Here is a 72,089-nt window from a genome sequence, read left to right on the forward strand (position 1 = left end):
TTGACGCCCCCAAAGTTCTTCTGGCCATATACTAGGGGCCTGCTGCTCCATTCTGCCTGGATGATCTTCTGCGGATCATCATTCCTTCATGCTTGGTCATTCGGCTCAAGGCTGACTTCACCTATGCCACCAGGAGGTTGGGTTGGACACATGACCCAGCTTAGTCAATGAAAGTCGCGGCGGTTGGTTCTCATGCACACGTGACTCAAATGAAGCTGATGAAATCTGACCGAAGGGCCCTGTTCCCATGCTGGGTTTGGAGCTGTGGGTGGTCATTCTCACCTACAGTTAGGAAAAGCCCATCTAAGAATGAAAGAGAAATGAAAGAGAATGAATGAGAAAATGGTCATGGCTAAAATCAAAATTATCCCTAGACTTTTCAGTTAAATGAGCCAATAAATGTTCTTTTTCCCTTAAGTTTGTTCCAATTGAGTTTCTGGTATTATTTGTGCTTTAGAGAATAGAGATGAATCCAAGTCCTTGCACCACATTGGGTAGTGGCAGAGGGAACAATCTAGTGCATCGGGAACACCAGGGGCAAAGGATGTTTGAACTCAAGTGCACACAAATGATTTGGGGACTTGGGGACCTGTCTTGTGGTTGGGACATGCCAGCAGGGGGCTGGGATTCTTATAATTGGGGAGCCCAATCAATGTGGACCCCAGTCTCACCTTAACTGATGTGTCAGATTTCACGTGCTCAGTTAAAAACAAATTTGTGGCTCTAATAGTTACAACAGGCAGGTCCACATCACTTTCTGTCTTCCCAAGAATGCCTTTTCCTCCCAAGCACTCCAACACTCCCTCAATCAATAAGTTGAAGAATTCCTGGGACCTCACTGAAGTTCAAGGGCTCATCCAAGAGAAAAAAGAAACTAAAAAAATTGAATATCCAAGTGAAACCCATTCATGTGTTTGGGTACAATCACTATGTCCAGTCATCGTCCTAGTTATTTTACGTATTTTGTTACAAGATAAAATATCTTAAAACCTTTTCATGCATGGTCTCTGCTTTTTTATATTTTATTTTTGTAATTCTTTTAATATTTATGAAGATGTGTCTGTTTGCCTCTGGGATTGCCTTCACGTTACCATCTTTACATGATGGTCACCTTTTTCCTTTAGACAGTGTCTGATGGTTCTCCGCTCTGAGCAGTATGTGTTAGACGGCAGGCTCTGCCTCTTCCATCCCCCACTCCTTCACCAGCCACTTTCTGTCTGCAGAGTGATCTTACTTATGCTGACCTTTCCATTCTTAGGTAGACTTAACCTTCTACTGTTTGGTATGTCAGCTTGAAGTGATGTTCTTTGATTCTCTCATCCGTTACCTTCAAGGTAATAGATAGCTAACACCACTCCCTGGCCATTCCACAGTGAATGGATCCCATTCTCCCTCTTACTTCCGCCTTCTTCCATTTTAAAAGTTGTGTTATTTTTCTTATGTCGGGGTATTTAACACATGCATTTCTTCTTCTCCTTGTACTCTAGCCTGCTCTGTTCATGTTAGTTCTAGTGTTCCACACCTTTGGTGCTTCCCAGCATTCATTTGCCCAAGCTGCTTGGGTCAAGTTTGATGTTTCCAAGGGTATAGTTGTCCCCCAGCTCTTGCATATTCAAACTATTCAAACTATTCTTTCTCTCTCCATGAAACTTGAAGTTGAACTGTATTCAAAATCCTTAACTCATTTTTTCTCTTCCCATGTTTGTTTTCTTTCCTTTTTTTTTTTTTTTTTTTTTTTTTGTAAAAGATTTTTATTTATTCACTTGAGAGAGAGAGGGAGAGAGAGCACAGGCAGGGGCAGGAGCAAAGGGAGAGGGGGAAGCAGACTCCCTGCTGAGCAAGGAACCCAATGTGGGGCTCCATCCCAGGACCCTGAGATCATGACCTGCGCCAAAATCAGATGCTTAACCGATGGAACCACCCAGGTGTCCCACTCTTCATGTGTCTTGTGGATGTACTCTTCTATGTTTATGTTCTTGAGAAAATCAATGACAAGTTGATTTTTTAAAAAATTTTTGGAGAAAACCCTGTGGTTGTTTGTTTGTTTCTTTGTTTGTTTTTTGACTGGAGGTCCAGCGAATACTTTTTTCCCTACATTGAAAGGCTGACAATTGTATAAGGATGTTTTGTGTTTAGGGTCTCTTCGCCCATTTTCCCTAAGAATGTGTTCTGCCCTTGTGATATGGAGATGCAGGTCTTCACTTCAGTATAGTGTTCTTGAATCAAAGTTTTAAATATTATATTCAAGGGTTTTGTTTCCCTTTTTCTGGAAGTCCAGTTCTTTTTTTTTTTTTTTTAAAGATTTTATTTATTTATTTGACAGACAAAGATCACAAGAAGGCAGAGAGGCAGGCAGAGAGAGAGGAGGAAGCAGGCTCTCTGGCTGAGCAGAGAGCCTGATGCGGGGCTCGATCCCAGGACCCTGGGATCATGACCTGAGCCGAAGGCAGAGACTTTAACCCACTGAGTCACCCAGGCGCCCTGGAAGTCCAGTTCTATGTATGCTGAATCTTCTTTGAATATCTCCTGTATCTCAACCTCCTCTCTGATCTTTTTATCTGTATTTCTGATTCAGGTTCTCAACTCTGCTCACTTCTGTACTCCAGGACCCATGACATTGTTGAGGTATCTTTACCTTCCCTCCTTTCCCTTAAAATTTAGTCTGTGTTTCTGAAATGATTTTGTCTTGTCAGTTACCTTCTTACGTATTTCTAGGAGTTTTTACATTTCTGTTTTGTGGTGTCCTTTTATAGATATTTGCCACTGCTTATATAATTTTTTTTTAAGATTTTATTGATTTATTTGTGACAGAGAGAGAGTGAGTGCACAAGCTGGGGGAGGGGCACAGGGGAAGGGAGAAGCAGACATGAGATCCCATCCCAGGACCCTGGGATCATGCATGACCTGAGCCAAAGGCTGATGCTTCACTGACTGAGCCACCCAGGTGCCCCTGCTTAGATAATTATTTTAAAATTTAGGTTAGAGGTGCCTCGTTAGCGCAGTAGGTAGCGCGTCAGTCTCATAAAATTTAGGTTAGAATATTATGCTTCAGTGTTCCTCTGCTTCTTCATGAGATTTTTCTAGTGTTCTTGTGCCTCTGGAAATGTTTTTATTCCCATTTTTCTGTCATTTTTCTTACAAAATCTTTGACATCTTACTTGCTTGTTTTTCATATTTGAGTGTGTTGGATTTTTCTGAACTAGTTATTAATGGTGGTTCCCATGGCAAAAGGAGTAGAGGAAGAGGTGTTTGGGTGAGTTTTCTATTTTCTCCATTCAAAGATTCTCTATTCTACAGTGAGAAGGTAGGATTTTTTTTTTTTTTTGGTTTTTGTTTTTGTTTTTGATTTTTTGTTTTTTTTTTTTTAATATACAGCATCTCTGTGTTGAGATTTAATTTCTTCTGAACCTCTTCCTTCTCTTGTACAGAAAAGTGGAGTGATCAATCTTCCCATTTGGTCTAGGAAAGAGGGGCTTCCCAGGATAGGAGATTTTCAATATGAAAATTGAGATAGTCATAAGCAAAAAAAAAAAAAAAAATTGATGAAAGTAAAACCGGTGTATTCCCATGACCAACTATCTCTCTGGTCCTGTTTCCTTCCAACCGCTTCCCTTTTGCTCACCCACCACATTTAAAACCAGATCTCAGTGCTTCCCAAACTGAGGGAAGGTCTTTCTCCTGGTGAACCTTGTTGATGTGGTGTGGCTTCTGTCACTTTTGGGCTCCTGCTTCATCCTTTGTTCTTCCACAAAATCCCCATAGTTGTCCCTGCACTGGTCAGGATTTGGCTCTAGCTCTTGTCAACTCAAATCCATGCTCCTGGAGTCACGTGTAAGTTGAAGTTTGTGGTCTTCTCTTCCTCCTTCTTCAACTACAACCCTTGTAGACTAGGGGTGGTGGTGGTGGTGATGGTTATTATTGTTGTTATTATTGTTTTCTCTTCCAGTTGGCCTGTGGGTTTTTATGAAAAGGTGGAAAAATTAAAATTTAAGATGGTCATCATTATCCTCCAGGAACCCATATGTCTAGAAAGCTGGAAAAATTGATGAACCTACCAAGGGGCCCCAAACTGCTCTCATTATGGGTGCTTCTGTTATACCTTCGCAGTTGAGCCTTGAGCTGCTCAAGCATCCTGCTTCACCAGTCCATCCGGTGATGACTCTTCAGTGGGCAGGCTCAGGAAGAACCATTTATCAGTCATCTTGTCATGCCAGAAACTGTGTTAAATACATTCATGCCTCCATGCCTTTGCTTATGCTGTTACTTCTGCCTCGAATACCCTTTGCCTACTTCTCCATCTGGAAAATATCTATGCATCCTTCAAATTCAGCTCAAATGTCAGCCTTCTTTATGAAGCTTCTCCACCTCCTTTCCCCCCATCACTACCAACTCATTCTGTTATGTTAACACGTCTCTCCTTCTGCTGCACTATAGCATCACTTGGCTGAAATCCCCATATTGCAGTGGACCTAGCTTACATTCTGTCTCTTACCAGACATGGAGGTCCTCAAGGTCAGAGGATGTGTGTGATTCTTCATGTGCCCTAAACACCCAGCACAGTCCTTGGCATAGAGCATTTGTGCTCAAACCTTTATTGAATGAGTAAGTAAGTAAATAAAATAGCTTATGCCAGCCAGCCTTGCAGCTAAGACAGTCCCATGATGTAGAGAGCGATCACACAAAGTGTTTCTCGCCATTCACAAAGGCACAGCTGACATTGCAGACTTGGCCTCCAGTAAGGAAGCACTGGGTTCTTTTATTGTGCTTCACTATTATCTAAAAAAAAAAAGAAGAAGAAGAAGAAAGAAAGAAACAATATGATGTTTCCTTAGTACTCCCCAAAGTGCACCAATCAGCATGCTAATCACCCTGAAGTGTCATCTGAATCTGCCAATTTCATAAATTTGCATATTTTCCAATCAGTTTCTCCTTCCCCTCCCCCCTTTCATTAGCTATTCTGGGTAGAGCTGAATTCCTTCCATATTGCTCAAACTGACTTGATTTTTATTTCTCTTTGTAAAGACAGATTTGTGAAATGATGAATTAGTCATTGCCAATTTCATGCGTTTACGCTCTGCGCCTTTACACCTTATATTTATTCAGCCCCATTCTCCCCTTCTGGCTCCAGATGGTGTGGCAATACAGCCTCGAGTGTGGAGGGGAGAAATCTCGTTCCCTCTCCCTCCCTCCTCCCACAGTTTCAGCTCCAGCTCCACTGTGCCAGGTTTGAATGGCGGCGCATCACCCTCTGGCGAATGTGGCTCCGTCTGTAGATTTCACAGCCTCTCAGGAGCCGGGAGATGTAAGCGAGACAATGGGAACTGTCAGATACGGGCTCTTTTCACTCCAGCCACTGTTCCCCACATAAAGCCACAGTGGGACGATATTTTGATATCTTCGCAGATACGGTTTTTTTTGTTTTTGTTTTTGTTTTTTTTCTTTTTTCTGAAGGCTGTGGGCCACAAGTGTCTCAAGAGGAGACTGGCACAATGGAACTCTGGAACAAAAGAGTCAAGTCCTTAGATTTTGAAAAGACAGAAGTCCTGGTGAGATCAAAAGATTTGGAACAATATGCCATTGGGCAAGCCAGCACTGCTTGCCACTTTTTGCCAGGAATGGGAGTCTAGATATATACGTGCAACAAGGACTAGGGTGGGTGAGGAGGGTCAGAGACAAAGATGTTTGTGAGCCCTGGGGGAGGAAAGAGACTATAAGTCATGGAAAACCCAGGTAAATCTAAGGGCTCTCTGAGAGTAGACAAGACCTAGTCCCTACTTGCCAGATAGGGTCCAGGGAGGTGGCAAGATTGTTCAGTAACGTGTCACCTTAGCACAGTTAGATGAGAAAAGACAGAGATAAGCATGTGGCATCTCCTGTGATCAGAAGTTTTCCCATTCCCATGACAGAAGGACAGCTGATGGGCTAGGACCTGGAGAAAATGAGGAGTCATGAGTGAGGACAGCATGGAGGACACCAGTGACATGTGCAAAGGAGGACAAGTGAGGTTGTTATGGAGTGGTGGACACTGGGGGACACTCGGACCACACCAGCATGGACACAGAACTGACAACCCACTGCCCATGAAGCCACGGCCCTCCAGAAACCTTGAAGAACTCAGACACGTTGAGAAGACAAAGGAGCGAGAAAGCCCCCGACTTGGTTAAAGAGACCCTAAATTGATGAGATCATCTGGAATCATCTGGGCTTGAGATTAACCACAAGGGACTGGGGAACAGAGGCTGGAGATAGACATTAAGGCCAGTTTTAGAGCAACCAGAAGAAGTTCATGTCTTGAATGTCTGTGTTCGGGCTTGGGTTTGGCAAACCCTCTGCTCCCTCTGGAGCAACAGGGCATGAGCTGATTGCAAAGTTTCTGTGAATCCTAGACTGCTGGCTCTCTCTGTAGAGATTCATTCTGGGCGACCACATGTTTTATGGTTCTGGACACTTTCTGCACTGACTTGGCCAGGGTCCCAAAGCCAGTGTGAAGGAGAGATGGATGGCCTTGGCCTGCAAGCTTTCCAACACCTCCAAATCAGATGGATCAAACAAGAAAAGCTAATCATATTTCTCAACACAGATGCCCACATGAAAACATTTTACAGGGATATTTTTAAACATCTGTGGCATGTGTACGTGTATGTGAGAGAGAGAGAGAGAGGGAGTTAATATAGAAAAATGAAAAGATGGAATGCCAAAAAGCTTCTAGAAACAAAGGGTCTTAAACTCCTTCAGATAGTAGAGTCCTTGCAAGTCATAAGCTCATGACAGAGACCCGTGAAGAAGGGACATCTGGTCCAGGAATGATATTATTGGCAGAAATCTGACCAGTAATTTTATGTTACTTGTAAAGCTTAAATATAGTTAATTTGCAGGCTATGAAATATAATGAATTATAAAAGGAATGGCCAAATTAAGCCCAAGTGGGTTTCCTAAGTTTTCTCATTAATTTTCATTTGCTCTGTTTGCATCCCATATGCCACTAGTGTCCAATCTCCATAAAAACTGGTTTGAAGGGTAAGCGGAAAAGCGGTGCAAGAAGTGTCAGCCTTTGTTTTCACTCATTAGGCAAAACGGGGGTGGGGAGAGGGTAGGAAAAACTAGATTGTTTAACTTTAGAAGCAATTTGATTTATTTTGGTAAGTCCTCACTGAGTGCAAGCAATAGGGCAAGAGCTCCAGTTGGCACTGGGGGAATCAAGGTGACCAATTAAGGTCTCCAACCTGAGTACCCTCGTCACCCTGCATCTGACTGAACCTGGCTCATCAGGGGAGCCCTGTGGGTGGAAAATGACATTGGAGCAAGCGTGGTAACCTCAATGAGGCCAGAGTGAGTCATGGATGGGGCATCATCTGAGATGCACTCTTCCACAGAAGGAAGGTTACGTCCCTGGATCTACATTCACAAAATCCTGGGGTGTGGCAGCTCCTGCAAGGACCAAATGACCACCCCAGTTTGTTCAGAAGCTGGAGGAGAGTGAGAACTATGCTATGTTAGCAAGCAAACCACAAAGAGAGTTTCAAAAGAACAAGTTCTATAAACATTAGTTGTCTGTGCTTGGTCACACATTTTTACCAATTTATCTTTACCGGGTTAGTGAAGAGCTACTAGTTGAACTCCTACCTGAGCTGGTGCCATGCAGGGCTCAACAGACACGGAGTAGACAGAGGCAAGACTGCTCTTACAATGTGAACAGTGCATCCCCATGGGTTTGACGGGCACATCTCTTTGCCCTCCAATTCAGGCTCCCCAGAGCTCCCCAGATTGGGTCTGAGAAGGTTTTTGGAGTCAACAAAATCCCAGGCACCTGCATTTTCAAAGAGTAGGCTTCACTTTCCCCAAAGGACCCACGCAGGGGCCAGTGACTGAAATCACACTCAATTTGAGGACAATATTTGGCTTATGTATTCAGACATGAGTCACTGTCCTCAAGAAACCCACTATCCAGTAGAGGGATGAAGAACTAAAGATTCTTCAATAATAAGCGAGAGTGGTATTTTCTGTAGTAGAGGGTTGTTAATTTTGTCTGGTAGGACATGTAAAAGTATCTTAAAGGAAGTTATGCCTAATCTAGGTTGTGAAGAGTGTATAGGAGTTGACTAAGTAAAGAAAATATGCTGGAAGGGTGTTTCCAGTGAAAAAAACAGCATTTGCAAAGGGTCAGGGTCAGGAGAAAACAAGGTGATCTAAGCTGGAAAGGGGAGGTCAGGGAAGCCTAAGAGTCTTGGATGACTTCCCACTTGGCAGACCTAGTACCGGACAAATAAGGATTGGCTGGGATAGCCCTTCATAGAATCTTCCAGAGCCAAGCCAATGAAAGCCTGGCTGGCTCAGTGCTTCCATATCCAAGCCCTGGGCTTCATTCAGTTAAATGCACAGGTTTTCATATAAGCATGCCTTCCGTGCCCAGTCCTGGTGGCACAAAGACTAAACGGAACATGGCAACATGGTCATGGTCCCAGTTGTCAGCTTGCTGCCAGTCAAGAATAGGACAGAGTAAAAAAATGGGTCCCTGAGAAGTGGAGCATGAGGTGCAGAGCTGGGGCGAAAGCCAGTAATCCTGACAAGGAGAGCAAGAAGTGCAAGTACGACCCACACCTGTACTTTCTCTGGGCCACTCTGTTTTCTCGTGTTAAAAATGTAGATCCTAATATTACCATAAAAAGTGAGCTGTCAAAGAAAAATGAAGATTTCATGTCTTTCTTGAAAAATCGGGAAGTTCTAGCCACAATGGCCTAGGTGCCAACGTGGCCCACATGTTTGACCTCAGCTGCATAGTCTGGATCCGTTCAGATGGGGCATGTCCACACCAGCCCGCATTACCCAGCTTTCTTCATTCATTCTCACCAGCACTGTGGTCCCTGAACCACTGGACTTAGCAATCCAAGACATACAAACCCCAGCTCAGGGCTTGCCATGTAATAGACCTTCCAGCAATGGAGACCAGTATAATAATAACAATAAGAATTACTATCATCTCCTGGTTTGCTTCATGGACCAACCCCTATGTTAGTCCCCAGCTGGTCTGAATATTTTCTTATGCTCTGAGACTCTGAGGACCCCTCCAGCTTTCATGCAAGCATTACAGATGCAAGTGAAAAATTCAAGAAGACCCTGGCCTGCTGTGACAGAGTCCATCAAGGACCGAGTTGGGGACACGGGGATATGGGGACAGGTTCATTATGGAAACAGCAAGCATTTGTTCCATGCCGGTCTCAGAAGAAAGGCAACAGCTGCAGGATAAACAGGGTGGCAGCAAAGACCCACACCCCACCTCGCAGCAGGCAGAGCTCGACTCCAGCCCGGTTGGCATCTAATCTGTAGCAAATGAGCACATTTCTAATAGAGCCAAATATGGCTCCTTGCTTGGATCCTAGCGATCCAGACACCTGTTTTGCTCCATCTTCTCTGCCTAATCAGTGTCCCTGGGGAGCAGCTCAGCAATTAGGACTTTGCTACTACACTGGGGACTCTTATTCCTTTTTACCCCAATTTCCTCCCTCCATCTGGGTGTATGTCTGTATCCACCAAGCACTTCCAACAGCTGCTTGATCACTGTTTTATGAACATCCACACTGGGGAGCGCCGTGTTCCCCTGAGTATACTGTTGGTGGTGTGGAGAATGATTTTGGAGGGTATGTGGCTGAACATTTTCAGACTTGAACATGAATGAGTGTTATAGACTGAATTGTATTCCCCCCAAATTTGTGTGTTGACGCTCCAAACTTCACAGGGATTGTGTTTGGAGACAGGGCCTTTAAGGAGGTAATTAGGTTAGATGACGTCATAACAGTGGGGCCATAATCCAATAGGACTTAGTGTCCTTATAAGAAAAGGAGTCACCAGGGTTGTAGATGCAGTGGATAGACCATGGGAGGACATAGTGAGAAGGTGACCTTCTGCAAGCCAAGAAAAGAGGCCCCACTAGAATTCAACCCTGCCAGCACCTTAAGCATGGGCTTCCAGCCTCCCAAACTGGGAAAATACATTCTGTGGTTTAAGCCATCCCGTCTGATGGTATTTCATTCTGGCGGCCCTTGAAAATGAATGCAATGTGTACCAGGAAAGAATAGATACTGTGCACATCAAAATGCAATATCAGGGGTGCCTGGGTGGCTCAGTCAGTTAGTTGAGTGTCTGAGTCTTGGTTTCGGCTCAGGTCATGATCTCAAGGTCATGAGATCAAGCTCTGCATCAGGCTCCACACATGGCATGGAGTCTGCTTGAGATTCTCTCTCTTCTCCCTCTGCCTCTCCACCCCCCACTCCCACGCATAAACAAACAAACAAACAAAAATCTTTTTAAAAACCTCAATATCATAGATGATATTGGTCAGGGTGATGTGTAAGTATTTGAGTTGAAGAAAAAATGTTAAAGAACTTGTAGGTACAGGAATAGCAAAATATTGTAAAAATGTTATCTAACTAGTTGAAGATGAGTTGACACAGCTGCGTGGAAAGGTGGCTTGGATAAGGCAGCCCTGCATTTGTGACTTTAGGAAAGTCAACCTCTCTGAAGTCAGGTCCCCACTGGTCAAAAACAGCCAATAGAAGTTTGTCTTTAAATTTTCTTTTAACATGTCTGTCATTTCCATGGACTGTGAGCATCTTGAGGACCATGCCCTTTATTGTATCATTGTAAATTCTTGGGGTCCATCCTATGACCTGCCTCCAGCAGGATGGGAAGTAGAGAAAGACATGGGCTCTGCCACCTAATAGCTGTGTGCTCTTGGAGAAGTACTTAATCTCTCTGACACTCAGATTCCTCATCTCTAAAATAGAAGCGATAATAACACCTATCACGGAGTCTTGTTTTGAGAGAGAAGGAAAAAAATCCCTGCAAAGTACTTAGCACTGAGCCTGGCATATCTTAAAATGTTTATCATTAATATTAGGAAATTAGTTTATTAGTTCTACTAATATTAGTAAATTAGTAAATTAGTTCTTAGTAAATGCTAGTTGAATAAAAGAACAAGTGACTGTTTAGTTAAATGAATGGACTAGTAGTTGGTGGGTGAGTAGGAGAGTGGCTGGGTGGGTATGTGGGTGGAGAGCTGATTGGACAGATGGACAGATTTCTTTTTAATCAATTAATGTAGGTATATATTTATAAATTAGTTGATTGACAGGTCATAGATGGATGGAAGGATGGACAGATGGATTTTTCAATCAATGAATGTATATATGTATTTATGAGTTAATAAATGAATTGATAGATGAGAAGCTACATGGATAGGTAAACTTTATGAATAAGGTGTAGTTATATAGGGTGGGTGGGAAGATGGACAGATGGACGGACTGTAACTGATCCATTTGAAACATCCTCTGCTTCTTTGCAGAGCTGAAGGCTCCAGCCTCTAATGTAATGGCCAGAACATTAAGGATAGACAGTAAAGGTGGCCTCGGGAACAAGAGTTCTCCCTAACTGTTGAGTGGCAGTTTGAGACTTCCGCTTTTCAAGTACAAAGCCTGATTATGGGATTGTTGACAGTCCTCTTGTTAAAGACACAGAGTGAGAGGGTTGTTTTGTGTCAGGAGCTTTGGCATTTCCAGTGTTCCCAGACATTTCACTTCCCTCTTTCAGAAGCACATTTACTTCTAATCTGATAAGCAAAAACTCCTTGAGCAGCCATCAGACCCAGCCCCCAGGTACATCGCTGTTGGCAGATAGGCCTTGGGTAATCTATCATACCTTTTTAATTACCAAGTGCTACCCCAGAGATAACGAACCTTTCTGTGGAGTCTGGGCAGGTTTTGAGGCAACTGGCAAAGTCTCAAGAGAGTATTTGCCACAGGGATTTCATCAGAGCTCTAGTTTCTCTCAAATATACCAGCTAGCAATGGTCTGGGAGTCTCCAGAAGGCCCATGTTCTCAGGGAGCCGGACGTGTGTGGCTTCTTCCAAACAGTATAGCCGGAGAGCCGGGGCATCCAATGGAGACAGTGTTACAGATCAATTCTCATGGACTCTTAAAGTTAAAAAAAAAAAATGTGGTCCATTATACATACCTGTTCTCTCTCTCTTGTTCCTTTGCTTTTTAATTTTCCCACCATTTCAGGGCTAATCTGTAGTCACAACTCGAGAATTCCACAGAGGCATTATTGTACTGCTAAATATAGCTTCTACCCACACCCACAGAGCAGAGGCCTGAGGCTTTCTGTGGAGGCCCCCATTCCTCCGTCCTCTGGTTTCCCCCCATCAGAGGCCATAACACACTCTACCCAGGGACCAGCCTGGGAATCAGGATGACCAGGCTTCCAGTTCTTGGGGCCCAGGGCTGCTAGTTCATCCCTCTCAGTATCTGTTTCCTTGTCTCTAAAATGGGATTAATAAATCCTTTCTCATAAACTGTTTTATTTTATTTTTTTAAAGATTTTATTTACTTACCTGAGAGAGACGGACAGATAGACAGACAGAGATGGCAACAGAGAACACGAGCAAGGAGGAGAGGGAGAACCAGACCCCCCAACGGAGCAGAGAGCCCAACACTGGACTCAATCCCAGGACCCTGGAATCATGACCTGAGCCGAAGGCAGAGGCTTAATCAACTGAGCCACCCAGGCACCACTCTCATAAGCTGTTTTAAAAAGAAGATGAAATTATATATACCTTGTATACCTCTTTGCTCCTATTAAAAACTTACAAAAATACTTAAATGGTTACAGTCAATTGACATTTTTTTAAACATCAGCCAGCTGTAGAAAGCTGTGGCAAACATAGGAGCTGTGAATGGCAGACAGGCAAAACTGACCAGGGGGTTCTTGTTTATTGCCATGGCAATACTGGCAGAAGCTCGCACAGCAGAAACTGCTGTTATCGTGACCCTACTGATTCTTATGCAGAAGGATGGGTCTGAGGCTGGGGAGTGTGGATAGTGTGATATAAGCCCACCTTCCTGGGACCCGCAGGCATTGCCTGCCTGGTCTGACCTTGATTAATTTCAACCACAGAAGCTCAGTACTGATTTTCCCATCTGAGCTTGTTGTTGGGGGCTACATGGGACTGATCTCTGGCCAGCGAGACACAAGTATTAATCTACTGGTTAGTTTTAGAGAAAGCAGTGTTCCACATAAAAGCAGCACACATGGCAGGCACCATGCCTTTCCCATTCTCTTCCATCTTCGAGCCAGGGTGGGTTTCCTGGACAAGCAGCTAACATGTCACTATGGAACGACAAGCCAGCAAGCTACGAGGGATAATGGTATGACGGAGAAGATTGATCTTTCAATCACTGCCACCTTCAAGCTTCCTGTTTGAAAAAAAAAAATCAGTCCTACATGTACTTGGGCTCCTGCCAGGCAGGTACTCTGTTCCTCACATCTCATAGCTTTCTTAACTCCTGTATCTACTGATGTCAATATTGGTGACCTTTGAAGACACAGCGGGACAGTATCAGCTGAGACTGGGCCAATAAAAGCAGCCCCAGACAACATGGAAACCACACACTGGGCAGAATTAGTCATGAGTCTCTGGGCTTAGTCCCACATTCCACTCTTTCTTTGCTTAATACGTAAGATTGGGAGGAAACTTGGTTTCAGTATGGATGAGTCAGGGTCCCGGCAGGCTAGACACCGCAGACTCAAGGGTTTAGCTGGGGGATCGAATGGAAAGGCTATTTATGAAGGTGTGGGCAGGGTTACGAGAACCCCCTGTCCCCCAGAGGCTGATCCCACTCCTCTTACCCTCGTAGGCCCAAAGAGCAAGGGAAGGGAACAGGGTTTCACAGAGCCTGGAGACAGCTCCAGAAACAAAGAGAGGCCATCTAATAGGAGCCATGACAGTAGAAACAACCCAAAAAGTGAGAGAGGAGGTGAATGCCCGACCCCTCTTCCTTTGGTCGGAGCTTCCCATGGACTAAATGTTGGACAGACAAAAGGGAGCCAAATACAGTGTAGGCTTAGCAAGGAGGGGATAGGGTCTGAGAATGGGGACAAGCAGAGAATGACTAAGGTACTGGCCCTCATTATTTTCATCTTACTGTGTCTCCCAATCGTGCAACACTAGGAACGCCTCTACCACTAACAATATGTACATAATAATTAGTTTCCTAGGTTCCAGGCTAAAAACCGATATTGTGATATTTCTTATCTCACCGACTCTTCTCCACAGCTCTGTAAATAAGAAACTTAGAGAAGATACTGGCTATCAGATCTCCTTGGGGCCCCTCTCTGCCCAGCCACCACTCACGGTAGGCCCCCCCAAAAGAATGCCAAGTCAGGGGGACATTCCTAAGCATCCTTGCCTAACGTATCATCTGCTTAATGCAGACACACCCAATCAGAGGCCTGCAAACTCCTTGGGCAAAGAGAGTATCTTGGGTGTTCAAGTCACTACTGATTTAAAATCCTGCCAAGTGTCTGAATTTCGTGGAAGCACTGACATTTTGGCCCCCATGAATGGTGTTTCAACCCCGAATACCTTCCTTCTCCATGAGCCCTGCAGCCCCGAGGAGCTCCCACAAGCAGCCAGACCCAGGAAGCCAACTCCATTAGGATTTTCAGAGGGTTTGTTTGTAGTCTCATTTACTTACTTCTTAAACAAATGAGTAAAGGACTTCCTTTTACCTGACTTTAAAGAGCTATTTTCTGTTCCTTAAATAACCTGCGTTTGCTAATTAGTAACTCATAAAGAAAATAAAATCGGGTAAGATTAGGCATCGTGAATTATTCATAGCTATGTTTTCTGCTGTCACCTTCCAATGGCATCTCCATTTGAAGGGGGAGAAAAACACAATAATGAGAGAGTGAAAAATGCCCCCCTAGTCTCCTTCTCACAATATAAGCACATTGACTATAGTGGTTGAACTATGCTTTGGTAGAGGAGCAAAATAATGATTATGATAATTACAGTCATCATCATAGCCAGTGGGCTTTGTTTTGTTTTGTTTCCGTTAGCGAAAAGAAAAACGAGGTGTAATACTTCTCTCAACCTTCCTTTCTCTATTTATTTGAAATCTGCTTTTTGAGAACCCTACCATGGATCAACTCCTGATTCTTTTGGGACACTTACTGCTGGAAACGTCCCTTTGGATCATGCCCCTTCTGGGTCCCCAGACCAGATGGGTTGGGATTTGCTACTGGGGTTTATTCCACAGCCTTGTGAGTTCCCTCTTGTCCCCACCACAGAACTGTGAGCTTCCTGATGACCAGCATAATATCCCATCTACCCTCTATCCCCCGGGGCTCATAAGGGCTTGAAAAATAGATAAGGAATAAAAGTGATACGAGAAATTGAAAATAAGCTTAATAGTCTATTCATTTATTAAATAGCTCTCAAGGCTACTATATGTCAGGTACTCCTCTAAGCACTAGAAATACATCAAGGAACAAGACAGACAAAAATCCCTGCCTTCTTGAAATCCATATTCTGATCAGAGCAAACAGAAAATAAGCATAATTTAAAAAAAGAGAGTAAAGAGTGTGTGAGAAAGTCACAATTACTATGGAAAAACAAACAAACAAACCCATAGTTCAAGATGGAAGGACTAGGGAGTGATAGAGGGGAGATTACAATTTAAATATAGTGGTCTGGGGGCACCTGGGTGGCTCAGTGGGTTAAGACTCTGCCTTTGGCTCAGGTCATGATCTCAGGTTCCTGGAATAGAGCCCCACATCAGGCTCTCTGCTCAGCAAGGAGCCTGCTTCCCCCCAACTCTCTTGGCCTGCCTCTCTGCCTACTGTGATTTCTGTCAAATAAATAAATAAAATCTTTATTTAAAAAATAAATAAATATAGTTGTCTGTTGGGCCTCACCAAAATAGTCATGTTTGAGCAAAAATTTAAAGGAGGAGAGGGCTTTGGCAAGGGGAATGAATTCCATGTAAAGGCCCTGTGGGTTGGGTGTGTATCTGGTGGGTTGGGTGAATTATTCAACAATTAAACTGGGTGCTTCCCTAGATTGTGGGTTCCCTGTTCATGGGACTATTCAAACAGGGACAAAAAGACCATCCATTATGAGTGTGGCAGAGAGACTTCTTGAAATGAACAGGAGGCTGAATGAACCCACAGTTAATATTATACTCCACTTTGAAAAGAAAAAAAATTTTCTCTATGATCAGGAACATAGCAAAGATGCCCATTCTCACTGTTCTAGTCATCATAGTACTGGACGTCCTAGCCAGAGCAATCAGGCAAGAAAAAGAAGTGAAGGACCAAAATGGAAAGAAAGAAGGAAATGATCTCTGTTCATACAGATGTGATCTCACCGTGTACAAAATCCTAAAGATCCCCACCCAAAACAAACAAACAAAAATCTGTTTGAACTAACAAACAAATTCAGCAGAGTTACAGAATACAATCAACATGCAAAAAAAAATCAGTTGTATTTCCATACATCCACAATGGAAAAATGTGAAAGGAAATTACAAAAATTACCCCATATACAATAGCATGAAAAAGAATAAAATAGTTATGAATAAACTTAACCAAGGGAATGAAAGAATTACATACGTCAAACTGTAAAACATAGCTGTAAGAAATGTTTGCTCATTCCAGGCTAATCCTTGTTCATATAGTTTCTTGATTAAACATCATAACAATCCAGCAAGATGCTAACGTAGATGGAGCTTGCCTGATGGGCCCCTTTCATCCAATGAACTAACCCACATCTCTGCTGTGTGGCCTTGGTAACATTTTTCCCTCCATAATCTAGGTCACAGGAAAGGATGAACGACCCATGTGGTAGCAATTAGACTTTTGTCCTCCACTTGACATTCAGATGCTTCAGATTTCCATCTCCAGCCAAAATGGAGTGCCAGAGAGCAGACATAGCCTCCTACCAGAAACAACAAAAAAACTGTACAAAAGATACAAAACAATGCCTTTCAGCCTTGGAATCAGGCTGCACATGACATTTTAAGCCTGGTTCCCTTTGTTGTTGCAAGACGGCTGCCAATATCTCCTAGGGCTACCTGTTTTCTCATCCATGAGAGAAAGAGAGGAAACATCTGTTCTAGCCTTCCAAATAAGAGTAACAGTGAGATGAGTCTGACTAATTGGACCAACTGAGGCAGCAAGACAACCACAAAGGGCTTTTTGTCTGGGGGAATGTAGTGTGCTGATTGGCACCCACTTCTCAAACTGGGCGTGCAGTCAATTACACAGAGGAGATGTGATCTCTTGAATGAAATTTAGACAACTATTAGAAAAATACTTGGATGAATTCTGGATAAACAACCAAGAAGCATCCATTAAAATAGACAATGGGAGTAGGCCAGTTAAAGAGTGATTGATACACTCACAAAGGAAGGTCTTGCAGCCATGGCATATAGTTGCTATACAGATCTATTTCTGTGGGAAAATGTTAAAGTAAAAAATAAAAAGAAATAAAATGGCTAATGTGGAAGCATCCCCATATTCTTCCCCTCAAAGGAAGGATGGATAAACAGATAGACAACAAAATATATCTGAAAGAAATACACCGAAATATTAACAGGGGTGCCTGGGTGGCTCAGTTGGTTGAATGTTCTACTCTTGGTTTTGGCTCAGGTCGTGATCTCAGGGTCATGAGATCGAGCCCCTTGTCAGGCTCTGCACGCACCATAGAGTCTGCTTGAGATTCTCTCCCACTCTCTCTGCCCCTTCCCCTGCTTGTACGTTCTCTTTCTCTCTCTCAAATAAATAGATAAATCCCTTAAAAATGTTAAAAAAATGTTAGAGGTGTAGAGATAGTGGTAGAGATATGTGAGTCTTAATTTTTCTGTTTTTCTTCTTAATTTTTAATTTATCTTCCTGTAATAACATTTGGTACCTGTGTGATCATATCAAAAGAAAGAAAAAAATGTCCAAAGAAAAATATCCTTTTCCAGAATTTGAGCCTGTGTTCATTTTTGCTTCGGCCAGATACCTCATTTTAACAGAGTAAATACTACAGAAATCCCCTTTCTCCCTCCAAAAGCAGAGACATACTCAAAAGTGGCATACTGCTTGGAGAAGACAGATGGTGCCAGAATAATGTGAAGGTTTGAGAAGAATAAGGTACTTGTTGCCCTTTCCTCCAGGTCTTTAGTTTTTGGGCAACTAGAGATGAAACAGTTTTAGGAGACTCTTGGATCAATGCAACCACAAGGTTTATCAACCAGTTCTTGGAAGAGTGAAATAAGGACTCAGCAAGTTGGCCCGCAGGCAGTCCCCTTCTCAGAGATCATCTTGGAAGGAAGAACAGTTATTTTCAGTGGTCATCAGACAAGTTAAGTATATCACTTGCCACAGTCCATTCAGTCTTTCCACTCTGGGTCCCAATAATAATGGTGACATTAACAGCAGCCAATAATGAGAACAAATTATTTCCATGCCTTATTTTATTTAATTCTCCCAACGTTATAGTTGGAGTTATAATCTATTATTTTTTCCACTTACAACATAATAAAACTGATGTCTGAAAGGGAAAAAGGAGGTTGGTTGTACCACAGTGTAAACGTACTTAACCCTACTGAGTTACATGCTGGAAATGGTTAAGATGGTAAATTTTGTGTTATGCAGATTTTACCACAATTAAATATACATATAAGTGTTTCTATATTCCCTCAAGTAGACACAGATCTCAAGTTTGAACTTGGAGCTCTCTGGGTATAACACTGTTCTTTCTACTCTATCATACTCTTCCCTTGATCTTCAGCCAAACAACAAACAGAACAGGGAACATTTTCTCTCTGGATATAATTTGGTATGATCTACATTTGCTTTAAAGGGTTCGGATCAGTTGATGGTAATTGGCTCAAGTATGCAGAGGGGCCTGAATGGTGCCTGGCCCACCCCTTCATCGCCCATAGGGCTGAAGATTATTCTCATAATGACAATTAGCAAAGGAGAACCAAGTATATACCACTTTGTCATTGTTGGACTCTTGGTCAGTGAAGCCACTTGGGGTACGTGGCTTAGCCTCAAGGCCCGAGTTGGGACTTCTGTTTCTCTTAAAGCTCTGATTAAATTTTCCAGTCTTGTCAGTACCTCGGGAGCCACTTGGTACAGGAACATCCAGCGGTCATTGTACTTAAGTGTACAGACAGACACACAGAGAGAGTGAGCCGGATAGCTGGCCTCATAAAGTGAAAAAACAAAGATGGTGGATCAACAGGGCAGGGCAGAGAGTTTGCATGACCTCCCCTACCCTCTCCTTAAAGAACCTGGCTCGACGCAATCCTGTTAGCCTTCATTCTTGTATGGGAGCACGGAGGGAAGTAGGAAGAAAGAATCAGGGGCCTTTAACTTGTCCTGGAATATTTGCAGACAGCATCACACTGAGGACACAACATGTTTGGGAAAAAGCATGATTGGCCATCTCAGCCCACACTAGGAAGCCGTGCTTGTCTTCCGTTCCATTTCTTAAGTGATGCTGAAGAGAAGCAATTCCTAAGTGTAATCAGATGAGTTGTTTTATGGGAGCTCTCTCCCCATCTTCCTCCAAGCGTGAGAGAGAAATGGATGGTCAAGAAGGCATGACCACTGAGGGTCTTCTGAGCAAGGATTAAACAGAGACATTGAACCTGCCAAGCAACAGCAATAGACGAAAACATTGGCTCCATTTCCTTTCAAAGCATTTTGAATGAATTTTTAATTCACTCTCTGCTTTGTCAATTATGAATAGAGATACCAGCGTGAGCGTAATAGCTGGAGTATGGAAGCCTGAAGACTGATTTCGGAAGAGACACAAACATTTTAGCATCTCATATATAATTGCCTCTGTTCACATCATAGCTGCCAGTGGAGGACTTAGGTCATCTGTAAATGGCACTTCTAAAATAAAAATGACCATATGGTCTTCATGATAGAGTGAATTCTATCTTGTAACATGAAAAAAAAGTAAGCTTCTAAGGATGACAATAAGAATAGAATGGTAGACCATATGCATTCTTATTATGCACTAAGCACGGTGACAATATGCATTTATATGTGTATTTAATTGTGGTAAAATCCACATAACACACAATTTACCTTCTTAACCATTTCAAGTGTGTAACTCAGTAGGGTTAAATATGTTCACACTGTGCTACAACCAACCTCCAGAACTCTTTTCATCTCCCAAAAGTGAAACTCTGTACCCATTAAACAATTTCCTATTCTACCCTCTACTCTCCCTATTCCCTAGCCACCAGCCATCTGCTTTCTGTCTCAATGTATTTGACTACTCTAGGAACTTAAATAGGTGAAATCATACAGTATTTGTATTTTTTGTGACTGGCTTCTTTCACTTCACTTAAGATCTTCAAGACTCATCCATGTTGTGGCCCGTATCAGAATACCCTTCCCTTTTGCGGCTGAATAATGTTCCATTGGCTGTAAATACCACATTTTGTGTAACCATCTTTCTATCTGTGGACACTTGGGTTGCTCCCACCTATTGGTACTAGGACTCGTGCTGGCATGAACATGGGTGTACAAACATCTCTCCCAGATTCTGTTTTTTATTCTTTGGGGTAAATACCCAGAAGTGGAAAATGCTAGGTCATACTCTATTTTCATCGTATTTGACCTATGCACCTGTTCTCATTTATTCTTACAACAACCTGTGATGGGGAGATCATGATGAGAGAATGGACTCAGAGAGACAAGGTGCCATTTTACAGACAAAGAGACTGAGATTCAAAGGGTAATCAGTTTAGGGACCATGGAGCAGTAGTTAAGAGCTTGGGTTTGGGGAGTCAGGCACACAAGAGGCCATGGTGGGATAGGACCCTGCCTTTTTCTAGTTCAAACACATAGCTCTCCACAAAAGAATGTTGTTTTTCTTTTGTCCCTTCCAAGATTTTGTATTTTTTTTAAGATTTTATTTATTTGACACAGAGAGAGAGAGAGACAGCAAGAGAGGGATCACAAGCAGGGGGAGTAGGAGTGGGAGAGGGAGAAGCAGGCTTCCCACTGAGCAGGGAGCCTGATGCAGGACTCGATCCCAGGACCCTGGCATCATGACCCGAACAGAAGGCAGATGCTTAACGACTAAGCCATCTGGGCGGCCCTAAGACTTTGTATTTCTATTTCACCCTAAAAGTTAACACTTTCAGTTTATTTCTAATCACATTGCTAAGCAAGCAAGAAAAAAAAAAAAAAAGACTCCTAGAAATAACCCTGCTGGAAGAAGATGCAGTTTTGTTCCATTTACGGAGCAATGAGTGTTTGCACAGAAAATACATTTTGGAGTCTGGTCTAGACATGAATGAAAGAGGGAGAAATGGAAGGAGAGGACAGGAAAATCAAGGAGATTCCTCGGGACATAAAGTTAAAAAATAATCATTTATACCGAACCAAAATCTAAACAGGGGGTTGGTGCATTGTTTCAGACGAATTAGTGGACGGGAATTAGGAGGGAATTAGAAGGATGGGAAGTGACCAACTATGTTGCTCTGCACACCCACTCCCATTCATCCTGGAAATTATGAGGTACCTCATCTAGGGTGTATAACGACAAATAACGTGATAATAAATATAAATAATAATGTAGCATTTATATTTATAGAACATAAAGGGTAAAGTTTAACACACAGGCCCCACCTCCCACATTAAACAAAGGGGACATTACCACTATATTAGAGAGCAGTCTGCAACTAAACCCCAAATTCTTGTCAACCATTCACTTGGGTGTCTTCGTAGGTTTATTAAATTTCTATATATGAATCCCAAATCAGTATTTCACATATTTGGAGTTTTGACCAATATTTTACCCATTTGGGGTTTCTTACAGGGACGAAATCATGTTCTCTGAGTTAATGAAATCATACTTGGCTATTTTTTCAATATTTGATCAATATTTTGGTTTTACTATTCATAAATGTAGCTATATATAACTGCAGTTCATTTTCATTGTCACATAGTATTTCATAACGTGTTTATCCATTCTCCTACTAATGGACATGTGCGGAGTTTGCATTAATTTGCTATTGCAAACAACAAGGCGATGCCTGGCTAGTCTAGGGCACATACACAGAAATGCGGTTGCTGGCTCTTGCCAAGTGCCATAGTAAGACTTGTTAGGTAATGTCCAGAGTTTTCTAAAGATATTTATAGTAGTTTATACTCCTACAAGGAGTGTGAGTTTCCCTGTTGCTTCACATGTGAACCAATATTTAATAATGACTGATGTTTTTGTTTTAAAGTTTTTTATTTTAGTTGTAACTGATGTTTTTAAACAGTTTGCAAATGCTTTGGGTACTGAATGGTATCTCATTGTGGTTTTATTTTACATTTTCCCGATTTTTTATAAGATGGAACATTTTTCTATATGCTTTTTGACCATTTGTATTTCCTCATCTCTGATCATTTATCCAGGTTTTCTGTCTGGTAGGTTTTTGCCTGTGGGGCATGGTGATAGTGTTTTCTTCTTGATGCCTCTAAGTTCTGTATCTATTCTGCACACTCAACCTTTTTAGGTTTCAGATAAATTTTGTTTGTGAATTGCCTCCATTCATTGAGGTTTGTTAATTTCATATAGTTAAACTTAGAGAAATTCTCCTTACAGCGTGCTTTTTTAATTTAAGTTCAATTAGCCAACATATAGAACATCGTTAGTTTCAGAGGTGGAGGTCAAGGATTCATCAGTTGTATGTAATCCCCAGCACTCATCACATCACACAGCTTGCATTTTTTATTTTATATTTAAAAACAATTTTCCTACTCTAAGTTCCTAAATTTATTCTAAAAGCTTGGAACTTTCCTTTCCCGTTTAATTCTTTAATCCATCCCAAGTTGATTTTTTTTTTTTACAAGGAAGTCACCCAATTTCCTCTCTCCCATATGGGTAACAACCTGTGTCGGCCCTAATTATTGAGTTCTTCTACAGTGCCACCTCTGTCATCTATCAAGTTGTCGTACATGTATAGGGTAACTCTGGGCATTTGGGATCCTCTGCTCTTTCCCACTGAGCCATGTGTTTATTCTTCTGTCATATCAAACCATCTTGCTATTGGTCGGGCAAGTCCCCCATCTTATCATTCTTCAGAAATGCCTCAGCAGCTCTTGGCCCTTTGTGTGTGTGTGTGTGTGTGTGTGTGTGTGTGTGTTAGAATCAGCTTGCCAATGTCCACAAGAAATTATGCTGGCATTATGATGGGTAAGCCATCAAGTCTAGAGACCAATTTGGGGGAAAATTGATATATTTAGAACATTTGATTCTTCCTACCCATAAGCACAATATGTCATCCCACTTATTTGGATCTTTAAAAAATATATATATTTAGCAAAGTGTGATTGTCTGCATATTTTTTACATAAAGTCCTGGCATATCTTTATAAATTTTATACTTCTGTAGGTCTTATCTTGTAAATTAAAAATTTCTAATTGTTGCTGGTATATCCAGTTGATTATATATTTTGGTGGTATGTCCAACAATCTTGCTGAATATTTTTGTTAATACTTTTATATACTTTTTAAAAGATTTTATTTATTTATGTGACAGAGTCCACACAAGCAGGGGGAGCAGCAGAGGGAGATGGAGGAGAAGCAGGCTACCTGCTTGAGCCGATGTGGGACTTGATCCCAGGACCCTGGGATCGTGACCTGAGCTGAAGGCAGACGCTTAAGGACTGAGCCACCCATGGGACCCTATGTACATTTTTTTAAGTAGACACAAATCATCTACAGATAATTATAGTTTTTGTTTCTATTCCTTACAATCTCCCATTTATTTTCCTTAGTGTAAGAAGCCTAATGGAGATAGCAAACTTCCTTGTTTTATTACAGATAAAAAGGATATGCTTTTAATCTTGCACCTTCCAGGAGGACATTTTTGGTAGTTACTTAGTGCCATTGTTGTGTCGTTTTGTTTATTTTGTTTTATATAAACTTTATCAGGTCAAAGAAGTTACTTTTTAGTTCTACAGAAGCTTTGTTTTGTTTTTAATCATGAAGGGGGCTCAGTTTTGTCAAACCCTGCCCCGGCACCTATTATGATGATGAGGTGATTTTTTTCCACCTTTGATCTGTTAATCTGGTAATATACATAAATAGGTCTTCTTGCTATTGAATCAACCTTGTTTTCTCTAAATAAAACCAATCTAATTATGGTATTGTAACATTTTTATCCATTGTTGGATTCCATTTTCTAAATTTGATTGAGGGATTAGATTTGATTTAGGAATTTTTTTCAGTTACATGCTTGAATAAGATATTTGTCTCTCTTTTTTAAAGATTTTATTTATTTATTTATCAGAAACAGACAGCACAAACAGGGGAACCGGCAGGCAGGGGGAGAAGCAGGCTCCCTGCTGAGCAAGGAGCCCGAAGTGGGGCTCAATCCCAGAACCCTGGGATCATGACCTGAACCAAAGGCCAACGCTTAACTGACTGAGCCACCCAGGTGCCCACTCCCATGACAGTTAGTGGGCCATCCAAGTTTTCTCTTTTTCTTGAGTCACTTTTAATAATTTTGTATTTGCCCAGTGTTTTTACATTATGCCTACTTTGAAATTTATTAAGATAAAATTACTAGGGCCTCTTGTTTTTTTATTGTTTAAGTCTCTGCTGTATCTGCATTTGTCTATTTTCCCATTTTAAATGCTTTTTAAAATTTGAGTCTTCTGTCTTGTTTGGGATTTGCCAATACTGATAGAGGTTTATTAATTTTTTTAGAGTTTTCAGAAAACCAATTTGGGGTTTCATTAAATCTTTTTTCCTCTTATTTCTTATTTTTGCTTTTATTTTTATATCCATCCATTCTTTCTGATTGCTTTGAGTTTATTTGCTTGTGCTTTTTCTAATTTCTTAAGTGGGATGCTTAGCTCATTTTTTTCCCTCTCATTTTTGTCTTTTCTAGCATAATCATGCAAAGCCATAAAATTCCTTCTAAAAAGCGATATAATTGCATCCCACATTTTGTAACATTGTATTTTTATTATCACTCAGTTCCAAGTATTTTTAAATTTTTCTCTATGAATTTGTCTTTATGAAGTCATAAGTTATTCAGAAGTTTGGGTTTTAGTTCTAAATGTTCGCAGATTTTGTTCTATAGGCCAGGGAGGTCAAAGTCTGGTACATGTACCCTCACCATCCCCTGCCGCACCCATGCCTGAGATCATGAATCAGCACCTGCGTCTTGCCCACTAAGCCCAGAAGCCTTCCCTCATAGCACTTTGGGCAGCCGTAGCCAATCAATCAGAACTGGAACGTTAAGACAGAAATCGGTGAGCATCCCCGCTGTAGGCTGAGGAGACATCCCAGCCTGCGTGCAGGAAATGCCAGGCTCATATTTGTGCTTAAAGAAAAGGACTCTGATCTCGAGATAGCAAAAAAGACCCGCTTTCCCCAGCTCTAGTATATGTCCAATCTCAAAGAAACAGATGCATCAATTTAACTCAAAAGGCATTTATTAAGCAATTACTACGTCTAAGGCAGTGGGCTGTAAATAATGAACAAAACTCTTGCCACCCTCCAGGCGTTGACAGGGAGTCTGGTAATAGGAAGTCTTTCTCTCCGAAAGCCTTGTTGGGGCATTCCTCGCGCCTGGAGCTGCTCCTCTCGCGTGTGATCTCATTTCCAGCAACTCTGGGAGCGAGCCGGTGTTATCTCCACTTCACAGATAATGAAACAAGACTTAGAGAAATGAAGTGGCTCACCCAAGATGGCCCAGCCGGTGTCAGAGCTGAGACTTGGAGCCACACTGTTGTGCCGGCATGGCGCCGGGCTGCCGGCCGCCCTGCATAAGATTACAGGGTTTTATTTTATTTTATTTTTTCTCTCCCATTTTGTGCACATGCTTAGCAATTGGAGAGCGGGATGAGAACGGGTGGATGTGCAGTCAATTCCCTTCTCCACTACGAAAAGTACATCCAATCTTCAAGCTGCTCTGAATTACGTCATGGTTAGTTGACTCAAAGACTCTTGCTTTGGGGGCCTTGTGGTCTGTTTTCCTTATCTCCGGGATGCTTTGGCCAACCAGGCAGAATGCTTATCTTGCAGCTTTAGGGCTTTGAAAAAATGTATTCTGTGGGGCAGAGGCGTGCTTCCCTGGGGGCTTGTGTGACACATAAGAATTCAAAGCTCCCAAGTCAGGGAAGCAGCCAGAGTCCGTCTGCGCTCAGGGCGAGGCAGTTAGGGCTGGACACACGCCTGTTACCCCATAGTTCCCATGGCCCAGACACTGGCTATCGGTGTCCCTGCTACTGGAAAGGCAGTGTTCCTATGAAACTTTTCACAAGCCTCAACAGCATACATCAAAGAGGCAGTTACCATTCGTTTACATGGAAAAAATTTTTGAACGTTCCCAGACCCCCCAAAATCACCTCTCTCCAGCTTTTCTGATACCTTAGGACACATTTTGCTAACAGATGCACAAAATAAATGCAGACAAAGCGCAGATGCTCAGAGACACAGTTCAGAGCTCTGGAGGCTTGATGCTGAGATGCTAAGCAGGTCCCCAGGGAAGGGGCTAGGTGCGGCCTCTCTCCCACCCTGCCCGGGCTGCCTGTTGGTTCTACAATGGCCCACAGCAAAACGCTGAATGCTACTTTCACTCGTGTCCTTTTTCCCGTTAACAAACAAATCCTCTTTAGACTTCTTTCCATTAGGCAAGAACAGGTATTATTAACATACGTCTCTCCTAAAAGCAAAGGTGTGAAGGTTCACAACACGGGGAATAAGCATTCACGTGACTTACACCTGCTGTCCCATTTCACCTTTAATTACTAGAATGAGGATTAGTGGCCATATTTTACCAATGAGGATGGAAGACTCAGGAAGCATACATGCTTTGCCCAAGGTCACACAACCATTAAGTAGAGGGACTGAGGTTTAAACCTCCCTCCATCAGACTCTGTCTCCCGTTAGAGACCCATGCTCCAACAGCACATGCTACTCTATTCCTGAACCTATACAGGGAAATAGAGTGGGAGATGATGATACCCAACAGGTGTATCCTTACACGCTGATGGGTTTTTCCTAAATGGAGAAAACATAAGCTATATAATTATGGTAAATAACTGTGTTAGGATTTGGACTCGATCTTACTCATATGGCCTCCAGACCAAGAGTCTCCACTGGACCTGAGCATTCGTTAGGAATGCAAGTTCCTGGGCCCTACTTCATAGCTACACAGTTTAACAAGAGCCCCCAGAGGACTCGTATATATGCTGAATTTTATGATCTCTCTAAGACCGGTAAATGGCTTTTCTTCCATTTACAACCAGCTCTTGACTTGTCTCTAGATCCGGCCCCGGAGGCCTAGGCACAGGGCTTGCATACCTATCTCTGCATCTTAGAATTACCAGCCACAAAATCCCACTCAAGAGGAAGATACTCCCCACTAGCCACTTTGACTCATTTGCATTTTTTCCTCTCTCCCTCCTTTCTTTTCTTATCCACTGATTTATTGTTTGATTCATACACTCATCTGCCTCTTGTCATTTCCTTCAACCCACCCCCTACACAGTGTTTCTTAATTGCAAACATAAGTATGCAGATTCCTGCTTGAAATTCGGTCAGTGGCTCCATTTTGTTGGCACAGTAAAGGTTCCATTTCTTTGGGCTGTCCTTCATTCCCCTTTGAATCTGAAGCCATTTTCTCTTTTTCAACTCATCGGCCCCCCATTTCCCATCTTAATCCCACGGGCCCTTGGTTCCTCTGGCTGCTCACAGGCCCCGGCATCCCGCATGTCGTGTGAGAGCACAGAGACACGGCCTGTCCTGCAGCTTCCCTTGCCTTGGTGTGTGAAAGGACCCTGGCTGGAGTCTTTTCTCCCCAACCTACTGTCAGGAAAGTATTTCTTCATCCAAGAGAGAACAGCATCTCACAGGGCCATTGCAAAGCTCACGAAAGAAGAAACAGAGTTCCCAGCACACTCTGTGTGCTCCGGCAGTTCTAACAAATGGAAGAGAGGAAAGAGAGAGGAAGGAGGGGAGGGGGGAAGGAAGGAGGAACGGGGATCGGCTAATGTTCTGGCCTCCTGGGCCAGGAGCTCAGTGTGCAGGAAGCAGTCCGTGGGGGCCTTTAGTCCCCAGCAAAGCCCAAGTGGAATTTCATAGGCAGCTGCGTGATTTGGAAACGTTCAAGTGTGCTAAGCCTGTAGTCTCAGGAAGCATTTGCCCTGAGTAAGGCGTGGAGCATTTTCAACTCTGATAAATAACCGAGGAGACACTCAGACGTTCCTAAGTACAAATAGTTGGACGAAGAACACTTTCCAGGGGGGATTAGCACTCCCAGGTACAAGTCGGGTTTTGGAAATGGACCACCGAGCTACCGCTGACTGCTGACGGAGAGGCCAGTCCTCACAGCAGACTCCAGAGTCACTGGTAGGCAGCTTGGTGGCTCTAGCCGGCACAGATCTCTGGGGTTTGCAGCACTCAGCACGTGACCAGGGAGGAGAGGAATGAGCTGAGTGTGGGCAGAGTCCTAGCCTCTGCAGCTGGCTGCACAAACAGGAGATGCCCTGGCCGGTACTCTTTACCCATGCCCAGGCAGATTTTGCTAACCTACCCCTGTGCTCCTTCCTGCCCTGCCCAGACTCCAATTCAGAATCCTTCTCAACAGAGCCTACCGACAGCCACTGCAAAGGACCCGAGTCCATACTCTGTAAAACTGCACCAAACTGCCAAAACTGGGATGGGCCTTCCGTTGGTCCACATGGTCCAGCGAACAGTCTGGGAGACGGAAGTTTTCTATGACAGTCACTGCCCAGCACAGTAGCAACTTGACGTGTGTGGGGCTGCTGGGCCCATGAAATATGAGAAAATAAATGTCTACTTCTGTTTCATTTTAACTGATTGAAAGTTAAATTTAAATTGCTACTTCTTTTTTTAATAAGAAAAATAAATTTTTATTAAATAATTCAAAAAAAATTTTTTTAAATAAATAAAGCAGCATCTGTTTGGTGAAAAAAAACCCTCTGCTTTTCTCATCATTTATCCTGGCATCTTTGTGGTGTTTCTTATTCTTGACCCTGTTGTGAGAGGTTGCCATGACTTTCCAAGTCTTGAGCTGGCTCTTTACATTTAAACTGCCACAATTAAATAAAGTAAGGATTCAGTTTCTCAGTTTCACTAGCCATGCTCCAAGGGCTCATGGCTTTCATGCAGCAATAGGTGTGCGAGAAGTTTGGACATTTCCCTCATCACAGAGAGCTCTCCTGGACAGCATGTGTCTACACCAATGGTCTCAAATGTGACCAGAGGCCTCAAGCTGTGAGGGAACAGAAGGTATGTCATAGCAACCTGAGTGATGGAATCCTCCAGACCAGGCTTTTTAAGGCCCTGATGCTGTAGCACATGGCGGCTTGCTTACCAGGCAGCCCTCTGTGCTAGCAGTCCCAGAAATGCTGTCTTGGGTGACCCACCATTCTCCCCTGAGAGATTAGAATCCCTTCCCCATGGGACAGAGAAGGAACCTGAGGCTCAGACAAAAAAGTAACTTAACTCAGGCTGTGATGAGGGAGGAAGAGCCAGACCCAGATCTGATCCCTAAGTGTGTGCTCTTTCTAGTATGTGCGTGGCCCCTGGGAATGCTGGTCAGAGAGAAAACCACTTGGGGGGGTTCCTCAAGGCCCCCACTGGCACAGCAGTCCACCTCTGAACTACTCAACCTGCTGAAGGGTCATTTTTGAGTCCCACTCCCAGCCCATCTGTACTAAGCTAAAAGTACATTTTTATGATGATCCACAGTTCAAAGCATGAAGCCCAGAGTGTGGAAAGCTTAACAACAACAACAAAAAGGTGGTGGCCCTTGAAGACAAACAGCTGTGTAATTAACACTCCAAGGCAGAGATAACACTATAGAATTACTGTCCACAGAAAAGGGTCTGTAACTTATCTGATAATTAGTATAAATAATAATAATAATCATGATATATGAGCCTCTTATGGTGTTATACCAAATGACCACCAATTTAGTTGCTTCAAACAAGGCAAGGTCATTTGCTTCGAGTTCTGGAGGTCAGAAGTCTTGAAATCAAGGTGTCAGCAAAGCTGCATCTTTCTGTAGGCTCCGATTCCTTGTCTTTTGCAGCTTCTGAAAGCTGCCTGCATTCCTTGGCTTATAGTCCCATTCTATGTATTCAAACCTGGCTGTGTAGCATGTTCCAACTTTGCTCTGCTCTCACCACACTACCTTTTCTGGCCCTAAGCCTCGTGAATCCCTTCCATGAGGACCCTTGTGATTACATTTAGGGTTCACCTGGATCATCCAAGACAATCTCCCCATCTCAAGAACCTTAACATAATCACATCTGCAAAGTCTCTTTTGCCATGTCAGTTTCCAAGGGTGAGGGTGTGTACATATTGGCGGGGAGGGGCATTAGTGAGTCTCTCATAAATAACACCACCTACTATTTCCCTTAACTGAGTGCTTCCACTGTTAAGAACACTGGACCGGGATTATTCTCCATCCACTCAGCAACCCTAAAAGTAGTAGGATTGGAGAAGAAAGCCCTCCCTCGTCACACACCTAGCAAGTCACACTACAAAGATTTAAATGTCAGCACGGTTGTCCAAGTCCACCTGAGTTTTTCCTCTTACCAGGTTGACATCACGGAGAGCTCGCTCAGTGCTGAGCATTAGACGGGCGCCTGCATGATCTCATTCGCATTGCATCTTCTCTCCACCCTAACGCGGGGGCCTCCGATCCCCAGTTTATAGGTGAGGAAACAGGTTCACAAAGGGGAAATGATTTACAAAGATCAGAGAACACAGCTGTGACAGGCCTGATGACTCTGAAGTCCTGTGCTTCTTCCCTGGATGCTGAAGGCTCCACTACCACAGCTCCAATGGCCTGGGGCCTCCAAGACGCATGGCCCACCACGGAGTCAGCCACGCCACCTTCCTCTTAGCAGGTCTTCAGGTGCCAGAGCAGAGAGGCTCTCCGTGGCTTGCCACCAGCTTGTATTTATCGGCTAGAATGGCTTTATATTCTACTTGCTAAATTGGATTTCTTTCAGAAAAGGCTGGGGCGGCAGATAAAAGCAGATTTTATGACCATCCAATCAGAGAAAGCTGCATTTTATTCAAGCAGGTGAGACTGGAAGCCTTTCAGCTTTCTCTTCTAAAACCTGGGGGAAGCACTTAGATGTCGAGGCCAATTCATCAGGCTTTAGGAGGCTTTTTTATTAGTCACTTACAGCAAACATTTTCCCCTTTACAGATGGTTACCTAATGCAACAAAAGTCCCCATCTAGGCTCAATGCCAGGCTGAGCCCTGGAAAGCAAGGGCAGGATGTGAATGACAGCATCTCATTCTGAATCAAGAATGAGAGAATTCACAAAGGCACCAGGGTAAGTCAAAGGAGACAGAGACCTTCCAACAAATGGTCCTGGAACAATTAGATGCCCATATGGGAAAAATGAACATGAACACTTAGCCCATGGCACATACAAAAGTCAACTCAAAATTAATCATAGATTTCAATGCAAAGCCTAAAACCCTAAAACATCTAGAAGAAAACTAGAGAAAATTTTTGTGACCTTGGTTTAGATGATTTTTACAGAAGGACAGAAAAAGCAAAAGCCATAGGAGAAAAAAATATTGATAACATGGACTATATTAAAATTAAAAACCTCTGCTCTTCAGAAAGCACTGTTAAGAAAATGAAAAGACAAGCCACAGACTGGGAAGAAGGATTTGTAAAACGCTTCTCTGATAATTGTCTGTGTCCAGAACGCATCAAGAACTCCTACCACTCAGTGATGGAGAGATAATCACTATTCAAAAATGGGTAAAAGAATTTAACAGACACTTATTTAAAGTAAAGATCCAGATGGCAAATAAGCACATGAAGCAATGCTCACCATCATTAGCCATGACCTAAACTCAAATTAAAACCACAAGGATATACCTCTGCACACTTATTAGAATGGATGGTAAAAGCAAACAAACAAACAAACAAGAAAACCCCATCAATATTGCTATGGTCTAAATGTTTGTGTGCCCCCCCCCCTATTCATATGTTGAAACCCTAACCCTCAAAGGTGATGGTATTAGTGGGTGGGGTCTTTGGGGTGTGATTAGGTCATAAAGGTGAGGTCCTCAGGAATAGGATTCTTGAGAGCTCTCCTACAGAGCTTCTTTGGGAACCCTCCACCTTGTGAGATCTCTCCACCTTCTTCAGGAACCCTCTACCTTGTGAGGAGGAATCCACCCAGAAGAGAGGGCTCTCGCTCGACTAGGCTGGTCCCCGATCTCGAGCTTCTAGCAGTAAGTTTCTGTTGTTTATGAGCCTCCCAGTCAGGGGTCCTTGCTTCTAGCAGCCCAAACAGACAAAGACAAACACCTTGTAAGAATGCAGAGCGATTGCAGCTGGAATACATCTCTGGCAGGCATGAAAATGGTCCTTCCACCCACTCCGGGAAAACGACTGGCCATCTTTTATAGTCGCACATCAATTGTATGACCTAGCAATTTTACTCTAGACGTTTACCCAAGAAAAATGCTATGTCCACAGAAGACCTGTATACAGATGTGCAGAGCAGTTCTATTCATACACATGAAAAACTAGCAACAACAAATATCCTTCAGCTGATGAAGAAATATCTCTCCAGTGAGATTCTATTAAGCTATCAAAGGGAATCAGCTACTGATATACGCAATAGCATGAATAAGTCTCAAATCACATTATGCTAATTGGAGGAAGCCAAACACAAAAGGCTACACAAGGTATGATTTCACTTATACGTTATTCGGAGAAAAAAAACAACACTACGGGGACAGAAATAGGCTGAGTGGACAGGAGCAGGAGCAGGGGAGAGGAGAGAGTCCCTTTGACTACAAAGGGACACTAAGGAACTTTCTAGAGTGATGGAAATATTTTATCCCTGGGGCTGTGGCGGTGGTTATAGGATTCTAAACCTTTGTCGAGATGCACCGCATTGGCATCCCCAAGAAGGATAAATGTTACTCTTTGTTTTTTGTTTTTTAAGATTTTTTTTTAAATTTATTTGATAGAGATCACAAGTAGGCAGAGAGGCAGGCAGAGAGAGAAGGGGGCAAAGCAGGCTCCCCACCTAGCAGAGAGCCCGATGAGGGGCTCGATCCCAGGGCCCTGAGATCATGACCTGGGCTGAAGGCAGAGGCTTAACCCACTGAGCCACCCAGGCGCCCCAAATGTTACTCTTTGTAAATTAAATCTCGATAAATCTGACTTTGAATAAAAAGAAAGAAAGAATTCAAATCCTACTCTTCCCCGCCCCCGCCCTCAATAACAACATGTTAAAGTGCTAATGGAGATGAAAATAACAACATTGGCACAATTATTCCAATTGTGGAAATTTATGCTGTAGCCCATGCATTTAATAGCGAGCATCATAGGCCTGTATTCTCCAGAGCACAAAGCCGCCGAAATTGGATAATCTTTCCCTTATCTTGTTTCTATCATGATAAAAAAAAAAAGGCTTTCATTTCCCAAAACATCTTTTTCTTTCTGGAATAAGATAATATTTTATTTCTTTGTATCCTGTTTCAATCCACAAAGGAATAGAGGCAGCTTACACGAATGCTTTCAATAAACGAGAGGTCATAAATAAAAAACTGGGGCCAAAGAAAATATGCATCTCATGAGAAAGTCGAGAACAGCAAGGAAGCTGGGGCGTGGATATGTAAGTCGTGAGCTTCCCCCCACATAGTCATGTAGCCATGAGTTTCCCCATGGCCATAGGAGATGGGGGCGGAGGGTGGGAAAATTAATTAGCCAAATAATTTATTGGGCACAGGAGCAGAAACCCTTGAGTCCCACCATGGAAGAAAATGTTATCAAGACCAAACACTGAAGGTATCCCAGCAGCTTCCTCCATTTCTACCTGGCTCTGGCCTGGGAGAAATGTAACGCAGCTGGTTAACCCACCTGGAAAAAAACATGGTTTCAGATAAACTTCTCCAGCTCTGGGGCCTTGCCTCTGGGTCACCCCGTTGCCATTCAGGTGGCTTCCTTCTCTCTGGCCTCTTCCTTCCCTCGCTCCTAGAAGAGAAGCAGCATAGGATGTCGTTTTTGGAACATCGGTGAGGTCCAGAGCTGACACCCAAGAAAGAATTCTTGAGATGTCTTTGGTGCGAAAAACATGATTTTATTAAAGCACCGGGACAGAAGCCGTGGGCAGAAAGAGCTGCTGCTCGGCGGTTGTGGGCGAATGGCTGATTCTATACTTGGGAGTCAGGGTAGGTAAGGAAAAAGGGAGGTATCAAAAAGGACTTTTCAAATGCTGAAGAAGATTTGGGAGATACTGGAGTCCTTGCTATTGTCAAGCTAAGGTCATTTTCCCCTCTAGTAAGGCAGTGACATTAAGATAATTGGGAGCTTCCTGGGGGAATGATACACTCTGCCCTGCCTCAAGTATTTGTCAATGGGCTGCAGGTTATAATGACATTTTATATTGTTTACTTTCTCTTCTGCCTCTGTTTCCAACAACACTCCTGGAAGGGAGGGTGATGTTAGGGCTCCAGGAAATTGAGTTATGGGTCTCTGGAAGCTAGGCTATTGATCAGAATGCTTTTTCCTGGTAAATCACGAAGACATTGGTAAACAGATGGAGGCTCATGTCTTGCAGGACAGTGATCTCTATCAGTTATCCATTTGTTTTTGTCTTCCCTTAGTTTTAGGGCAGCGAGGCGTACCTGAGGGGTGTCCTACAGATTCCACCTGGGAGTGGAGGGGGTGGGGAGGCCACGGGGAGTCAGGCTGTGCTTTGTCCTCGGCTCGCCTTCCACTCCTCATCAGCATAGACTCCAGAAAGATCCCTGGCAAAGAAACAGACTGAGTTCTGGGTCTCAGTCCTCGTCTGGACACTGACTGGTTGACCATGGATTTGTGCTGGATTTGTGCCTCGGTCTTCATCTGTATAATGGACAGACCTGATTTAGAAGCCCCACACAACTGTTATGAGAATTTGTTAACAGCTAGGAAAATATTTCATAAACCGTGTGACCAATGACTCCTGTTACGGGTTGAATTGTGTCCCCTAAAAGAATGTTGAAGTCCTAACTGGCTCTATCTGTGAATGTCACCTCATCAGGAATAAGGTCTTTGCAGATGGTCAAGGTAAGCTGAGCTCTTTAGGATAGGCAAAAATCCCCTATGATAGATGTCCTTATAAGGAGAAATTTAGACACACAAGTGGGAGATGGTGTGAGGCTGCAGGAGAATGCCACCTACAAGGCAAGGATGCCCAAAACTACCAGAATCTAGGAGACAAGAGAACTGACCAGATTCTCCCTCACAGCCCATAGAGGGAACTGACCCTAACAACACCTTGATCTTGGACTTCTAGCCTCCAGAACCCTGAGACTAGAAATTTCTGTTATTGAAGCCACCCAGTTTATGGTATTTTTTTACAGCAGACTGTGGACGTTACTATGGTCGTGATGAGGGAGCAGAAGGCTAGCTGAGGACAAAGCACAAAGGGAAATCCTGTACCCCTTCCCCCCACTTCTGGGTGGGACCTGTGTGACATTCTTCAAGGGATCTCCCAACCCTCTTAATGTTAATACATTGCTAGAGGAGAAAACAACCTTACCTTGACAATGGCAAGGCCTCCGTTATCTAAATACCTAAGTAACAAGCACCCTCTGAAACTCCCTGAATGGAGGAAAGGCACTGAGATCTCAGCTCTCACTCCCCCAAATGGAATTTCTGGCTCCCTCTTACAGGCTAAACTGCTAAGAAGAAGCCCCCTCCATGCCTTCCTCTGACTTGTGCTGACATAGGACTTGTCTCCCTTGGGTATAGAAGAGGCTTTGTTCCTTTGGTCACTTTCTCCAATGACCTTGTGGCCATCCCTTGCTCTTCAGATAGTGGGACCGGAGCCCAGACATCTCCTGTGTCTCATACAGTACGTGATCTGTGCAGGTAGGCATCCCCGCAGGGTCTCTGTCAAGCAATCAGGAGTCAGTCTTGGTCAGTCTCATTCATCTGTTGCTGGACTCCTGAAGACTGAACCCCTGGGGGGCATAAATGGAGGCAACCTTCCCTGACCACCCACACCTCCCACACCAGCTCTCATTCTGATTAGATCTGGTGTACTTGTTTTTCTTTGGCTGCTGTCACAAATGACGACAAACTTAGTCTCCCACGCTTCTGCAGTCCCAAAGTCCAACATGAGTTTCATTGAGATAAAATCAAAATGTCAATGGGTATGCACTCCCTCTGGGGACTCTAAGGGAGAATCTGGTTTTTGCTTCTTCCAGCTACAGAAGGCCGATGCCTTCCTTGGCTTCCAGCCGCTCGTCCCAGTCTTCTGGGCAAGCATCTTCAAATCCTACTTCATGGTCACATCGTCTTCTCCTCTTTGGCCTCAAATCTCCCTCTGCCGCTCTTTTATAAGGAAATATTCCATTGTATTTAAAGCCCACATGGATAATCCAGGATCATGTCCCCAGCCCAAGATCCTTAGTCCTATCACTTCTTTTGTCATACAATGTAAAGTTTTAGGGATCAGGTCTTGGATGTCATTGGGGTAGGGTTGTGTTTTGGCATACCATTCCTGACTTTGATTCTGTAACCCATCCTGGCCATGCCCATTTTGGTAAATGCAGTTGATGTATCAGAATCCATGAGCTCTATGGGATCCATCATGCTCAAGGTTGGGGTAGGGGTGGGTAGTCCTTGATGAAGCTATAGGGCAGGTAATCGAAAAGAACAAAATCAAGGAGGTACTAGGCTTGTCTGGCAGGTAGGTTAAGGTCAAAGATTTGCTCAAAGTCCAGCATTCACAGTCCAGAGAGAAAGAAGTTCAATTCTTTACCTTCATCTGTGCCTATGCAAGAGCCTATAATAGTTTCCAGAACCATAGAAACAGCATTGCCCACAGCCCTATGGCAACTTCCTTCTGGTTTGCACGAAATTACCTTTCCTAGAGCAGACAAAAAATTGGTTGTCTACTCAATGTTTATTTCCTCCTTTCTTTCCTTCTCAACAGAACCCAGATTTGCTTTAGGGACTCCCCTCCCCCATGCCAGGTAATGGGCTTTCCGGAGGCATCCACTGCACTTTAAGCTGTGGAGACTGGGTTCTGGAGGCAGGTCAGGTTGAGTCAGGTTACCACCAGTGAATGCTGGTCATGAGCATATGGCAGATTACTGGTCCGCTGGGACAGGAAGGAGCGTTTCCTATAGAATTTTGCAAAAATGGTTTCCTTGCTCTTCCGAAGAGACACAAAGAAGCCATGGACTCCTTTCTTCTCTGAACAGGGTTGTGAGTAGTCATGCCTGGAAGTGTTTTACCATTTAATGGGCATTTGGAGAACCAATGTAAGAACAAATTTCACTTACCGAAAGTGACAGAGTGAAGGGCAGAAAAATATGGGTCTTTAATTAGATAACTGAGCTACCGAATCAGCCAACCCCAAGAAAGCTACCTCACTTCCAGAGTTCTTATGAGGTGAGATATAAATTGCTTTATCATTTAATTTGAATGGGAGCCCAAAGTATCCTAAGTCACCTCCTGTCCAAGATCTGATAGTGCTTAGCCAAACCTGCTTTTCTTTCTAGCAACAGAAATAGAGGAATGGTCAGAGTTATACAGAGAAATTTATATTGGATTTTGAATCAGGGTCCATTTTTATGTAACAAATTAGAGAAAATTGCATTTACCAAAACTCCTCTTAGAAAGAAATCATTGTCTTAGCGGGAAAAATGGATTGATAAGTATTTGAGGTCACAGCAGAGAATGCAAAGCCTTTGAGCTTGGGCAGAACAGAGGAGAGGGTATTGTTTTTGTCCTGGAGGGTATCAAAGTGATAGAATAAGAAGGAAAGTGGAAGGAAGGGAGTGAGGAGATGGTTGAAAGAGCGGAGCCACATGCGGTCACACCTCTTGCTCGACAGTCCCCGCATCTCCCCACTCTGGTACAGCGTCCAAAGCCACTAAATGTGGACCACTTGTAGAAACCAGTGGCAAAGCTGACTGTGGTCTCCATAGGCTGCAATCCAGCAGGCAGGAAAGCAGGTGTATGAGGACAGAAAGTATCACAAGTAATTCCCTATGAGTTTCCCCCAGGTCACGAAGACACATTTGGTTCTCTAGGTCAGTCTTCTGCATGGCAGCTTCAGCAATAAGGAGCCCAAGACTATGTTGAGGGTCCCGTTACTAGTTACAGTACCATTCCTAACACCTGTGTCTCTCCCACAAACTGCACTGGGCGATCTTGCCCAACCACTCCCAAATTTTGGAGCCCCAGGCCCGCGGTGGACTTTGCTTTGAGTGCTGCAATCTTTGCTTTGAGGGCGGGGCTCCCCAACCCCTTTGAGAAAAGCATAACCTCAGACACCTCATCCTTCCAACAGGACTTTACTCTTTCCGCCTTGCTTGTGTCCTTTTTCTTTATTGCATGCAAGGCATCGCCGGTCCTCGACTTTTCAGCGTTTTTGGGGTTTGACTCCAGCCTTTCCATGGGAAATGCTTTCCTAGCAGAATTCCCCACCATGGGCATTCAGACCTTCCATTTGCATAAGTAAGCAGTCGTTTGTACAGATGAAATGAGCAGTTACATATGTGCAGATAGGTCCTAATAGGTACCGTATGCTCCAATTACCCATTTTCCCAGCCCCCTGGACTGATTGGTTATTAATGCAGCAGATGGAGCAATTTAGCACTAGCAAACTCCCCAAATGCCACCCTTCCCTCTTCTTCCCAGACCCACGGGCTTCTCCTGGCACCCTCCACTTCTTTGTCGCAGCAGAATCAACGCCACTGAGCAGTATCCAACACATGCCCTTAGTTCCGCTGACAGTTCAATTGCATTTTTTTTTTTTTTTAATGAGGTTGCCACTCAGCAAACCCAGCAGGCCTTCGCTGTCAAAAAGATTCTCAACTGAAAAAAGCTGGGTTTTTCAACTGTATCCTGGGTAAAAGCTGGCCTGTTTGGACTTCTTTGGGCTGGAAGTCTTCAAAGTATCTGAAGGTCAGGGCTACGGATGCCTGAGGTTTGCTGAGATGACCCAGAGTTCTGCCAAGATCCCGGGTCCTTTTGGGGCATCTTGGACAGACTGAGGACGGTCGGCACACTCCTGTCAGACCAACAAAGACTCGGAACCCCTCAGAGGTGGAGGCAAACAGGAAATCATTCAGGCCCGCAGGTCGCATGCTGATTTCCTTGACACCCTGAGAGTCCCGGAGATACCTGTGAGTGAGGAGAAGCCTGAGCGGTAGAGAACCTGCCCTTTGCGATCCTGCATTAACCAGACCTGCTCTGTATTTACTTGGCACACTTTATCTTTATTGGGTTTATTTGTATGGCTAGAAAATCCCGCCTCCAAAGTCAGTTGGAAAACCCAACAGGTTATTGGTTTCAGACCTGGGTCTCTAAAATCTCTTCAGTTCTTGATGGGATGGGGGGCAGGAGAGGTGGTTGAACAGAAGCTATTTTTAAGTATTTTACAAAGCTTAATAGCACTTCTCCATTCACTGACTGCTCCCTGAAATGTCAGGCAGCGATCTCATCCACCTCCAGCTCCAACCACCGCCTTCACAGCCGTGACTCACAGGCTCCTGCCTCTAGCACAGACCCCTTTTCCAGAATCCGGGTCTGAATCCAAGCTTGTCCACACTGCCTCTCCTCTCGACACTCTCAAGGCATTCCAACTCAGCTGTCTTTTCCCTGTTACTCATGGGTCCCCGCCCCCCAACCATGGATTCTTTTCAGACATTCTCTTCTCTGCACAAGGCAATTTCCTCTATTGAGCTACATACAACAGAACCCTACAAATCCCTCTTGGCAACACTGTCTCCCTTTCTTTGCATATCTAGCTGATCACCAGCTGCTGTCAATTGCCCTTCTGAACATCTTCATAAACCATTTACTCCTACCATCCCTTTGGACTTCACCGTAATCCAAAAATCACTCAAAGAAGCAAAGTTTCTTACCTGCTCTCCACTTCCATCAATGTTTTCACATTTTCCAATGAAGAACACAGTCCTTACCAGGGCTCAAGGCCTTATAAGGCCAGGCCCCAGCCTCAACTCTCACCACATGGCCCCTTGCTGCTGTGTTCCAGCCGCTCTGCCTTTTTATCAGTTCCCTGTACACAACAGGCTCCCTTCCACCACAGGGCTTTTGCACATGCATTTTGCCCTCTGCCTGGAATAGTTTTTTCTCCCTTTTCTATCTAAGCCTTCTTCCTCAGGTCTCTGGTTTCTAGCCCCTCTTAATTTGTGTGTCCCGCCTGTGCCACACTTGTGGCAAGATAGTTTATGGGCTATTAGATAAATCCCTAACTCTGCTCCATCTCTCACTGGGCTTGAACCCTCTGCTTTCCGAGGGTGTCACCTGGTCTCTGCAGCCTCCGTGGGTCTGGGCTGCTCTAGCACTGAGGCACTCCCCACTACAGCAGGCACCACAGAGGACGTGAGGGAGGAACGTGGCCAGCTTAGATGTGGAGACCCCAGCAACTGCAGCCCCGGCTTTTCAGATGTGGAGACAGTGCTAGGTGTTGCTGAGGCAGCAGCCGCTGGGACCGAAGCCAAGTAGCCCTGTCCAGAGGCAGGTGGGGCCTTGGTTGGGATTGCTTCCTGTGAGGGTTAATTTTACGTGTCAACTTGACTAGGCTAAGAGATGCCCAGACAGTCAACAAAACATCATTTCTCCGTGTATCTGTGAAGTTGTTTCAGGAAGATGTTAGCGTCTGAGTTGGTAACGAAGGAGATGGCCCTCACCAGTGTGCATGGCTATCATCCAGTTCACTGCGGGTCTGAATAGAAGAAAAAGACAGAGGGAGGGCAAATTTGCTCTCGGCCTGAGCTTCGTCATCCATCTCCCCCTGCCCTCAGATATCCGTGCTCCGGGCTCTCAGACCTTCAGACGCAGACTGGGACTCCACCACTGGCTTCCCGGGGCCTCCAGCTTACAGGTCATAGAACTTCTCAGCCTCCATAACTGTGTGAACTGGCTCCTCACAGAAAATCTCTTTCTATCTATGTCTATCCTATTGGTTCTGTTTCTCTGGGAAACCCTGAAAGACACACTTCATATTATATAATTATTCTCTTCTTAGCTCTGATATAATGGCAGGCATGGGGAAGGGCAGTGAAGTTTGGACTCCCGGCTGCCATGTCATTGAAGGTCTGAGACTCCTCCTTCACCTGCAGAATGGGGACAACTGTGGTAAGACCATCATTCAAGCTTTTTGGGGGGGCAGTAGGCAGGCAGGAACGCATGGGCAATTCTAGAAGGTTGCAGGGAGCGGCTTAATGCTGCTACTGCATAGACGATGAAATAATCTTGAAACCCACACCGTCCTTAAAAAATATACATGACGTGTACATTCTAGCCCATCATGTATCGTGTTTTCTTAATCATTGAAAATTTCCCTGGACATAATTTAAAAAAATGTTTTAAGAAGAGCTTTATCCAGCAAATGTATATATCCATCCTCTAAAACACCATCAGAATCCCCTGATGGGTGGCTGAGCATCGCAGTTTAAAAAGCACAGCTCAGGACAAGAGACAATGAGAGAAACAACTACTATTGATTGAATTCACATTAGGTGTTTCACTTGCATTTTCTCATTTGACTATTTCAAAGGCATCATGACATAGGGATTACTTCCCCTATTCTGCAGATGAGAACATCAGGGCTCAGGGAGATTAAATGCCCAACCCAACCAACAATGAGAATTTGAATCCAGTTCATCATATGTGAAGGTCAGATTTTTACCCACCAGATTGTGGGGCTTCCCGATGGTTATGGAGCACCTGGCCCGGTGCCTGGTCACAGCAGGGACTGAGACCGTTCCCACGGTGGCCACCCCATGGCATGCGGTAGTCAGCCGGCTTCCCCGGGACGAGGAAAGCCACACCCTCTGGACAGGTGAGCAGGGCTGACTCTAGGCAGAGATATGACTAGATAATTTTGCCTCTCACTCATCAGTAGAACCTTAAATCTCTCTCTTTCTCTCTGCCTCCCCCTGGATCAGTTAGCTTTGAATCTGCCAATTATTCCCCAAAGCTATCAAGCTGTTACCATTGAACGGGGAGCCAGGGAACATTATGGTCGGTATCTATTCTGCATTTCCCGGATCAAGAGCTCCGAAGACAGAGTGGGCAGCGGCCAAGTCAGAAGCTGTTTTGCCCATCAAGGATGCACTCATGGCCTTGGGAATTTAAATAGCCCCTTTTGGGGCGCCTGGGTGGCTCAGTGAGTTAAAGCCTCTGCCTTCAGCTCAGGTCATGATCCCAGGGTCCTGGGATCATCGAGCCCTGAGTCGGGCTCTCTGCTCAGCGGGGAGCCTGCTTCCCTTCCTCTCTCTGCCTGCCCCTCTGCCTACTTGTGATCTCTGTCTGTCAAATAAATAAATAAAATCTTTTAAAAAAATAAAATAAATAACCCCTTTAAAGGAAAATGTTATGGAAGCTCTATCTCCAAGGGGAAAAGAATAAAATATAGAAAATTGAGTTTCTGGGCGCCTGGGTGGCTCAGTGGGTTAAGCCGCTGCCTTCGGCTCAGGTCATGATCTCAGGGTCCTGGGATCGAGTCCGGCATCGGGCTCTCTGCTCGGCAGGGAGCCTGCTTCCCTTCCTCTCTCTCTACCTGCCTCTCCGTCTACTTGTGATTTCTCTCTGTCAAATAAATAAATAAAATCTTTAAAAAAAAAAAAAAGGAAAAAAGAAAATTGAGTTTCTGAGTGGAAAAATACTAAACCCAAAAGACTCTGCTATTCTTCCATTAAGTTGTAAAGATTAGAGTCTGAATGTGGTAATAATTACTTTTTTAAAATACTCTCTCCTTAAGCAATCTCTCAATTATAACTACCTTGTGTGTGATGATAGTTGTACGCAGTCATGTCCATCCGTCCATCCATCTACACAACCACTAGTAAATAGAAGGCAAGTGTGTCAAGCAGTACCCATTCTCTGACTTCCACCAACAAGACAATGAGGACGGTGCTACACTGCCCCCAGCTCTGGCCTCATTGAGGACACCCTGAGAACGAACAAAGCCACCTCAGCGTGTGAACAACCCTAAAGTTGTCACCTCTCCCTCCCCCACGCCCATCTCCCTCCTCCAACAGTGTGGGTAGTGGCTGTACCACCTAGAGTGAGTGGATCTGGTTTGGACACAAGTACAAATCCCAAGAAGTTCTACACATACCACATCTCTGCTGATGTGGTGAAACTCCTCCTTCTAACCTGGTGAGGAAGGAAGGTAGAATTGGATGATCATGATTTTGCAGCCCCCAAGGAAAGAATGAATTTCGACATTAGTAATGAGAAGACATTAACCTCAGGAAAAGAGACAGTCGGATCTGAGCTGCTTCCTGAACACGGTTCCGGATACACAGTGGGGCTCCCAGAGCAGCAGTCCAGGCCTGTGAAGCTTCGGGAGCCAACCACCAACCGACAGGAAATACAGAGGACAGAGGAACTTGCTAAATGCCACCAAGGGAATGCAATTAGCAAAGATAATGGGAAACTTAAGATACCAAATGACCCCGTTCCTTTAGCAACAATAAATTGCACAATGACGTAGAAAGAATCTACAGTTTAAAAAGAGTCTTAGGAGACACACTAACTGATCACAGAGTGGATTTTATTTGGATCCTAATTCAAACAAATAAACTTAAAAAACATATAAAACAACTAGGAAGTACAAACACTGACTAGATAATTAATGATATGAAGAAATTACTGTTGGCTGCTCCCGGCTATGACAATGGTATTGCGATTTTATTACAAAAGGGGAGTTTTGTCCTAGAAACAGAGTAGGGTAGTGGTTGCCGGGGGAGGGGGGAGGGGGAAATGGGAAAATATTGGTCAAAGTGTACAAAGTTTCAGTTATGCAGAGTTAGTAAGTTCTAGAGATCTAATGTATATTTGAAATTGCTAAGAGGATAGATTTTAAATCTTCTTATCTCACACACACACACACACACACACACACACACACGGTGGACATGTAGAAGAAGTAGCTATGCTAAGTACTTGGGTTGTGGCAATCATTCACTGTATATCAAAATATCAAATTGTGTAGCTTATACACACTCAAGTTTTATGTCAGTAATATCTCAATAAAGCTGTTAAAATAAAATAGGAGTTTTTGCTTTTCGAGATACACACTGAAATATTTGCTGATGAAATGATAGGACGTTTGGGATTCACTTCAAAACCTCCAGGGTGGGGCGCCTAGATGGCTCAGTCGGTTAAGTGTCCACCTTTGGCTCAGGTCCTGATCCCAGAGTCCTGAGATCAAGTCCTGCATCCGGCTTCTTGCTCAGCAGGGAGCCTGCTTCTCCCTCTCTCTCTGCCTGCCATTTCCCTGCTTGCGAACTCTCTCTCTGATAAATAAATAAACAAAATCTTTAAGAAAATATGATTATCCGAGGTACAATTGGAAGGGAGTGTAGATGACAAAAGGTTGTTCATGACTGACGGTTGTTAGAGTTGGATATGTTGGAGTGGGACACACTGTTCTCTCTCTAGTTATTCATGCATTCTTGAAACAGACCGTAATTTTTTAAAACTGTGAAAAATAATGCCTTCAGCAAGAACCATTAACAAATACTTTGTCCAGCACCTGCCATGTGTTGTGCACTAGCGTAGGTGATTGAGATATGTCAGCAACAAAACAAGATTCCTGCCTTCCTGGAGCTCACATTCTGTGGGAGGTTGGGGGCGGGGGAAGAGGGACTATGAATTTGATTATTATGTTTAAAACCATCAGAGAAACTGTGAGCAGACTAAGCTGGGTTACGAGTTAGAGAGGGAGAGGTTGTCACTTGGAACCGAGTGGCAGGGGCACCTGTGTGAAGACCCTGCGGGAGATGAGGGAGTGAGCCCACGGCGGCCAGGAGGAAGGGCGTGCCTGGGACAGGTGACGGCCAAAGCGAAGGCGGGAGGCAGGCGTGTGTCTGCTGTGCTTGACCAACAGCAGGGAGACCAGCGTGGCTGGAGTGAGTTTGAAAAAGTATAAATCAGAGAGGCAGGGAGAGCAGGCGAAGATGGAGTAAGGCCCGTGTAAGACTTGGTTTTTACCCTGGAAGGCTGGCAGTAATGCAGAGCTCTGAGCAGAAGAGGGGCGCGATGGCACGACCTTTAGAGTCCCCTTGGCTGCTCTGCTGAGAATAGACTGTAGGGGTCAGAGGTGGTAGCAGCAAGCTCCGTTAGGAGGCTCCTAGCCTAGAGCGATGGTGGCTCAGACCAGGATGATGGCAGCGGAGGTGGACACGAATGCTTGAATAATGGTTATTTGAAAGCCGAACCTCCAGGAACGCATGCGCAGTGAAAGGAGTCTGGGGGTACTCCATGGTTTATAGCCGGAGCCGCTCGATGGATGAAGTTGTGCATCATGACATCTCAGGCAAGGGAGTTGACACAGACCTTGTGTTTCTCTTTCACGTCCAGCAAGTCCAGAATAAGCCATCCAGGGCCAGCAGGGTGGCTGCACCTTGGTCTTGGACGCAGACTATTTCCAGGTTTCTTCTGCACTAACCCCCAGGAACTGTGCTCAGCCTCATGGTCTGAAATGAAATTCAAGCCATCAGGTCCATATTCCAAATAGCGGGATGTGGAAGGAGGGAAAGGGGGGCAAATGGGTCATCTATGTTTTGAAAATATTTTCCAGAAGCTTCTATACAACTCCTTTGCTTCCATCCTACTGTCTGGAAGTTAGCTCCACTCCACATCTACCTCCTGAGATGCCAGGAATATAGCCTCTACTCCAGATATCCAACCAAAGACTGTAGGTTTTATCCCTGAAGAGGAGGGAGAGAACAGATACTAAGGTAAGCACACGCAGATTCTGCCACACCATCCATCTTGTTGCCCAGAGTGGAACCTCAGTCCTTCCTAGGGGTTCTTCCTCAAGTACTGTCAATACTACGTCCTCATTAGAATAGCCTGCTGCTCATCAGCTCAGGCTTCGGGGTCAAAGAAACCCAAATTTAAATCCCTGTTCTGCCCCTTACCAGCTATGAGAGTTTACACTTCTACTCCGTGATATTTTGCATAAACTTTTCCCAGACTTAGAATGCCCCTTATCCTTACTTCTCAGGTAGCGTACTCCTAGTCATGCCTCAAAACCCAATCCCAATGGCCCCGCTTTAGGGAAGCCTTCCTTGACTTTGTCAGAGTGCCATGAATCCACTTTCCTTACTTCCTGGGATAGTTATGTGCCAGTGACTGAAGTTTGGGAAAACTACGTTATCTCATTTAACATTTATGATAACCCTGCTCTCCTCCATTTTATAAAGGCAGACAGTGAAGCCCAGAGAGGTAAAAGGCAGAGTTTACACTTGACTTCAGAGACCCTGATCTTTCTGTTAGTCCCCAGTCCTAGGACGCACACCCTCTGTGTCTTACTCTAGTGAGTGAGCCTGGTTGTGCAGACCCATTCCCTGGGAACCAGGGTATGTCAACAGTCTCCCCTCCCCACCCCCCCCAGCAGTGGGCTGAAGATCCCCTGCCTGCTGGGGAGTGCGTCTGTACCTCACTCTTCCCTACATACTAGGTCTAATTCATTTCTGTATGCCCAGCACACAATTAGCATTCAGAAAATGTTTCTTATATCTCAACTGTTTCCAAATATTTAAATGTCCGCATGTGTAAGAATTAAATAAATGGTAGCTATTGCTATCATTGTAATTACTGTTATTATTACAAGCATTTTGCTGTCATGGGTACAAAATTTATGTGGTTGCCTGACTCTCCATCCATATGTTTGTAAAACAAGTCAGCAGAGTGAAAATTCACCAAAGAAAACCCAAACAGAGAAAGGTCTTTGGAAAGTGGCCACCATAAGGAGCGGTGTTTTTAGGGGGGCTGACCACCCTGCCACAGCTAAGCGGGCCTTCATCTCTCAGCACACGGAGCCTGCAGCATTATCCAGGCACGTTTGATAAAACTTCTGTCTTCTTTCCAAAGCCTTAAATCAGAAAGAAATTTGCTTGCAGCATCAACTCTGAGTCTTAAAAAAGCAGCGCATTAGCATCAACAATGGGATTAATTAGGCTTCCCTGGAAACTGTTCAAACAAAGGATTGTGCAGTTCCCTAAGAAGGTCAGGCTTTTCGTTCTTTTCTGCAGCGGGCCCGCTCTGTGAGGGCCTGCTGTTCTGGGGTCTCGTGCCATCCCCGTAACTGGTTCCCAAGCTTTCTCATGGAGGTAGCCTGTGCCCTAGGACCGGGGGAGGGGCTAATGGAAAGATCCAGGTGTCTGAGGTCTAACATAAGCCGTGTCTTTCACCTCTGAGGGCTTCATTGTCCTGCTTTGTAAAATGGGTGTGATATTCTCCACAGAAGACGAGGGCTGCCGTCAAAGCTGAAAGAAGCAGTATGGTTTCCCCAAACCTCAGTCATTAGCTCGCAGCTGTCCTAATCTTGCCAACATGCTGTACCTCTTTCGATGCTACTGACCGAATATTTCCTTTTAATCAATATATTTTAGGAGGAAAGACTATAGTCTTACTTTAAGTAGAAAAAAAACAAAACAGGATTTTTAAATTACACAACCCAAAACAGTTAAAGAAAAATTTTTTTAAATTCACATACCACCAAAAATTACCATATTAACCAGCAGGGTATTATTTGAGCCAAGCTCTGGGAAAGGCGGTAATATTTGCTGTGGGAGAGGAAAATCCCCGGGGGGCACAGACGGGTGAGTCTTTGTATACTTTGACAATTCTCTCCTGTCTCCTTCCTCAGCCTATGTCCTCCCACCAGTCTCCCCACTGGCTCTGAGCAGAGCTGTTTCCTCACCAACTTAGAAGTTCCTTCTGCCTGAGAAGCTGACGTCTGTGTAGCCTGCAAGGGTGATGTGGAGAGGGACACATCCTCTCCTTCCTGGATCCCCAAGCGTCACGGGAGGCACCCGAACCACCATCCCAGATTTGTTTCGGACACGCGCACCCTGTCTTGTGAATCAAAGTGGCCCCCGAAGGGAGCCAATTGATTTCTTTTTCCCAGTGTTTTTCCAAGTGCTCCAAGTGAACTAGAGTACCTTTTCCTTTGAAATTCCTATATTTAGCCTACTGGAATGCTATTTTGTTTTTCAAAGAATGTATCATCTAATTTGAGCTTTTTTCATTGCACATGACAGGAAAATCCTTGTTCGATGTATTTAAATAAATAATAAGAATTTATTGGCTCACATAGCTAAATAGTCTGGAGGCTTCAGGCCCGGCTTGATCCAGGGCCAAAATTATGTGACTAGAATAAACTTCTCTGTCCGTTTATTAGCTCTGTTTTCTTCAATGTGGCTTCCTTCTCTGCAAACTGTCCCAGTGTGGTCATAAATAACAAATGTGAGTTCCCAGGGCTCAGACATCCAAATATAAAGCCGACAGAAATATGTGAGCCTCACTGAGGCAGTCTTCTCAGCAAATTCTGGAATCTGTTCTGATTGGAAATTTTAGGGTACATGCTGACGCCCAACTCAAGCAATTCCCATCACAAGGGGTCATACACTTTGATTACTCAGTCCCGGGTCAGTCAACTCCTTCAGAGAGAGACAGGCTGAATGTGGTGCTGGAGGTGGCCCACCAGAGGGAAATTGGGGCATGGCTACAAGCAGAGTGAAGGGATGTGGAGCAGAAACCACACATATTCAGGCCTATCAGTATTATGTTCAACTTCTTCAAATAGAAAAGCAAAACAAAAAAAAAGGCTTTAAAAAGAAATACAGTTCTCTCACATAAAAGAAATAAAGAAATATGGGGGTGGGTAGTGCGAAGCTGGTGTGATGTCATTAAGAACTTGCATGGAGCTTCTAGTCTCCCAGTGATATCCTGGTCCTGGATGGATGCTGGAGGTATCAGCTGTTATCCCAAGTCGGCAGAAAGAGGAAGCAGATAGTGTGTAGGGGAAACCGGAGGCAAACGGGCTCCCTCCCAGTCAAGTTAACCACCGCTCACATCGCAATAAGCATACCTAGTTCCGAGGTAGGGAAGAAAGACAGCGTGAGAAAATTCTCACTTCTTCTAAGAAGTGGGATGAATCAGACCCACCCACCTCTGTCTAGCCCTGAGTGGGGATTCAATAAATGTCTGTGGGTGACAACCGTGGCGATGGCACGTCTCAGGCGGAAGGAATGATGCCCTGGGTGTTATCTGAATGCAAATGGACGCACACACTCGTAGACTCTACTGAGCCATGAATTCAGAAATCAGAAATGGTGCATCAGAAAGGATCTACTGGTTTCCGACCAAGCTCAGCTCTCTCCGGCAAGACAACATGTCATGGCCAACAAGCATCTGGGAAGCATGGTGCCTTCAGAAGTGATGATTCCCCACCCAGCCAGCCAGCACCAGCCCCACAACTTCCCTTCTTAGCCTGTGTGGCCACTCGAATTTGTCCTCCATGTGTGTGTCTGCATGACTCAGTGTTTCTACTTTGGATGTCTTTTGGTGGTGCCTGCCCCCTGAACGGTTCCCATGGCCTTCCCAGGGACTGTCAGGAACTACCCTGCCTGGCATCTGGAAGCCCTCGCTTTCAATGGATTTTAATTCTGATAGGACTGCTAAAGCTGGGCTGCAGATTTTATCTTTTCTCATTTTTCCAGAACAGTGAAACAGCTGAGTCAGTGTGGAGCTGTGCAAAATCCATCCCCTCCATCATATTTCTCCTGACCCCAACATTTCCTGTCTTTTGTCCTTTGTTCCCCACCTTGTCCACAGGGTGAACTCCTTCCATGTTCAAGAACCGGCTCTTCAAATGTAGCCCCCACTCCCATCTAATCCTGTGTTCTGATCTACCGGACATCTCTAGCAAAAAACCCAGCTAGCTACCTGTTCCGGTTCTGGGACTTTCTCCAAGCTCTGCCATCTTTGACCTTGAATCTTCTTTCTCTCCTCTAGTTCCTGCCCTGTGGCCTTGACTCAAATCCCCACCTCTGCCTGGTGCCCTGGCTGGAGGACTGCCCCAGGCCCGAGGACACCATGCCTGGCCCCAGGCTCTGCCTCCCCATGGTGTCCAGGGGTGCAGGTGGGAGTGGGAGATCAGCTTCCTTTAAGGGATTGTATCTATTTCTGGAAGACAAAGGCCTGCCCGAGATTTTGACCTGATACAAATAAAACACAATCATGCTTTCAAAGTGACTTACAGTTCCCACATTTCATAGGGGCAAACGCCCAGGGTAGATGACTGTTCTATTTAGAAAAATTCACTCTGGCCCTTTGGGGTTTAAGGCAAAAAAGCTCAGAGATTTGTGGGAAGCCCAGAAGTATGTTACATTGCTCTGAATAATCAAGTCAGAAGAATGAGGAGCTTTTTCTGGGCAACCAGGAGGCAGGGAAAAGGGTCTGGGAGAAAGAAGACCTAAGCACAGGGGAGTAGGCTGGGCCATGGGGAGAAAGTGGCCCCAGGAGAGACTCAGTGCAGGTGGAAGGTTTGAGAGCAGGGATTGAAATAACTTGTTTCTTGCTCTGACTAAGGCCTTTGTGACGACTCCCTTGTCCCCAAACACATAGGTTTGAGACACATCTGTTAACACATCACAGCAGTATTGGAGAGACTGGAGGTGGGAAGGAAGGGGCAGAGAGGGGCAGCAGCCTCGGGCAGACCGACTAATGGGGGTCATTAATTGTGTTGGGGGCATGAGAGGCATAAGGGACATTAAGAGAATGGGAACCATGAAGACAACCCTCGGGAATTCCCAGAGGAAGTCCTCAAAGTATGTGATGGGGACTCAGGTCAATTTCTTGGCCATTAAGTGTGACTCCGGAAGACCAGGGCCAGCAGAGTTCCTTGTTCTTTGTTGGAAATCTAGGAAGGGGGGCTGGGCTCAGCCCAACCTCTCTGGAGACCTCCACCTGCTCAGCCTGGTGGGGCTCAGAGGCTGTGTGCGCGCTGCCCATACTCAGGGTCCTGGCTGGCTGCTGGCTTCTTCCTCCACGAGGTAGAGAGAACGAGAAATCCCTGCCGGGACATCTCTAGACTCCAGGAGCTGTTTCTTACCCTGGTCTCTGACACTGCCAGCTCATGTCACCTAGATATGCGGAAGCAAGGAGCTCCTGTGGGTGTAGCCGGCCCCTCCTGGAGAAAGTCTTCAGGGACTACAGAGGAGGGGGGAAGCTGTGGGGTCGGGTGTGGATGCCACCTTCCCTCCTCCACTTTGGGCACAGCCTAGGCACTCGCCTCACCTGTCTGGTATGGTTTCTTCATCCGGAAGCAGTGGGTGGGGATGCCTGCTCCGAGGGTTGTAGGAGGAGATACGGGTGGAGGGCTGTTATAAGGCAGGTGCTTTAGGAAGCTCTGTGGGGCTCCAGAGGGGCTTTCTGGCCTTGGCGAGACCCCAGCCTGTGACAGGCAGGCAGCCTTATGCCCAGCCCCCAGAAGCCAAAGCTGGCTAGAGCTGGGGATGACGTCAGAGCCCAGCCGGCAGACAGGCCCTGGTGCGGGGAATCCAGCGTCATCAGCAAAGCAGGCCATCCCCCAGGGTTGGGGAAAGCTGAAATATAAAAGCTCTGAGAACAGAGAACTCCCCCCCCACCACAGCCGCCCAGACCCAGGCCTCCAGCTTTCCAGCCTGGCTCAGTGAGTCAAGTGGAGTTCTGGTAGACACCCATACCTTCCATCTCAAGGACAAGCCTGACCTGCTGCTCCCAGCTCCCAAGAGCACGGCCTCAGTTCCCAGACAGGAGGCACTAGCCCACCCCATCACTGAGGCCCCAGGCCAGCATCCACAAGCAGGGGCTTGGGAATGAGGGGGGTCTGGGGCGATCTGTGACTTTGCCAGCCCCGTCCAGCTATGGGAACTTAAATAGACTCCTCCTCTTTCTGAGTCTCTGCTTATCAGAAAAAAATGGAGATGCTGCCTAACAAGGCAGGAGAATTAAGTGCACTCCTGTTCCTCCCAAGGCAGCATGAAAGCCCTCTGGGATTCTGAACTCATCCAGCCCCTGGCAGCTGTACGTGCCCAAACAATGTGATGGCCTCAGTTACACCCCAGAGAAGGCTAGCCCCAGAGTGCTCTGCCCTCTCACCAATCCTTGAGAACAGGGCATAGGGAGAGGAGTTGGTCCCCCTGAGAAACCCTGAGTGGGTCTCGGGCCCCGAGGTGAGAGATGCTTGGTACCCCATTAATTTGCTCTGCTCTCTCAGCCAGATATGGGTATCCTGGACAGCAGATGGTAAAGGGGATGAGGTGATGGGAGCTGAGGTTCAGGTTTAGGGCAGATTTTGTCTACATTGCCGAGCACTTCAGAGGATGATGTTATTAGAGCAGGAGATCCTGGCTCACCTCTTCCCTGACTGTCCATGTGCCCCTGCACTTCACCCATACTGACAGGCTGGAAAGGGCAAGGAAAGTCTGTGGTACATCCCAGGCTCACACAGGGACTATCTCCTGGTGAGCCCTAAGAAAGCCACAAGTTCTTTTATCAGATAAACTTTATTAAGAAGAACAGAAGACCCACCCCAAACTGACTTAAAAACTACCAAAATGGGGGGCGCCTGGGTGGCTCAGTGGGTTAAGCCGCTGCCTTCGGCTCAGGTTATGATCTCAGGGTCCTGGGATCGAGTCCCACATTGGGCTCTCTGCTCAGCAGGGAGCCTGCTTCCCGCTCTCTCTCTCTCTGCCAGTCTCTCTACCTACCTGTGATCTCTCTCTGTCAAATAAATAAATAAAATCTTAAAAAAAAAAACTACCAAAATGGAAACAAACAAACAAAAGGAATTTATTGGCCTTATATTAAAAAGTCTGGCTTGAACAGCTTCAGGCACTACGTGATCCAGGTGCTCAAATACCCACAGGCTGCATTCCAGGGTGTCCAGCTCTCGGCTCCATGTCCCACAGTCTCTCCATCCCAGTAGCAAGTTGTGTCCAACAGCTCCTGTGCTCCCTTGCTCATACCCTCTCATTTCTACAAGCAGCAGGAAAGGTAGAAATGCTTCCTCTGGGGGCCATTAGCATAGACCCTGGTTTGCTCTGACCCAGTTTGGTTGTGTTGGCCCAAGGCCTGCACCCAATCCTTGAGTTCTGCCCAAAAGGGCCTTGGGGATGGAATTTGCTGACTGGCCCAGGGCAGTTCCCCATCTGAGACTGAAATTGAAGCCCCAGCAACCGTATGGGGTCAGAACCAGTCCCCAAATTAGAATCAGGAGCTGCTACAGTAAGAACGGAACATGGCTGTCAGATGGGCATACAATGACGCATTATTCCCCAAAATTGGAGTCACCTAAATGTATTTGTCTTCCAGAGCCAGAGCCCTATGTGGCCTTGACATCAGGAAGGTTCTTCTGTCCCCTGAGAGATTTGACCTCACTCTGGAGTTGCAGGAGGCCTTTGTTCCTCTACCTCAGGCCCCTAATAGTCTTCACTCCCATTATCAACCAAGCACCCCACCACAGAGTGGAATGAAACAGGAGGAAGTCTGCTGTGTTCATCATGGAAATGGCCTCATTCTTGGGGGAGCCCGAACCGAGTCTGTCTTCGTAACCACAGAAATCCAATTATCTTCTCTCCAGAAAGGGTGCGTGTGGAGACCACTTTCTCTAATTAATTGGTTCCATTGCCTATGCTGGGCCTTTCAGGGGGCCTGAGATGAGAGCTCTGTCTGGGAGGCTGATCAGGGATGCGAGGCCAAAGTGGCCCAAGGCCTTCCATCAGCTGAGCTCAGCGAAGCACCAATCCCAGGTCAGCTTTGCCAGCCCAACACCTGGGATCAGAAGGGAGTAACGATCGTAACACGCACTGAGCGCCCAGTAAATGCCACGTGCTACAGGCTTTACGGCCAAGACCTCATTCAGTCTTCACAACACACCTAAAAAGAAAGTACTGTTTTCTTCCCCATTTTATAGATGAGGAACTAATAACCTCTGATCACCTTGCTAGTAAGCGGCAGGGCCAGGAGGCGGAGGCTGTTCTTTCTAATTCCAAAGCCTCAGAGCTTCCCCACATGCCATTCCAGCCCCATCCTAGGGCCTTGGTCCTTGCCAGCCGGCCAGCTCCTGACGCTCCTGGAAAGCCCAGCCGACAGCAGACTTCCCCACCGCATCTTCACTTGCTGGCGGTGGGAGAGGGTCTCGTGAGGACTGGAGAAACCAGCAGACGAAGGCAGTAGGGCCCTTTCACTGGGAACCCACAGACTTTCTAAAGCAGTGCTGACTCATCAGGGCCTTCAGACTGCCAGCTGTGTGGCCAAATTTGGCCCAGAGTTGTCCTAGTTCTCTCCATGTAATGTCAATGCTTCCCATGCTTGTTTGCTTCCTTTTTTTTTTTTTTTTTTAATTTGAATTACTGTATTTCTTTTCTCCTCTCCCCCTTTTCTCATTTTAGCATCCCTGAAATCAGGATGCATGTTCAAGTCACTGTCAGGGAGGCATCAGCTGTCACACTTCGCTGCCTAAGCGTGTCCCCATCGCTACTTACAGAATGGGTGCTGGCCGCATGCAAAAAAGTCCTGGAGGTGACAGGGCAGTAGGGAGAAAAGATGATCCTGTATGGCCGAATGCAGGTTCCCGCAATGCTGGCAGAGGAGCCACACAAAGCCGATTCTTTTTTTTTTTTTTTTTTAAAGATTTGATTTATTTATTTGACAGAGAGAGAGATCACAAGTAGGCAGAGAGGCAGGCAGAGAGAGAGGAGGAAGCAGACTCCCCACCAAGGAGAGAGCCTGATGCGGGGCTTGATCCCAGGACCCTGGGATCATGACCCGAGCTGAAGGCAGAGGCTTTAACCCTCTGAGCCACCCAGGCGCCCCCACAAAGCCGATTCTAAATGGGAGGAGCTTCAGAAGAACTTTAACCAGTTAATTTTGCATATGATTTCCTTTTTTCATGTAGGCACAAGCTTGATCTAGGACAGAAATCTTTATCTAAATAAGTCTAAAATAGCTCTTTCTACACACGTAAAATAAATCTTTTGTGATAAGAAAGCCCTGTGTCGTAGTTTAACTGGTAAAATTTTCTTTCTTAATGGTACATAAAATAATGATGCAGTTTATAATAGAGAGCATCTTACATTTGATGATATGGTATTTGCATTCCCCCCACCTCTTGAGCTCCCATCTAAAAGCTCAAAAAATCTGATTATACAACAGCGTGACAGCCATGAGCTAGAGAACTGAGAGGCAGTTGCTCCTTTTGAATGAGGTCTATTACACTCTGGTTTGCTGTAGTCCCCACCACTCCCTACTACCTTACCCTAGACTGTCTCCAATCATTGGCATTATTATCTGTCATCTGTGGGTACTTGTGTCTGATCCCCCTTGAAAAGGTAAGTTCAGTCTTGTCTGACTAGACAAGATCCATTTATGGCCCCAGCAGCAAAAATTAGCCTGTGATGATTTCCTTAGATATACAGGGTAGGGAGGGGAGATGAATTCAGACCCAAGAGGAGCTTCAGGGCCACAACACTTAAGAGTGCTCCTTCCAAAGCACACTTTCTTGGCAGTATACCAGTAGCCTCTCAGGTTTCATTGCTAGCCCACTGACTGACCTCCTAGCCAGCTCATCAGACAGTGATCTCCAACGACCCAATGCCTCTCCCGCCTGTCCTGTGAGTGTCACAGAGACATCTGGGCTGAAACTGAGCAGAGGATGCAACCAGGCTCAAGCTGAAATCTGGCTTCCCTCTGCATCTATTCATTCATTTGCAGATTTCTGCTGAGGGCTGTTCCTGTGGGGCAGCAGGCTATGCCATGGGAGGTAAAAATGAAACGCATTGTCTATGGGGGGAGAAGTAGGCACAGAAAATGATAACATGGGGAGTCAGCGTCCTAACACAAGGAGAGAAGTGACAGGAAAAGGAAGGGTGATTAGTTCTATTTTGGGCTGTCAGAGAGAAGCTACAGCAAGTGATTTCGAAAGCAAGTTTTTGAAAGACAAATACTTGTCTGGGGGATGAGGAGGGGAAGGCATTTTAGACTGAGGAGGCAGAAAGTATTCTAGCGTTTCCAGGAGAATGGCCAGCGTGGGGATGACACGCGATGGCTGGGCTGTCTTGGCTTTTGGCATTTGGGCCTTGTCCTGCCTGCCAAAAAAGAGGCTTTTAATCGTCAAGGTGGAGGGACATGATGAGAGACAAAATCAGAGGGAGGGTGGAGGGTGGGTCAAGGGGATGGGATGGAGGTAGAAGACGGGACGTGAGAAGAGTGAGGTAGTCATGGGGAAGGCTGCAAGGACGGAGAATATTTAAGAGTATTATTCTCTATCTGAATTCAAGCTTTCGGATCCTATTATGTTCAGAAGGTGTTTTAGATACAGTAAAGCTTGCTCTAATAACCCCCCAAACCTCGGCGACGTAAATTATCTCTCACTTACATAAAATCCAGTTGGGGACTGTAATCCACATAGTTATTCAGGGACCCAGGCCCTCTCTTTTGAGCCTCTGCGGTCCCCAGGGCCCTCAGAGTCCCAGTCCATGCAGGTGAACAGGAAACAGGAAAAAAAGATTCCCCGTGCAAGGAATTTCTTGGGCCAGGCCTCCTGCAAGAAGCGATAGGGCTTCCACACCTCATTGGCTGGAAGCCAGTCACATGACCACACCAAGCTGCACGGGAGCATGGGAAATGTGTCTAAGCTGTATGTCTGGCAGAGGAGGGGTGCAGAGCAGGGGGCGGGGAGCAAAGATTGGGGGGAATGAAGGGACAGGGACCCAGAACATTGCCACATTCTCAGAAGATGGGGAAGAAAAATGTCTTAGTAACTCCCCAGTTTCTAATTTGAGCCGCCACATAAAAGGTGATTCCATTTACCCCTGATGACTGGGGAACAAGGACAGCCCAATGGACACATGATAAATTCACAGACCTAGTGGGTATTTGGGTTGAACTGGATATACGGGTCCTTGGTTCAAGGTCAACTTAAGCCAAAGTTTTGTGAGCATCCAAGAGAAGTTCAAGCCTTACTGGTCTTTGCTCTTGGTCTTGAGAGGCACCAGTCCAAGGGCAGTAACCAGGCCAAATGGAGCCCACCCAGGCTGGTCTCATCATCCCTGCACTCTTCACAATTGTCCCAGCCAAACAGACGCCCCCATAAGGAATGCCAACTGTTAGAAAAGTATAGATCAAGTCTCATTTATCTCAGAAGTCTCCAAGGAGAGAGAATAAGGGGGGCCTGAAGTCCAGAAATGTTACAGACTTCCTCCCTTTTGCTATACATTCTCTCGTTTTCCTCCTTCGTAAAGCTGCATGCATGTGGGAGTCACTAGGGCTCGCTGGACCTCCCTGGTTCCCTGAGTTCATTAAACTCACAACAAACAGGAGGTGCCAAGAGCTGCAGTTTAGGAAAGAAGCAAAGGGGTTGGATTTTAGCGTGGAAGACAGAGGGAAGCCCAGAGCTCCAGGCAGGGCAAGCTTGTCAGGTGCAGGTCCACACCACTGGGAGGCGACACCAGCCAGTTAGCGATGTCACAGGCCAGAATCATACTTCCCCTTGATTTGCATGGCAGCCCCCTCCCTCGCAACAGTCCAGTTGGTTGCATTCCAGAACAGGGTCCCACTTGTCCCGTTGGGTGCTTCTGCCCAGATCCAGGGCTTCACATTGGCCAGCATGTAGAGCACCTCGTCTGCTGGTGTGGGGGGGGGGGCGGACTTGGGCAGACGGTAAAGAGTAAGATGGACATTCCCTAAAGGCGGTCCCAGTCTACACAGGGAGGCCCCAGGGAGCAGGCTAAGAGGAGGCTGGCGGCCATAGTGGTGCAGTTACTACTGTTCACGGTGAGAGGAGATGTTTTGTTGGTACCTGGGTGGCATGAGGATGGAGGGTTAGGAATACCCCAGTCCAGCCCTGCAGGGACCTTTGCCCCTACGGGATTCCAAAGCAGGACAACAGTGTGCAAGGAGACAGAGCTAAGCAGGAAGCCAGATGCACTTAACTGGGCAACAGTCTGACCCTGACAGCAACCTTGAACCACCTTGATGAAAGCAGAGCTTTCTGGTAAAACCTGGGCTGAAGCACGTGACATTGTTGGAGACCTCAGTAAACCTCTTCCCCATCAGACTGCCCCCTCTCCAAATCCGCATGATGGCCAGGCTCCGGAGCATGTCTGCCTGTGCAGCTTTCTGGGGAAGGAAGAGAGGAAGGTGGGCTTGGCTCTTAAGGATTGGTCACTGTGCCTCTCTTGGGGCCTGGGGGACTGGCTGGAAAGGAGCAGGGGAAAGGAGTGGTACCATGGGAAAGGTTCTTTCTACAGCTTTTTTTTCTTCCTTTTCCAGTGTGCACTGAGGGCTGATACTCAAACCAGAGCTCCCAGAGATCATGTAACCTTGCCTGTGTCACAGGATGGCTTAACTGTGGAGCGAGATTCAAGCTCCAACAAATTCGTCTGTCTTCTGTGCGCCATTACGCAGTAAGCAGCTGTCCCAGAGGGCTATGCAAAGAACTCTGGAGTCAAGTGAAGGGTGCAACCAGTTTCGCAAGGAATGGGAGACAGAAGCAGAGCCATCTGACTCAGATGTCCCAAGTGGGAATAAAGGGAAGAGCATTCCTGGAGGGAGAACCAGGGCGAAGGCAGGGAGCCTGGAGCCTTTGCCTCCAGCCAAAGGTCTGGGACCCACACCCAAGCCTGGAGGGGGATCCAAGAGGCCAGTCAGGCTCCAGACACAGTGCCAAGGAGTTTCTATTCTGTCCTGTAGGTGCCACATCAGAGGTTTACCGGGAGCAAAGCAGTGTTGTCCCATCAGTGATCAGAGCAGTGCAGAGGATGGGAAGGGCTGCAGGAGCACTGACCCACGCACATGAAGAAACTAGAAGCAGGGCCCTGGCAGTGGGGATGGAGAGGGGTTGGCCACTGGGAGGAGCCCTTGCCAGGAAAGGTAACCGATGAGGTGGCAAGAAGAGGGAACGAGGGCACACAGGGAGACTCTGAGACGACAGGTGGGGACCCCAGATGCACCACATTAAGTCAAGCATCAGAATGGAGGAAGCAGGACTCGGTCGAGGAAGAGAGGATGAGCAGGCGTGTTTAGAATCAGCACCTGCAGAAAGGGGACCATATTCCTCTGTTCCAGGATGCGTGGTCTCTCACACGGCAATATTTCTGAAATTGGAATGCGTTTTACGCGTGACGTGTCCAGAAAGCCATGTGTCACCGTTTTGTTGGCAGCGTTTTCTCTTCCTTGGAGAAACGTTTTCACACAGCCCATGGTGTCTTAGATTTTCTGGGGTGGAATGATGGCTGGCAAGATGGCTCGGTGTGGCCTGGGGTCTAGAATACCCATCTGTGCTTTCCTCTGCTTTGTGGCACTTCTAGAACCCAAAGTGCAAGTGTCCTATCTTCCTGCGGACTCCGTGTGCTGATCCCTAAGGTGGATCCACCAGCCAGGGCTTTGCCCTGAGTACAGCGAGCTGTCCTGGGCGCATTGCTTAAGCTCGGGAAGTTTGAAGTTAAAGTGACACTAGGATGAAACCGTTTTCCAGGCAGTCCTCCCTCTGCCAAGTGTATGCATTGTCTTGCCTGTGAAAAAGCCACCAAACAATCCAAATGTCCGTCACTAGTGAATGAATTTTTTAAAGTGTATATCCCTGAAATGAAATAGTGTTTGGTCATAGAAAGGAAAGAAGCACAGCCCTTGTGCTACATCCCAGATGAACCTTGCAAACACGCCAAGGGAAAGAAACCAGACACAAAGAACCACATATTGGGTACTTCCATTCATTGGAGGGATCCAGAATGCGCAAAGAGAGAGAAACAGAAGATTAGTAATATAGAAAGAAGATTAATAGATTAGTACTTGACAGGGGATGGAAGGTTTGGTGGGTGATAGCTAAGGGGTACAGGGTTTCTTTCTGAGGTGATGAAAATGTTCTCAAATTGACAATGTAATATATAAAATAAGATATATAAAATGCAATAAGTGGTGAATTGTATACTCCAAAGGTGAATTGTATCTCAATAAACTGTTTTATAAAAAGCTACTCTGCTTCAGTTTTGGAATACTTCCCTTTCTCTCCAGCTGGCAGGGAAGTCCTATAAAATTCTAGATGTTTACTTGAGCTGTGGACTTGGGACATAGGAGAGGAAGTCCCTAGACAACGTGGATCTGAAGGTCTCCGTGCAGAGTCTGGGGGAGGGAGTGAAGAGGGGAGGCCTTCCAGGAGGAGGGGACTTTTCTCTCTGGCTCTTGCCCTCCCAGCCTCCCCAGGCCACAATTCCTACCCCCTTAGGGCATTGTGTGTGGGGCAATGGAGGGGAAATCACAGAATGCTGCAGAGGGCGGAGAAATGTTTTTGCAACCCTTCTGCTTCAGAAGGTCTGTCCTGGAGCAGGGCACTCTGGCCATACTGAGGCACGGGTGAAATTGCCGCTGCCTATCCGGGTTTGAATTCTGGATCTCCCATCTTCTGAGTGACCTTGCAAAACTTACTCAACCTCTCTGTGCCTCAGCCTTCCCATCTGTAGGAAGGGAATGGGGATCTTGTCTGAAGAGGTGTTTATGAACAAGACCAAGACTGGGACAAGAAGGAGCAAAATTTAAGAAGGTATTCACGTGGGGGGGCGCCGGGGTAGCTCTGTCGGTTAAGCGTTTGCCTTCGGCTCAGGTCATGATCCCAGGGTCCTGGGATCAAGCCCCATGTTGGCAGGCGGGGGTGGGGGGGTGGTCCCTGCTCAGCGGGGAGCCTGCTTCCCCCCTGCCTGCTCTTCCCCTGCTTCTTGTAATCACTCTTCACTCTCGGTCTCTCTGTGTCAAATGAATAAATAAAATCTCTTAAAAAAATAAAAAAGGCACTCGCTCTCACTGTGTACGCAGTGAGGGCTTCTTAGATTTGCTGCCCTAGGCCCCTCACTGGCCCACCCTAGCCTCCGACATGTTTCTGGAGACTGGAGAAGAGCTTTGCCCAGTGCTTGGCAAACAGTGAGATGTCAGCAAAGGTTGGTCCACATAGCAATTGTCATGAAGGAAATCTCTTAAAACTCTTGAGAGTTGGACTTTGTTTCCATTGCGGTATCTTCCGAGCTACTCCATGATCCCAAAGCATTGTCCGAAAATCAGGTCCAGGTGGCCTAGTTTACCATGATTGTGGCTCTACTCTGTACTCCCTACTCCGTGGCGCAGGGGGTGGGGTGGGGGTGCAGCGGCAGGAAGGGTGGGGGATGGGCAGGGAAGTGCAACCCCCCCAAAGGTGACTCTGCCCACCTGCTTTCTTCTTACCTCCCCACACCCATCCTCTCTTCTGTAACGTAGCCCAGCCATGCCCTCCCTCCACCACTCCCTCCTGTAGGGATATACTGTTTTCTGAGATATTTACACATTTGAGACTTCTTAAATGGGGGAAAAATGGCCAAACCGGAGCCAAAATGCCTTGGGGAGAGAAGCAAACATTCCAGCAATTAACAGCCTGGGAATCACAGCTTTGCTGGCAGTCCACACCCCGCGCAAGCCTGAGATCTGGGGGCTGCCTTTGCTTGCCACTGCAGAGAACACAGAGGGAAATCATTCTGGTTCTTTCCCCCCTCCCCTCCCCTCTTCCTTCCCCCTTCCTTCCTCCTGTCTCAACATAATTTTCATGTTTCATGGATTTGTGCATTCTTTCTTTTTCCATTCTTTCTTTCTTTTTCTTTTATTCTTTTTTTTAAGATTTTATTTCTTTGAGAGAGAGAGCATGAACAGGACGAGGGGCAGAGGGAGCAGCAGACTCCCCGCTGACCAAGGAGCCCAACGTGGGGCTTGATCCCAGGACCCTGGAATCATGACCTGAGCTGAAGGGAGACGCTTAATCAACTGAGCCACCCAGTCACCCTCCTTAATTATTTTTCACTCAGCACATTCCTTGCATTATTTCATGTAACTCTCCTAGTCATCTTTCAAGACGGACACTATCCCCACTTTACAGGTGAAGCAACTGAGGTTTAGAGATGAATAATATGCAATTCGTGATCCCAAGAGATCCAAACAGTCACAGGGGAGGTGACCACACCAATAGTCCTGTATAGACGTAAGGGAAAGAATGACATTTCCCCAGTGTGTCCATTCGGGGCCTGGTTGGCATCCCTATTTTATGGATCGGAAAACAGAGCCCCACAAAATTTGAAGAAATTTATCTTTGGTCACTGAGTAGGTTAGAGGTGTGATTGGAGTAGAACCAGAGTCTGGGGAGGTTTCCTGACATTGAAAGAGGCCAGAATGGTATCTTCTCTGCTGGGAGCACTGACTGGACTTTGGACACTGTTGTCATGGCTACTCCAAGCGTCCAAGAGGAGTAATGCACCCCCTTACTGCTGGTGGCCGCGGACCACGAGAACACAGAACAGCTGTCTGTGTACTGCTCTGCCTGCCCGTACCTGCCCCCCTCTGCTAGGAACGACACCTCCATCTTCACTCGGGAAATTCCCTTCCCCTAGGCTCTGTCCTTCAGCTTTGGGAGAAGGTAACGCCTCTCCTGGCTCAAGGGATGGGTAGTAGGACCAAGTGTGGCCAAACACAACACCCTATCTCTTGACCCCCTCCTTGGCCCAGGGATGGGCATGCAGCCTGCCAGAACCAATTTTGTGACCTTTCCAAGGCCATTGTCTGGTGGCTTCTCACCCCCACAAATGGAAAGGAGCTGTGATGGGAGTTACTGGGGAGAGCGGACTGCAGGCTGATGTCGCCATATGAACCTGGGGCCAAGAAATTCCATTACTTCACTGCCTCCGCCTTTGAAACACAAACAGTCCTGACACATGCACCCGGACTAGGTACACATGGCTGTGATGGGTCTCAGACCCTGGGGGGACAGAGCAGAGGGTGCGGTTGCTTAGAGAAGGAAGGAGTGGAGAGCTCCAGATGGCAAGATCTGAGGTGGACCTTGAAGGCAGAAGGATTGTGTCATGTCTGGGGTCAGAGCTATCATAAAAAGCTAATCCCTTTCCCACAGTGTGGCTGCTGTGGGGCTTTTCCGCCTCACCTCACCCGTCTCCCTCCCCTCCAGACTCCCTCAGTGAAGACTTTCATTGTACAAGCCTCGCCTGATTCTCTTACCATCTCAACCCGGACCTTTTCCAGGGCCAGACTATCCATTCAGCACAAGAGACATGGTGCTCTAAAAACATCATGTACCCACAAAGTGTTTTCCTTTTAAGGTAGTGTCTATACAAGGGAATATTATTCAGCCAAGAGAAAGAAGGAAATTTGCCAGTTGTGACAATGGCAATGGACCCGAAAGGTATTAAGCTAAGAGAAATAAGACAGATAGACAAAGATAAACACTGTGTGATGCCATATGAGAAATATTTTTTTTAAAAAAGTGCCAACTTCATTGAAACAGAAAATAGAATGATAGTTGCCAAGAGCTAGGAGGCAATGGGGAGATGGAGATCAAAAGAAAGGTACAAGCTCAGTAGAAGAAGAGTAAGTTCCGAGGACCTAATGTACAGCATGGTGACTATTGTTGACAGGATGGTATTACAGGCTTGAACGTTGCTGAGAGTAGATCTCAAATGTTCTCAACACACACACACACACACAGCCGCATAAAGTTGCCTGTGTGAGGTGATGGGTGGGTCATCTTTCTTGATTTTGGTAAGCGTTTCACAATGTACATGTATTACAAATCATGTTGTACACTTGAAATATACACAATTATATCTGTTAATTATTCCTCAAGAAGTTCAGAGGGAAATTTTTCCTTTTATTGTATTTTGAAATATGAAAAAATGATATGATAATAATATATAATTATGAATCCATTGTAAATATATTGATGTTTTCCTTACCAGTGTACCCACATAATTATAAAGTTTTCTAATATATATAAGAGTTTTAATGGGGAAGTGGCTCTGAGAGGTGAGAGCGCCTAGGACCTGTGAGAGTCACAATGTGATTCTGTCCATTTCCCTCAAGGAAACGTTTCTGGTGTCCCAGATTGCGCTAGACATTTCCACCCCTCCTTGGGCATTTAGCATTGATTTTTATAAAGTCAAATTATTAAATGTTTCCATTTGTTCTTATAATCTCTCGTCCTTGCTCCCACCAGCGCCCATACTCCGTGAGAGTAGGGATCGTGAGTCTCTCGTATACTGATGCAGTTGAATGAGTGAATGAATTTTGTCCTGAAAAATGCCTAAGCTGCTTCTGCAGCTTTTCATCCTGTGAGCTCCGAGTCGTCTCTGTGGCCTCGGCCTGGGGGACGGCAGCTTTCAGTCTTGGCACCTTCGGTAAGAACTAACTGGTTAGGAAAGTCAGCTGCTGGTGGTTCTCTGTGGAAACAGACCCCCTGTTGGTTGCGATTCTATTTCTTTCATTCTATCTTCATATTATTGAGGCATATGGGATTAGGGCATAACTTCAGGCAGATTTCTCTGCATTTGGAAATAGCATTTGTGTGGGGTTCCCCCTCCCTTACTTATTGAAACTGACACCTTCAAGGTTTATCGCCTAGAATTTTGCTTAACCCCAGAGTTATTTTTCTTGATGTTCATTTGTGAAGTCCTTGTAACTGGGTTGATTTGTTCATCTGCTCACTTATGTATTTAATAAATATTTATTAGCACCTATCCTGTGGGTGCAGTAGACTTGACTCAAATGGAGGGTACTGACTGGAAAAGAGCAAGGTCTTTACCAATGTCCTTCTCTCCCAGCTCTCTTCCTCTGGCTGCCCGCAGAGAATTTCTGCTGACAGCCTCTTCCCTATAGCATCTGTGTCCTCATGTCATTCTCTCCCTTTCCTCTTGAGCTGCTCTGAAAACTGAAAAATCTTCTCCCTCCGTTAAGCAGAATAATTCACTTCTCTCCGGCTCCTGCTTCGTCTAACAGGATTCATTTCACTTCTCTCCAGCTTCATTTAACAGGATCCACTCCCTTCCCTTTTTGTCTTTTCATTCTCCTTTGGAAGAATGGGCGAATATAAATAGAAAACAAAATTCTGTTACATGGGTATTTGTAGTTCTGGGACTCCATTTTAATATTTTCTTTACAGATTTTTGTTTTCGAAGAGAAATGCTACAGGAAAGAAAAATTTCTGTGACTTTATTTGCATACATCCTGGGATTCTAAAGCCAAAGGATGAGTGATTATCAAAGGAAAAAGGGGTCCCCCCCTTTCAAGAGGTTTTGGACCTTGGATTTGGGAGGATGTTGGTGCGGAAGAGAATAGCCATGACAATAAAGAGAATGGAGAGCTTTGCTTGACGGGACTGTTCAGTGTCTCCTTCAGGAAAGGCATGATCCAGCCACTCTAATAATGGAAACTTGCATCTTACATTTCTGCCTCCTCAGAATGGTTTCATTCTCACAGGCTCAGGGTTGCAAGTTGCCTGATAGCAATTTCTCAGGTCCTGTTCTTCCATGAGCGCATCTAGTAGTGAAGAAAACTGCCTCACTAATTAACATGAGCCAGTAACCAAAAGGTGCACCATGTTGGCTCTGACTGGCCTGAATTAAGTTATATGTCCCTCCTTGAAGCTATCACTATGGTCAGACTCAAGCCAGTAAAGTCTTAACCTTGGAGCCATGGGTGGAGTCAATCTCACCTAAACTTCAACAGCCAGGAAATTTAGGTGTACCTGGGAAAGGGGATTGGAGACTAGAGAAGTATCCAACCTACAGGTAACCATGGAATGTATGTTTTGGGAATGTGTTCCACATGGAGGGAAGGATATGGCCAAAGTCACAGAGGTGGGAAAACAGAAATCCTGGGGGTGAAGGAGGTTTTGGATACTTACCTTCCTTCCCTATCCCCCGAGTTTTCAGCTCAGTCCCTTCGGTACCCCAAGCCCTCATCCCTCCATCCAGCAGTTCTACCGACTTGTCTTTGTCCCTTACTCCTTCACATCCCCTTTTCCCTCTGCCTAAATGCCATGGCCAATCACGATGACCCTTCCTTTACAATATCCTCAACCTCCTCGCCCTGAGATCTGTGGTTCGCCTCCAGGTTGTTACACCTTGGAGATGACCTAGAAGGGGGCGGGGGGGAGAATGGAAAAAAAAAATCCAAATCTGCCTGAATATCATCATGTGGCTGACTTCCTAATAAGGGCATTTGATGGCTCCATGAGTGTATCTGTTTCCCCTCGCTGCTAGAATCAATTACCATGAACTTAGTGGCTCAAAACCATCTCAGTTTGTTCTCTTACGGTTACAGAAGTATGAGACCAGTCTCACTGGCCTAAAAGTCAAAAGGTCAGCAGGACCAGTTCCTTCTAGAGGGCCTGAGGGGAGAATCTGTTTCCTGGCTTTCCTGGTTCTAGGGCCCGTCCGTGTTCCTCAGCTGCCAGTCCCTCACTTCACCTTCAAAGAGTGCATCACTGGGGGCTCGGTTTCTTGCTGCGGCAGGTTTTCTCTGCTCACTGATTCCTCCTGCTCGGATCATCTCATGTCTCAAGACCCTTCCCTTCAGCAAATCTACAAAGCCCTTTTGTCATACCAGGTAACGCTCACAGGTTTTGGAGATTAGAATGCGAACGTCTCTAGGGGGCGGGGGGGACAGTCTTTGTCAAGCTTCCTCAAGGACCCCAAAATTACTGATATTCCCAGGGACCGGGAAGTCGCCTTCTAGTTTATGAGTTGGCTGGGAAGGGAGAAGCCCTGGCCAGCCCCCGGATGGGGTCTGTATGGCAGGTGCTGGGCCCCAGATAGGCTGGATGGAGGTAAAGCTCACGCAGCCCAGCATGGAGGGGAAATTGGGGAAATCTTATGTTGGCGTGCAGCATTAGTCCAGATAAGCAAGTTTACACTGATGGCATTCACAGTCACTCGAATCTCAGAGACTCAATAAAACAAAGACCTGTTTTATGCTTTTTCCAAGTCCAGTGGGCTCCAGGCATCTTTCTTGGGAGAATGATCTCCAGCTCAGCAGCTGAACTTGTGGCTGTTCTAACAAGTTCCCCTCCCCGTCTGCCATGTTCCAAGAAGATAGAGACTGGGGAAGGACTTTCCAGTCTCTTGGCCCAGAAGGGATACTGTCACCACCCTTCCCATTTCACTGGAAAGGACTGGTCGTAGGACCCCGACCAACAGCAGGGGATTGAGGAGAGCATCCGTGAACACCCAGGGTAGCCCCACCCAGGCCAAGGGTGCAGAGCAGCTGACAGTGACCCATGGAGGGGGAACATGGGAAAGAAGCAGAAACATCACGAGAGCATTCGATGAGCAGGACTCTGCAACTGGTCCCCCTTCACTCCCCAGACAACCCATTGTTTTGACATTTTTCAGGAGCTCCAAACACAGACCCAGGAGAGGGAAAGAGAATTTCCCTTTATCTTCAGATTTCACAGTTCTAATTACACTCTTACCTTCCTCTGCCAGGGGCATGAGCACAAATCAGAATTATCTAAAGGACTCGAAAAGGAATTTAGCCTTCAGACTCTAAATGTGTAGTGTTCTTGGATTCCCACTTCAACAAGGCAGAGATGATTAAGAAAATGAATTTTGCTTTATGTCAGAGAGTTCAAAACAAGTGAATTCACAAAGAGAGCTCTTGGTAAAATCTCCAGGTTTGGAATGAGACAGATATAGGGTAGAGAATTCTAGCTCTTGCCCTGTCCCTGTGTAATCTCTATATGAGGAGCTTTTCCGCATCTAGAATATGAGATGATAACACATGCCCTGGAGGGTGGTGGAGGTTGGATGCCCCGGACATACATACCAGGCCCCTGTCTGAGCTGTGTAGGGTGCGTGATGTCTTTCCTTCCTCTGTTAAAAGTTCTCAGCCTACAAGGGTTATATTGGTGGTAGACCAGATGCATGGGAAGGACACAACAGAATTTGGAGGAATCATATATTGAAGGATTAACTGAGATTTTTCTTGACCTTGTGTTTCCTCAGTAGCCCTGGTCCCCACTCATCCACACAGCTCAAGTGGGCACATCACTTTTGAGAAGGAAGGCCAAGCAGAAGTCTTTGAGCCTCAAAAGTTGAGGCCTTATAAAGAATGTACAACAAGTCTAGAAAATACCATCAATGCAGGAGAATACAATGGAGATACAGAAGAACTAGGTCTCACTTCTGAGAGATCATCACTTCTGAGAAGGAAGGCCAAGCAGAAGTCTCTGAGCCTCAAAAGTTGAGGCCTTATAAAGAATGTACAACATGTCTAGAAAATGCCATCAATGCAGGAGAATACAATGGAGATACAGAAGAACTAGGTCTCACTTCTGAGAGATCATCACTTCTGAGAAGGAAGGCCAAGCAGAAGTCTCTGAGCCTCAAAAGTTGAGGCCTTATAAAGAATGTACAACAAGTCTAGAAAATACCATCAATGCAGGAGAATACAATGGAGATATAGAAGAACTAGGTCTCCACCAGCAAAGTCAGACCAAGATTCTCCTGGGTGTGGGAGGAAGAGCTGGGACAGAAGAGAGGAGAGGTGAGAAGCCAGTGGGTCCCATACAAGGCTTGCTGTGGATTCCTTCCAGAGGGAGAAAGAAGATGGAATCCCCAGATCTGGTAGCAGTGGGCGCCATGACTGATTTTCCAGGTAGAGCTCTGGGAGGTGACCACCCCCAGAGCATGGAAGCTTTCCAGTCCATGACTGGAAAGAAGGTCTCTCAAGGATGCCTGAGAATAGCTCAAAAGTGTGTAAAAGGCTTTCCACCACAAGCGGTGGGAGATGGTTCTTGCAGTCTGCTACCTCACAACCTCGTTCAACTCCCTGGTAGCTGTCCTAGTTCTATAGTAGATCAGACCTGCAAGGAGACACTTCTTTTCCCCAGCGGCCGTGCAGGGTACAAAAGAAGGCCTTTCGGGAAGGAGGTATTCAGTGGTGAGGAGGGCTGAGAATGGGTCTGCTTCTTCCAGGACAGTTGGGAGATTTACAGTTTCTGGTCCCCCCACTTTGGGGCCAAATGGTCAGTGCATAACCAGGGGTGCGTTTCCCACTGAGTGAGTCCTAAGATGGTCTGTATTTCTCCTGGCTGCATTGTCCCGGGATGTGAGACACCTACCTCTGTTCTCGGGCCTTTCTAGAGATTCTGTGCAACTTTACGCCTTCTGATGAATCCTACTCTAGGTGGATTCTGTCCTCGGCAGCTGGGACACTGGCTCAGACTATGACTAAGCAGGAGCACACATGATCGACAACAGAGGCAAGGACGTCCCAGGGAGTACCTGTTTAGGCCAAGGTCAATGGTGAGGACCAGAGCACTTCATTGCTGCACTGTTCAATCTCTCCACTTGGACTTGACTCCAGGGCAAGCAATGGGCACTGCATGAACTGCGAGCCTCGTGCCATCACTGAGAAGACTGGTAACTCCAAGAAGACAGTAAATAGTTCCATCGTATTATAGGCAGCCTTGTCTACCTCATGCTTCCATCAGCGGTCTGAGATTCATACCCAACAAGGATGGTCAACTTCACAAAGAACAGCCCAAGTAAAGTTTCCTAAACCTCCACCTCACATCCATACAGTGGCTTCTATCGAAAAAGGAAAAGAAGAGAAGAGACGAAGGGAAGGAAAGGGAGGGGGAAGAGGAGAGGAGAGGAGAGGGGAGGGGAGGAGAAAGGGAAGAAGAAATGAAAAGAGAAAGGAAGGGAAGGGAAAAGAAAGGAAAACAACACTTGTGCATTGCTGGGAGGAATGTACAATGGTACAGCTGCTATGGGCCACAGTATAATCATTCCTCCAACAATTAAAGATGGAACTACCATACACTCCAACAACTCCACGTCGGAGTATGTGCCCCAAAGAATTAAAAGCAGGATCTTAAGAAGATATTCATACACTCATATTCACAGCAGCATTATTCACAGTGGCCAAAAGGTCAAAGCAACCCAAGCATCCAGCGACAAATGAGTAGGTAAAGAAAATGTGGCATACACATAAGAAAACAGAATATTATTTGGCATCTATAAAAAGTGACATTCTAACACCTGCTATAGCTATAGCTTGGATGAACCTAGAGGCCATTATGCTGAGTGAAACAAGCCGATCAGGAAAAGGCAAATGTTGCATGATTGTACTTAGATGAGGTGGAGTGATCAAACTCGCAGAGACAAAAAGCAGAATGGTGACTGCGGGAGTGGGAGGGGCAATGGGAACTTGGGGTTTAGTGGGCACATAGTTTCCATTTTACAAGATGAAAAGTTCTGGAACAGGTACACAGCAGTGGGAATACACTTAACACCACTGAACTCCACACTTAGAAATGGTTAAGATGGTAAATTTTACATTATATGTGTTTCACCACAGTTAAAATTTTTAAAAAAGAAAAAAAAAGATGTCTAAACTGTTCATCAAGGGCAGCTGGCTAGAATCCCAGAGAGTGAGCACTGACCACGGCCTCAGAGGTCACCCTTATTCCCAGAGGGAAAAATCTGCGGCCCAGAGAAGGGAGGGGACAGACACCATACTTCAGGTCTGTGCTCCTTGTACTCCCCACCTCCTGCCCCGGCCATGTGACAGACACACAGGTGACAGACATGTTGTACCCACACTGGGATGCTCTGTCCTGCCTTGCCAGGCTCTGCTCAGGCCGCCGGCTGCCGGGTAATTGGTGATGACTCACAGACCAGGCTGGAATTGGAAGCAACAGGCCCAGACACTAATGAGATCTTCTCACTCCTGAAAGAATGTGCCAGAGCCTTGTTCTTAAGATGGCCACCAGAGAGCAAGCGACAAGGTGCAAATGAAACAGCACCCTCTCCCGAGCTCTGCCTGGGGGCCAGATCCTTTATGCCCACTGTCACCTCTGATCCCACCCCCAGCCTGGGAACAGATGTCGCTATTACGTCATCCCAGAAGTATGGGGCGATTTATCCAAAGCCTTACGGTGGCCACAGGGATGGGGCTGGGACTCTGCTGGCCCGGAGCGGCTCCCTGAGACCCATGAGGTGCCTGATACATGTTGGTTGAACTAACACAGCAGTTTCAGTCATGAGGGGCTTGAAACAAATATTGCCTTGTCTTCACCCTCCTACAGGGTAGTTGAGTTCAGGGACAATTGTAGTAAGTACAGCACCTCTACGGAAGTCATTGATTTTATTTTTGACAGAATAGTTTGTCTACAGAGATCAGTTCAGGGGCTTCCTCTTTCCAAGTCATTCCTCTGGGGATCATTTCCAGGGAAGCACCTGCTGTGGGAAAATTTGTGGAATTCTTTTGTATGGAATTGTTTGCTGAGAATGCATAGACTGGCCTGATGATCTTCCTCAAAAAGAAGTACAGAGTATTAGAGTCAGCATATTGTTAGAGATTGTTGTATCTGTTCCTCTTCCCAGCAAAGACCATGAAAGGTTAAGAGGCCTCCAAATTATGGCAGAAATGAGATAGAACCCAGGCCTCCAACCATCCACTCTGCTGAATGGCCTTGGCCTTGGGTGTAGAAGACACTGGAAAAAATCTCTTTGGTGGGTAAAGTCATCTCCTTCTTGGGCTCCAAATCGAGGTCTTCTGGGTCTGCCAGGGAGCACACTCAAATCTCTTAGACCCAAAGCCACAGGCATCTGACATGAGCCATGAAAAAGGGATCATTACTCCCATTTTGCAGGTGAGACAATAGCCTCTTAGAGGTCACTGCCCCCCAGCCCTTGCCCAGGACACCAGTAGGTGGGTGACTTTAATATTTTTCCAGGGCTGCTATAGCAAAGTACCATAGACCTGGTGGCTTAAAACAACAGGAACATATTTTATTTACGGTTCTGCTATCTACAGGTCCAAAATCAAGGTGTAATAAGGTTGTTTCCTACTGAGGCTTGCAACAGAAAATCTATTCCAGACCTCTCTCTCCTTGGCTTATAGATGACTGTCTTCCCTCTGTACATATCTTTGAGTCCAATTTTCCCCTTTTGTAAAGGTAGCAGACTTGTTGAAATAGGGTCCAGCCTAATGACCCCATTTTAACTGAAATAACTCCTAAAAAACACTGTGTCCAAATACAGTCCCATTCTAAAGTACTGGAGGTTAAAACTTCAATATATGAATTTGAGAGGGACACAATTCAACCCATACCAATGAAAGAGCTGAGATTGGAGACCGGGTATGTGAACTGTGAAATTCCGGCTTCTCCCTCCACCGCCTACGGCCTCCGTGGCAAAGTCAAAGCCAGTTGCTGATCTCCCGTGACCGTTCCACCCATGAGTCATGAGCAGAACCTGACCGCTCTTCCAGAAGCACAGAAAATGCAATCATCCCAAGGGATGACGTTCCATCTCTTGCTACAGCTTCTCCAAATTCTCGCCATCGAGTCATAGAGAAAGCCACAGGAAGAGAAGCTCAGGTAGTTCTGAGAAAAGGTGAAAACATCCTAAATCTTTCCGGTGGTCCAAGACAGGAAAAGCTAGAAAAGCTATTTGCACCAAACAAATCGACAGAGATCAAGAGGTTCGAGAATCCCAGGCCCTGATGATGCTGTGGGGAAACAGGGACCCTCACAGTAAGGGGTGTAAAATGGTCCACACTGCAGGGAGTGAACTTGGGTT

At 45.7% G+C, this 72,089-nt stretch overlaps 1 long non-coding RNA gene across 1 annotated transcript; it reads left to right on the forward strand.

The window, feature by feature from the left end:
• Positions 1 to 31,989: 31,989 nt before the first annotated feature.
• On the forward strand, positions 31,990 to 47,991 carry LOC309860902. The gene is made up of 4 exons (XR_014309695.1): positions 31,990 to 32,099; positions 40,880 to 40,989; positions 45,446 to 45,605; positions 47,522 to 47,991. It is a non-coding gene; the product is annotated as an uncharacterized lncRNA (long non-coding RNA).
• The last annotated feature ends 24,098 nt before the right edge of the window (positions 47,992 to 72,089 follow it).

Source organism: Mustela nivalis, assembly GCF_964662115.1.
Source record: "Mustela nivalis genome assembly, chromosome: 3".
Lineage (NCBI taxonomy): Eukaryota > Metazoa > Chordata > Mammalia > Carnivora > Mustelidae > Mustela > Mustela nivalis.